Here is a 60948-nt window from a genome sequence, read left to right as displayed (position 1 = left end):
TCTGTGATCCTGTGATTGAACGGTCCAGCTTGATCTAAGTTCAGTTTGGGAGCAGGTGGCTGGAAGCCACCACCTGCGGGATGGCAGCTCTGACAGACTCACGTCTTGAGGATCCAACACAAACCACCTGCGTCCTCCAGGACACCAGGCTCTGGGACAAGTGACCCTGAGGGCAGCTGTGCTGCATGCCTGTTTGCATCCACTGTTTCTTCCTGAAGCCCAAAACCAGGTTAACCACCTGGAGGCAGCAGACATGACACTGCTCATCCCTGTCTCACACTTACCTCTCGTGAAGGCTGAATGCTCTGAACACAGGGGCTCAGTGAGGAACCAACACCTCCAAAGAGGCTCATGCTGGAGGGACCAGAGCGCTCAAAAGTTATATGAAAGCGTCAACCTTCAGGCTGAAGAAAGCTGGGGAAGTGAATTGCAAAACGTCCTCCCAGCCCCCAGGCAAAGCTCTCCGTATCTCAAGCCAGAGATCAGTATGAGGGACAGCAGCTAGATCACATGGATCCCTCTTAGAAGGGTTTTACTGCTGTCCTCAAGCACATCAACAGAAAGATTGCACAGCTTGGGAAAGGAATCTGTTCTTCCCCAGCCTGTAGGTTTAAAAGCATCTAAAGATCTACTTGCACCTAAACTCAAGTGGACCAAGTACATGTGAATTACAAGATTGCTGCCAGGATGGCAGAGGAGAAGCTGACAGTACCTTTCACCCAGAAAACAAGGCAGTGGATAGATCATATCCTGCAACCATTCTCTTCTCCCCTTGGGTTACTAAACAAACCCATCTGCTCACTAGGGACTGCGGCTAGACCCGAGACGTGCTGCTCTGCTACAGCAACAAAATACAACACAACAGAGGCAGGCACTGACAGCCAGAAATGCCTTGAAGAGCTGCAGCCAGACCTGCAAAAAGCAGGAATCAGAGGAAGAGGATGCCAACACTTGTGACACCGTATGCCAGTGAAGGAGTAAGCCCCTCCATTTGCAGGTGGGTCACATCAATCTAAGTATCTCCTCATCACTGAGCAGCATTAGCTGGCACAGCATGTATCTCCACAGATACTGCAGCAGGATCTGAAGCCATGTGTTGGGGCCACAGCTGCCCAGACAGCTCCTCTACTGCCTTGCAGAATGGCTCTGCCCTTTGGCAGCAGACACCACACAATCACTTCCAAAGCATCCTGCTGAGGTACCAACCTGGGAGAGCACACACCAAGTTTGTGGTCAACACAAGCACAAGTGTGACTGGGTTTCATTTTCTTTCCTTTTAATAGAAACATCCTAGGGTAACTGGGGAGGAGGATCAGTCTAAAGGGAATGTCTCTTGCCATGAAATGGGTGTCACGTGCTTCGGGAATGATGTGCAAAGATAAAACATCCAAGCGGGCTCAGCTCAGGATTTCCTGGATTCTTGGGTCTTCTTGATTTCCTGCAAGGAGATCAGGAAAACTACTGAGCATCTGCCACTCTTTGGGAACAGCTCTTAGTTTCACACCTCTGGAGGCCATAAGAGATCATCTCAGATCAGCTCCACAACATTGCAGGACCAAGCCCAGAGTTTACACAGGAGCCTTTAGGAAAAAGGCAAGGCTTGACTTTGAGGCTTTTCAAAAATGACCACAACAAAAGTAGACTCCTTCCATACTGCCAAGGGACATGTGTTCATTTTGACCCCAACCCAGTATTGTACGGGATCCTTTTCCCACTCTTAGGCCACTGATCCATCATTGCTCATACATGATCCATGCTCAGCTACGTCACTCAGCAGCTCAAACCATATCAAATGTGCGCATGTGGTCACATTTCTGTGGCTGCCTATAGACAAACCTTCACCTGCTCATCCTAGAGGTCATCCCTGCCCAGGGAGTGGGGCAAAAAAGCCCTGAACAACAACTCACCTCCAGGAGTGTCTCCTTCAGTTCAGAATAGGCTTTTTCTAAATCATCATTAATAATGACCAAGTCGAACAGGCCAGGCTCTTTACCTGGGGAAAGAGACAGCGATAGGAAGTTAAGAGCTTGAGAATGTGTTTCCACCCTGTGTCATCTCTCATGTATGACCTGAGTTCCTACAGCATTTTGTTACTATTTCAGCCCCTCTGCTAACCACCCACAAGGAACTGAAGAGAGAAACGGTGCAGTATGGTGCTTAGATCAAACTCAGGTGATGTCCAAGCCCCACCAGCCCTCCTTTCAGAATAAAAGTCGGATGTTCACGCAAAAACCAACTCCTAAATCAGCAATGCATCCCCTCTCCTTGCGCACATCACTCAAAGGCCCCTGCACTTACTAAGTTCCAAATCTATGCGGGCTGCAGTCAAACGCTTCATTAAACTTTCTTCTGTCTCAGTCTTCCGATCACGTAGTCTTTTTTCCTGAACACAATGACAAAAACATTTAAGAAACACGTGTTCCAAATGTTGCACACAGAAACCACCACCTGCCCCACAAGCAAATACCATTTGCCATTTCCTATTGCCAGTGACCACCGGCAGATGAGACAACACTCTGCAAGCGGTGAGAGGCTTCATTTACAGCCCAGAGCAAACCAGTTGCCAAGCTGAGTTTAGGCTCAAAATCTTATTCCCAGAGCTCAGGCTGCCAGTCTCTTGTTTTCCCCCTGCTTTTGGGTTGGTTTGTTTTTTTGCAGGTACTGCTGGCAGATGAAGTCACCCTGCTGGATTCTTCAATTGGTGCTGTTGGCTTTCTCCTCCACAAACTCAATGAGAGCAAGAGGACAGAGCCAGAGTTGTGGCCCTTAATGCCCGTACTCCTTGCACAGCTTCAGCAGGTTGCGTATATATGTATGCACATCCATCTCTGCACCATGGCAATGATTTAATTTCTATGAAAGGCACACTGCAATCACTATTATATAGGGCCCCATAAGGCCAGAGGGGTACAGGATTTCCAGTGCTGCAGAGAACTAGCTTCCCTCGGTTTAGTCTCCTCCTCTCCCCAGCATTAAGTACAACTAATGCATTTAAAGGCTGGCCATGCTGCTATGGAGTCTACAACCCCATGCAGGCAAACACACCAAGGTTTGGTGTGTTTGGATGCTGTACAGCAGGGACTCAGAAAAAAGACCACAGGAAGATTTACCCCCTGGGGGTCAGACACTGGGGAGCTGGACTGGGAGAGGTAAGGGTGTGCTCAGAAATGTCCTCCCCACCTATTCTACAGCCCTTAGAAACATATAGATGAATCAATGAGGGGGGTCCCCATCGCTTCAGAGCAAGACGCTGATTACCTCTAACTGCCTAACGGCAAAGGAAGGCGGTCGCTCACCAAGATGTCTATGGACGGAGGTTGCACAGAGATGTAGATGGGGTTCAGGTCTGTCTTCTTGATGTTCTTCACACCCTGGATGTCAATGTCAAGGACACAGATCTGGTTCTGGGCCTGGACAGCCTGCACTGCACCTTTACTGGGGACAGAGCAAAGAGGGAAGGGGTCAGAGCATCCAGCCACAACACTGGGGGCTTGGTTTGTCCCCATCTAATAGCAGGTCTTCGCCTCACAGGACTCCCATGTGCCCAAATTGTGGCAGGAGAGGAGAGCCTGCTCCGTTCCTGCTGAGTAGTTCTCTTTCTCCAAATGTCCTCTGGATCCCTGAGGCAGAGCAGGGACCTGCTGTCTTCTGCTAGAGAAGCTGGCAAAACCACAATGGACAGTGTGGAAATAGATAACATGACCATCCCATGAGCAGACTGGCTCAAGCGCAAGCTGTAAAGCTCATGCCTTCAACAAACACAGGAGCAACCTTCAGCACAGAGCAAAACCACTACCAACTTCCTTCCTCCTGCTCCAGAGATCCACAAGTTTCTGTACCCACATGCTCTCCTGGAGGATGCTTGAGATGGAAACTCCTGCCTGGATCACAAGATGCACAGTTTTGAAAATGTTTTAAGTGCCACTTCTCATATGTCATTACATATGGTATCTCTTCCCCAGCATGGGGGAATTGCATTGAGCTTGTTCCCGAACACCCAAAATTCACCCCCAAACTCAGCAATGCCACGGGTATCACAGTTACATGACGGCTCACTGCAAAAAACAGCTGGAGAGGACAGAGGCAGCTCAAGCAGAAAGTGCCTTGCAGGAATAGGGAACAGAGCTGAGACGGAGAAAGCTGTAAAGACTTCTGGGAGCCTGCAAGCCCAGAAAAGCCCCAGCAGACTGAGATGAGCCCTGGAGCAGCCTGGCACAATGATGCTGTGAGCTCCTCATGCCAAACATGGGGAACAGCAGGCAGACAAGGCACCCTCACAGCTCTGCAGCTGGTGGAGTCAGTGCAGCATGGTTTACTGCCTGCAAAGACACCACTACGAAGGGGTCATGCAGGAGGGTGAAGGTGGCTGGTGACTTTCCTCCTGATGTGGGAGTCCATAACACAGGTCATGTCCCCAACAGGAAGGAGAAAGCTGAAGCAAAGCTGTGAGACCAGCTATGTGCCCTATACAAATACGGTTGTTTGCTGCATTGCCCAAGCGGGGAGCAGCAAGAACCCATATCTGAACACCATCCACCACAAATTCATAAGCACTCCCCCAAAATGGCTTGGTTTGCCTTGTGAAAACTGCAGGCTTCATGTGGTATCACCAGGTATTGGCTAACTACTGCTACAACCAATCAACAAACACAAACATGTCATTTAATTTGCTTGAAGTATTGAATTCCTACAAGGAAATTGGCTGAGGAGAGATGTTTTCTCACCACCCACCCTGATGGAAAGACACCAAGATCAACTCCACCTACATATCGGGCATGGGAGAGCAGCTGTCTCCTCCATGCTGTGGCCAGCTGGATTAAGCAGGACCCACGTGAGGGAAGGAAGCCTGTCCTACACAGGATGAAGTCAGGGATTAAGGAGCTTGAACTCAGACTCTCCTTGGTGCTGGGTATTTGGAAGATGAGCTGTCAGCTTTCCCTTCTCTTACCAAACAAGCAACACTAGAACTATCAAGGCCAGGGCAGAGGGGATTGTGCCCCTCCATTAGCCTCAGAGGGAGCATGGCCAGACCCCTGGCAAGACTGCCCTTAGCTGTGGTGACAGCAAGTGACGCCTGTGCATGTCACACTGAAACAGCTCACCATTTCACACTGAAATGCAGACTCACCAAACATTCCTTCAGAGCTGTACACCTACACCACATTCAGCCTTGGGGCCTTATGTTAGAACCTTCCATGAAGAATGCCATCTCCAAAAAATCCTCAAGGAAAAGCACATTTGGCTGTTTAAGAAATCTACGTCTTTCTGAAAAGCATTGCAGGAAGTTTCTTTAACACAACTAATCAAATATCTCAAGAAACATTTAACTTTCCTCCTTAGAAGGTCCTTTATTACAGTGCCACAATTTTCTCACAATAATTATATAAGATATCTGACTTCTAATTAACATTGCAGCTTAATGTTTTATTGATCACCAGCTCCAACGCTGAGGGCAATGCTATTTTAAAATCCACCTAACTCTTTAACTGCAGTCAAGGGTGCTGTGCAATTTATCTGTTTGTAGCAGCCACTTTACCAAAGCAGCACAAGAATTTGTTTCACAACAGCCAACATAGTTACAGCTTCTGCTCCCAGATTCATCATATTCACATCATTAAAAAGTAATTCTCCATTCTGCTCTGCAAGCAGTTGGAAAATACTAAGGAGCATAAAAATCACCCCTGTGCAGGAGGAGTGTTAAGCATATGAGCTACTTCAGCAGCCCTCAAGTACTGGAGGCTATAGAGGATCTTGTAACACAACGATGATTTAATTACAATGACCTAACTCTTTGCATAAGTTAATTTTGCTATCTTAATAAGCTGATAAGGACGTCACTGTCAAAATTAAAGGCTTTGCTTATGGGCAAGAATCTGTGTGTCTGGGAGAAAGAGAGTGTATCTAAGTCAAAATACTTTTTCGTTCACCATCATGTCAGCTCACAGCACTGCCTGGGTTCAGCAGCCACAGTGTCTGAGCCACGTACCTTGTTCCATACATATTTCCAGAGAACTCTGCATGCTCGATGAATTCACCAGCATCAATTTCTTTCTGCATTTCCTCTCTTGTCACAAAATGGTAATCTGGATAGGGAAAACCAGCCAGGAATTAACAGCTTTGAAGGTTAAAGCTCATGGTCAAAACGACACCCATGGGTGCTTAGGGGAGAAGCAACTTAAAATCTGCTTTGGACAACACTGGCAGACTGCAGATATCTACTTCCTAACTAATGTATACAGCATCCCTTCTGTACACCAACTGCTCAGACACCTGTTCAAAATGTTCTGGAGCTTTCTGTGTGGCCAAAAATGCTGCTGTTTCACACCCTTTACTCTTTGTAGTGCAACAGGCCCCCACCCAATGTGCCCACAGGTGTGGAACACATTACAGCTGGACTGCCAAAGCTCTTAATTTGAAAGTATTTATGATTAAAGACTATAATGGGACAACAGAGAGAGAGGCAGATAAAAGGGAACATCAAAATCAAATTACCTAAAAAGGAATGTTTCTCTATCTTTTGTTTAAAATCCTCCCTTTCACTTCAGAGTGAAAACTGTGATCAGAAATTAAAAACAAACCTCATCTGATTCTTTACGAAATACGCAAACCAGGAAACAGAAAAGCAGCTGGACACAAGCCATTAAGACAAATAAGGACATAGCATTAAGCAGGTCTACATTTGAGGTGTATCACAAAAGCTACCTGGCACCATGGAAAATCAAGCCACTCACGGGCCAAGCAGGGACTCGGGTGCTTAAATTGAGCCATGCTTTGACAACTTTGGTCAGTGAGTCACAGAGATAGTGCCTAGAAAAGAACACTGATGGCACATGCTCTGCCTCTGTTAATGTATCACTGCCTAATTAAATTTTGATTTTGCTCTGCCAAGTACATCCCTCCTCATTATCTCCTCTACAGCACCTGGCACACACTGCAGAACAGTAATGGCTACAGTCTCACTGACACAGAGACAAAGAACAAAAGTGTGTGCATCATAGAATCCTAGAATGGTTTGGGTTGGAAGGGATCTTAAAACTCACCCAGTTCCAACCTCACTGCCATGGGCAGGGACACCTTCCACTTGACCAGGTGGCTCCAAGTCCCATCCAACCTGGCCTTGAACACTGACAGGGATGGGGCAGCCACAGCTTCTCTGGGCAACCTGTGCCAGGGCCTCACCACCCTCACAGGGAAGAACTTCTTCCTCAGATTGCACCTAAATCTCCCCTCTGTCAGTTTAAGTCCATTCCCCCTTGTCCTGTCTCTACTCGCCCTTGTCAAAAGCCTCTCTCCAGCTTTCTTGTCAGCCCCTTTAGGCACTGGAAGCTGCTCTAAGGTGTCCCTTGGAGCATCTTCTGGCCTCCTCTGGACTCACTCCACATCCTTCTTCTGTTGGAGACCTCAGAGCTGGATGCAGGATTGCAGTAAGGGGTCTCACCAGAGCAGAGTAGAGGGAGAGAATCCCCTCCCTCGACCTGCTGGTCATGCTGCTGGTGATGGAGCTCAGGACACGGTTGGTTTCTGGTCTGCAAGCACACACTGCCGGGTCATGGTGAGCTTCTCATCAAACAACCCCCCAAGTCCTTCTCCTCAGGGCTGCTCTCAGTCCAATCTTCCCCAGCCTATATTTGTGTTTGGGACTGCCCTGCACAAATGCAAGGCAAGACCTTGTACTCAATCTTGTTGAACTTCATCAGGGTCCACAGAGGTCCACCTCACGAAGTTCAACAAGGCCAAGTGCAATGTATATACGCATATTTATATACATGTATACATACCCATTCTAAAATACGTAATTACTGAATGTCTGCCTAAGGAAATGTGCCCTATAAACACAAATGTAGGACTAAGTTAGTTACTAGAGGGGATCCATGCACACAGTCCACAAAAGCTTAAACATTTTCTGCATGAATTATTTGCAGAGCCTGGTGAGAGAGGCCCAACTGCAGCACACTCACCTTTGCCATTTACTTCTCCAGGTCTTGGCTGCCTTGTGGTATCTGTAAGCAAAAAAACCCACTTTTGTAAATACTGTAGATCACCCAAGGATGTAACAGTATCAAAGAAATAAAAGCACTACGCAGCAGATGAACCCAATCACATAGTAAACTGATCCTCTACTTATAATTACCAAAGCTTCCAGAATCAGATAGTTTAACACAACAACAACATGCAGGATTGGCCTGTAATCAAAGAATCCTAGATAATCCTAGATAATATGAAAGATTGTTAGGACTGAGTGGTCAGTGTGGGACTTACCAGGCTGGGCGTAGTTTTCAGCTTTGCTACAGCCTTCCTGTGTAATACCAGACACGTACTTGGACCTCTGCCTCAGATGAGGGGAATTAGCGGTGCCCTACTTCACAGAGTTACCTTCATTTGAAAAGATCATGCATCACCCACATAGGTGCTTAAAATAGCCAGATTTAATGAATAAGGGCAAACTCCTGCACGAGGTGAATAAATCAAACAGCCTTTGAAGCCTGTTGGAAGTCATTCAAACTGGTGTTATTTTAAGCACATGCTCTGTAAAACCAAAAAGGAGCTGACAGTCATCATGGAGGGCAACACTGATTATTTTATTTAGGACCAGCAGGAGTTAACCTAATGCAATAAGGCTCTGATCACCCGGTCAAGGTTTTTATAAAGCACCAGTTGCCAAGGTCTAAGTGGCCTATGGAGATTTAGGAAAAAAAATAACCACCAAGAGGCAGCCTTGGGGAAAATGGTAACATTAGTTTGGACTGAGAAGAGAGATTCAGTTGAATCAAGAGCACAGGATAAAACACAAAAGGAAAGATAATTTTAAGCTGTGGGGTTTTTTTATATCTCCAGTAACATTAAATCTTTAAACACCCAGTATTTGCTCTTTCAAGGAGATCACCCAGATCTCAGAGCAAGGATTTCAACTGCAGTATCCAAAATGGTTAAGACACTAAAAACCAGTATGGTAACGTACTGAAAAACACCCTGGAGAGCTCCAGGGAAAATCAGGTGAATGAGCTGGGGACACAGCCCAGAGTTACAATAACCTTTAATGTGTCACTCAAGAAACAGAGAACAGGATTAGTATTGCAACAGGTAACCTGACAGAGGAAAACTCCATGCATTTACATTGTCTGTTGTGGACACAGAAGGACTGCTGGCGGGAAGGAGCAGACCAAGCCAACCGGACAAGAGTTACTTTCACATTACAGGGAACCACTCCTGGTAGAGAACAAATGACCCTTGGCCAGCGCTTAAGTGATCGATGTAGAAGTTAACAAACCACCAGAGTAATGGCAGGAGAAACGTACGCAGGTGATGAGGTGAACTGTTTCACTGACAGACCTGGTAATGAGGCAGGCTTCATGAAACTCTAATTTTAAGTGTGAGACTCTGGCGTGCCACCCTTGGGCTGTTGAAATCCTCATCAGCTTGCACAGGTGGATGGAAAGAACTGGCCTTTGAAGAAGAGGTGTTAATTCAGAGTCAAGAATCACTCAGAAAAATCTCATTACATCCTTGATCTGTGTTTAGAGGTGTTTGGGGTCACCAGACCTATTCCAGACAAATCTTAAGACTTGCCATTCAATACCAGTAGTAAAAGGCATCCTGACTTATTTTAACAGCACAAAGACCCCACAGACAAGGCCATAGGACACAGGCAAGCCATGGAAGCTCATTACTTGGGGCATGAATACTGCACCAAAAGCAGGCTTTGGGCTTGCGGCCCTAAATTCCACTGCCCTTTGCCAGAGACATATAAATACTCACGGGAGACGCTAAAGCCAAAGACGTTCTCATAATCTTTAAGCAATTTCTTTAACAAAGTGCTCTTCCCTGCACCTGATGGGCCACTCAGAACCACTGGCCTTGGTCCCTGCATGGCTAGAAAGACAGAAAAATATGTGTTTGGTTAGAAACATCCATGAAAAAAACAGAGATATGGATTGCCAGGGGTGATTGGCACCACAAAAGAGCATCTATCTTTTATACCCCCGGATATAAGTTTCTGCAGGCAAATCTACAATTATGAGAAAGCACAAGCTTGGAGCTGATAGAAAGTAACTGGAAGTGCAGGAAATATGAGGGAAACTCAAACAACTATTATATTAGCAAACTGGCAGCAAACAGTGGGAGCTGCTACCTCTGTGCCACTGCAAAAGATCTGAGTTAGGAGCCCTGCAGAGGGGGACAGCAGTTTGGAAAGCAGAATGCAATGCAGCAGCAATGCAGCAGGGTAGCTTCACCTTGCTTTGCTGCTGGCCCCCATTCTTACCTAGTGAGCAAATACCTTGGATAAATAAAAGGCATGTATCACTGCAGCATGAACACTCATCCTCAAGGGGCTGAGGTTAAACTCAGATATAACCCAAAGGAGGAGGAAACTGGGCTCCAGCTGTCATTAAGCTGGGATAAATCAAGCCAGCTCTGTCGTAGCTCTAGTCTCTGCCACCAGGGCTGGGTCCCTCTGGAACTCAAATCCTACGGAACATTTTCTCTAATGGGAGGAAAACGCTGTCTGTGCCTTGGTGGCATGTGGAAACATCACGGGACATCCAAATGTGTGGGGCAATGCCAGCTAATCCTTACTGATACATATATAGTCACAGCTGCTTCCCTCTCACACAGACAGGCCTCAAGGGGAGTCTGCGGGAGATGCTGCAAGAAAAAAGGGCAGAAATCCACCAGTGTTACACATCTGCAGCTCCAAGCAAGGATGGGATGCTCATGAGATCCCACACCTCTTATGTTGCCCATTTACATCCTAATAAGCACAAACTGTGAGCCCATGATGGGCAGCTAAAAGTTTCCTATCAGTCCTGGGATAAATATCCACATGCAAAGCCTTTACCACAAGCAGACAACAACCCAGAAGCCCAGCATATCCTTCGCCACTATACCCCAAAGCCTTCAATAGCAGTCTGAACATGAGTGTGACAGGAGACACGAACATGCTTTGGAGTTTATTTCCACATTCCTTGGAACACTAACTCCAACTCAAGAGAGAAGGGTTTGATTCCTAGTACAGGGGGGAAAAAAGGCAGCCTGGGGCCACAGAAACCTTTCTACAGTAGTTTCTTCAACCAGGAAGAAAACAACTAGGCATTTTCAAGTGCCTGCCTCTCTAGGATGAAGAAGGTTAATCATCAACATGTGAATAAAGAACAAAATCCTGAATGACAGTGCAGGGGGTACCACTGGGGACCCTCATCCATTGGCAATTCAGCAGCTGCTAAACCAGAAGTGATGATGAGAGCATGACAAATCAAACAAGCCGATTTTTCCTATTGAGAAAAAAGCCTGAACCACAATTCCTTTCTGCAGCAGCAAAGCCCTTGGAAATGCATATTTTTAACCTCATTGCCTGGGTGTGGCCTTTGGAACAATCAGCCAACAGACAGTATAATGCCCTTCACATTTTAAATCAGATCAGAACATTGCCACCCAGACCTTACAAATCACTTTTTAAACAGCCCTAAGCCAAACTGGGCCTCTCCCGAGGTCAGGCAAGGAGGCTGCAGCAGGGTAACCTCACCAGACTGCCTCCCTGACTCCAGTCTCCATCCCTAAACCACTTCTGTGCAGCTCTGTGATCACACAGGCATCCACCAGCCAGCACCACGGCTAGAATATTACACCAGTTTTCCCCTCTGTTCCCCAAGGATGCTTTGCACATACCAGTTGTTTATCCATGCCTGCATGAAAGGATGCAGTATTAATACACAAAGTCTAAGCAGATGCAGCAGCAGCTCATGTGGGTGTAGAACGTTTAATCACCATCTAAATAGAAACTAGCATACCCCGGGTACAGCCTGAGATCCACCAGATCCAACACTGCCAAGTTGTGCAAAGCACCTCCCTCTCCTCTGCCCTGCCAGTTCCTCTCACCCACTTAAATACAACGGGTGAGCCTTAACCACTGCTTGACAAACACTCCAGAAGGGGAGCTACACAAAGCCCTCCCATCACCCCAGCACACTTTGCAACACGTCTGCTCCAAAATGATGCTCCTTCATTGCATGCTGGCTTCCTTGGCCACCACTGAAAGCCCCTGCAGAGGACATTCAGATGCCAGCACTGACTCTCTCCAAGAGTTTCACAGCTTCTGCTGTGATCCAGCTGCGCCAGACACATAAATCCTGGTCCCTGCCTGCACTATCCATCCAGGACACTCCCATCCCAGCTAGAGGGAAAACAGTTTCCCTCTCTTCTCTCTCAAAATTTCATTCACCCTTCAGCAGGCACAGATAGGAAAAGGGAAATTCAAGGCTGCAAAAATCCCTTGCAATCATTTCATTCAACCCCAGACAAACTGCGAAAGGACACGCTGGGAGCACGCTCCTTACCTTTAGCATCCTTACCTTTAGCTTTTACTCCCTTTCAGCTCAGGTATGAAGTCCAGCCCCTTGTAGCAGCAATATGAGCGGCTGGCAGAAAGCTGGGCTATTTGCGAGCTGCCTAAAGCCCTAATTACCAAGCCACAAGTTTAAGATGGCCAATGAAAAGCTGGTCTTTAATCTTGTCTCCTGGTTTCTCCTCCGCTCCCTACTCTCCCAGCTGGTAAAGCTATAGGCAAACAACAGCCAAACTGTCCCTGGCTCTGCAGGTAACCTCTGGGATCACATGGCCCCTGCAGTCACCAAGGTGAGGGGACTCACTCAAGGTGAGGTGGAGGGGACCCCAGGAGGTTTCCAGCCCACCCTCCTTCTCATAGTGCAGCTTCAGCTGGTGTTCAAGCAGTGCCCACAGACACCAAAACCAGACAGGCTCTGAGGTGACACTGATGCACAACAGGCACAAACCCAGGCTATGAAGCTGCTGCGCTCACATTACACATCCAACAGCTGTGCAGTTGGACACTCTTCTGGAAAAGCATCTGCTCTTGTTTTCAGACAGGATTTCTGCAGACAACGCTCCTTTTGGACCAAAGTTCATGCCACTGCTGCCTCCAGCCACTGCTTGGGTCAACAGTTAGGCTACTTATCCACCACAGAGGCAACAGGGAAACTCCTCTTGCCCACAGATCCAAACCCAAGCCTCCAGACAGCACATCTCGGCACCTCTGTGGTGTGACCCCAGTCTCTGCCACCCAGCTGTCTGTGGATGCTCATGGTGCTTTTTCCCCTGAAAGAGCATTGGTGGGGTGTCTGGGGAAGATAGAGACACTCTCCTTGACCTTATTCCCTTTTTTTCTGCCCAAAATACTCAGAACTAAAGTCAGAAAAGACACGTACGTTACTATCACAGGTCTCACTTCTTTGAGAAGCAGGCTAAAAATAAGCCAAGAGACTTGTGGGTGCTTCCTCTCGCTTCCCTCCTAATGTATCCTCCTCTTTTGCTGGGGATCTGCAGAGGAAAACAAGACCTAATTTAAAGGAAAGGGAGATAAATGAAAAGGCATTTCCACTGCCAGATGAAGGGGCTGGGCACTTGTGTGCAGCTGACAGCAAACACCTGCCTGTTAAACCATGAATCTGTGCCAGAGCAGAGCAAAACCTGCTCCCACAAAGCACTTTCAGAAGGCATAGTGCAGGATATGGGGAGCAGCTGCTTGGGGTTGGAGAGGCAAAGGAGGAAAAGGGAGGGTGAGCAAATGTCGTCCTTGAGACATGAGCAGCACAGACATGGAAGCAGATGCCCTCACCTCTAGCATCACAACCGGTTAAACACGTGCTCCGACTCCAAAGAATCATTCCTAATGATGAATGGGTCTTCACAGCAATAGTACTGCCCTCACCGAGCTCCTCTGCTCTCCCCATCCCATTCCCCCAGCCCTGTTGAACACAGCTCTGATCCCTCTGGCAATCTGAAGCCCTCAAAAACCACAGGCAAAGTGCCAAAAACCCCAGAGAAGCCAGACCTGGTAGATCTGGGGCTCTTCCAATCTCCTGTTTGGTTCTCAGCTCAGCAAGGCAGCTACAAATCACATTTTCAAGCTATTTGCTGCAGCAATGTTACAGGTATGTATTTATGTTCAGCAGAAACTCATTTTTCTCCCCCCTTTTCTCAGATTCTGCATTTTTAGAGCAGATAATGTGCAAATATCTAGCACAGAGGATCTCTCGTCTCCACTGGCTTACTCCTAAGACTGTTTCGGGTACCACCACGTACCACCAAAACCACAGCAGACTGGAGCTGATGCACAACAGAGCAGCACAGCTATCTGATCAAGATCCTAAAATTTGGGGAGGAGCCACAGCTGGGATTGAGGTCAAACAGCTGCAAAAAGACAAGGTGGTCACTGAGGAGGAGCAATGTTCCTTGGTCCATTCCTGCCTGCTAAATTTGCCCTGGATTTTGACTGGAAGGCAGCAACGCAACCAGAAAAGCAAAGGACAGACATCGCAGGAGTTAAAATTAATGCTGATTAGCAGAGGCTTTACAGAGAAGGTAAAGCCCTCTTATAAAGTTGAAAAGAAGATTAAAGGACAGTTTCCCTGGAGCCCCAAGAAAGGTCTCTTGAATTAGGATTATAATCCCATCCACTATTTTTAGCAGGTTCATTATGAAGCTGCCACTCCCATCTTTCTAAATTCTGGGACACTTTCCGAAAGCCAAGCCCAGCCCAGCCAGCTGCAGTAACACAGTAAAGCTTATTAGCATTGACCCAGAGAAGACAAACGCTCAGCATCTTGATGTCTGTGAAGAGCCCCATGGGCACCATGATGCTGCCCCAGCAGCCACAACCCCAGACCTGTCATGGAATCAACTAGGTTGCACAAGAACTTTAAGATCATCAAGTCCAACCATTACCCCAGCACTGCCTAGACCACCACATGTCACTAAAGGCCCCTTCTACATGGTTTGTGATCACTTCCAAGGATGGTGATTCCACCACTTCCCTGGGCAACCTGTTCCAATGCCTGACCACCCTCTTAGTGAAGAAATTGTTCCTAATATCCAATCTAAACCTCCTCTGGTACAGCTTGAGGTTGTTACCTCTTGTCCTATCATTTGTTACTTGGGAGTAGAGACCAACTCCACCTCACTAAAACCTCCCTCGAGGTAGTTGCAGAGAGCAACAAAGTCCCTCCTGAGCCTTTTCTTCTCCAAACTAAACCCCCCAGTTCCCTCAGCCATTCCTCATCAGACTTGTGCTCCAGGCCCTTCACCAGCTCTGTTGCCCTTCTCTGGAGCTACTCCAGTATCTCTCTTATAGTGAGAGGCCCAGAAGTGAACACAGACACTATGCAGGACGGCTGGACTGCAAGGCCCTGCCCTGTCGGTGAGCTGCTTACATTAAAGAATTACTTGAAATATTGAAATAGGAGCAGAGCAACCCCACCACAGAACCCAAAACCAGTGGGAACACAAAGCCACCTTTATCACAGAAACAATTACCTAAAGAGCACTGTCTGGCTACCGTGTGGCCATGCTTGGCTCCGCAGGGTGCAATGATGCTGCAGGAGACAAGACCCAGTTGCTCAAGGTGATTTCACTGCAGAAACCACCCGGGGCCAGGCCAGATGGGCCAGCAGTCACTACAAGATGGTGTCCTGCTGCAAAATTGGACCAGTTTAACTTAACCACCAGGTCCAATCCAGTTGATGCAGGCGGGTGCACTTTCACAGAGGTGAAGCTAAGGCAGGTGTGATTTTACCACCCGCCTCCCCACACACACATCGTGTTTCACCACACAGAGCTGTATATTTGCGTATCTGCAGGCTGCATGCCCCAAGCACCCTTTTTCACGCACTGATGAAACCCATCCGCTACAGCACACACACCCCAGGGCTTATCTAACCGGGAGCATCCCGGAGCCATTCCCAAGCACCACACCGACGTGGCTGCAGGAAAAGGGACCACGGCAGCGGGGACAGACCCAAGCACGTCCCACCGCCCGCCCTGCGTGGACTCAGCACCCCATCAGGCCCTCAGGGGGGAGATGGGCGAGCTCGGCCTGACCCGGCCAGGAGCACCTGTGGCGGGACCCTCACCCCTCACAGGCACCTCAGCGCGGCGGGGGCCGGCTGTGCCTCGCCTCACCCCACCGGGGCTGGGCCCTGAGGAACCGACCCCACCGCTCACCCGCCGCCCGCGCGATGGGTCCGCGCAGCCGCTGCCCGATCATGGGGACGGGAGCGGAAAGCGGAGGAGGGGGCGGTCCCAGCAGCTCCCACGTCCCCACCGCCGCCACGGTGCGCACTGACGTTGGGCGGAGAGCGAACGGGAGCACCACGGCGCGCGGTCACGTGAGCGGAGGGCGGTGGGGCAGACCACGGGCGAGGGAAGGGAGGGGGGGATAAACGGTCAGTGTGGGGGCGCCAGGACTGAGCAGTGCAGGTTGGGGAGCACCTGGGGCTGCTTGGGGGGGCTGTCAGCTCTGATCTGGTCATGATGGGGGTTAAGACGGTTAAGACGAGCCACAGCGCGCAGGGAGAAGCGCGGTGCCCTGGGCTGAACCATTTGTTGGAAGGGCGGGGGGAGGCTGTGTTGGGTCGAACCAAGATGGGGGTAGGTGGGGAGCTGTTGTGGGGCTGAACTATGGCGGCGCAGGGGGAGCCAGTATGGGGCCGAAGCATGGCAGGAATGGAGGGGAGCTTTCATGGAGCTAAACCATGGCGAGAGGTGGGGAATCCTCATAGGGCCGAACCATGGTGGAGATAGGGGGAGTCAATATGGCGCCAAACCACAGCGGGGATACATGGAACCATTATAGAGCCAAACTATACTCGGGAGGGGGGGCGGGCCTTTATGGGTCTAAACCATGGTGGGGAGGGTGGGAGCCATAATGGGGCTGATGCATGACGGAGAGGGGACTTGGGAGGTTGCACTATGATGGGGATGGGGCCATCACCCTAACAGCCATGCCGTAGAAGCTCTGTGTCTCCTAGGGTGTCCCTGGGAGGCTGCCGCACCTCCTGCTGTCTGCCAGCTCCTTGCACGCTTGATCTGCCCTCACTCACTGCAGTAAGATGGCAGCTGCGAGCCAGGCACTGAGGTGAGTTGGTGGCAGTGGCTGCTGTGCCCTAGTGGAGAATCTAGGCCCTTCATCAGGAGTCTTGCCAGGGACGGTTTTGGGTGATGGAGGTTTGTGTCTTCCATCATGAAGTCCAGCCAGGCCAAGTACAATGTTCTGCACATGGGTCAGGGTGATCCCAAGCACAGATACAGGCTAAGGCAGACTGGATTGAGAGCAGCCCTGACAAGGAGTTGGGGGTGTTGGTTGACAAGAAGCTCACCATGACCCAGCAGTGTGTGCTTGCAGCCCAGAAACCAGCTTTGTCCTGGGCTGAATCACCAGCAGGTCAGTTCTGCTCTGGTGAGACCTCCTCTCCTGCAGTCCTGCACCCAGCTCTGGGTCCCCCAGCATAAAAGAGTATTGAGCTGTTGGAGTGAGTTCAGAGGAGGCTACAAAGAGGCTCCCAGGGCTGGAGCACCTCTGCTATGGAAGACAGACTGAGAGAGCTGGGCTTGTTCAGCCTGGAGAAGGCCCCGGGAAGACCTTAGAGCAGCTTCCAGTGCCTAAAGGGGCTGACAAGAAATCTGGAGAAGGGCTTTAGACAAGGGCAGGCAAGGGGGGAATGGCTTTGAACGGACAAAGAGGGGAAATTTAGACTGGATCTGAGGAAGAAGTTTGTCCCTGTGAGGGTGGTGAGGCCCTGGCACAGGTTGCCCAGAGAAGCTGTGGCTGCTCCATCCCTGGCAGTGTTCAAGGCCAGGTTGGATGGGGTTGGAGCAACCTGGTCTAGTGGAAGGTGTCCTGCCCATGGCTGGGGGTTGGAACTGGATGAGTTTTAAGGTCCCTTCCAACTCCAACCACTCCTGAGATTGAACACACCGCAGCGGCACCTCTTGCTCTCAGTTATGAATGACCTCACCTCCCTTTTACCTCCCCACCAGAGCCCTGCGCCTCGACACCATCCCCAGGCTGCCTCCAGTGATCGCCCTCTCCACCCGCAGCAACTCCAACCGCACCTCAGTCTCCCACCTCCACAGGCAGTTCTACGGCCGCCTCTACCCCGTCCTGCTGGTCAAGACAGACGGCTCCACCATCCGCCTGCGCTACAAGGAGCCTAAGCGGATCCTCATGGTGAGGCGGGTGACGGGCGTGGTGGCTGCGGCAGCGGCGGGGCCGGGGCCTCACGCCGTCCCCTCAGCTGCCCCTCGACAGCAGCACGCTGCCCGAGGCGGAGCGCAAGGCGCGGCTGCGGAAGCAGTTCCCCAGCAAGCCCAAGGCCGGGCCGGAGGACACCTTCGAAGGCATCGACCTGGGCACCTACGAGCGGTTCTGGAAGAAGTGAGGCGGCGGAACCAGCCTTTAATAAACAAATACAACCAGCAAACGGCTCCCTGTGGTGCCGCCATAGGCGGACTTTTCCTTCGGGCTCCTCCCCCCCCCTCTTCCTTGATGCGGTGGTACGGTCCGCCTCGCAAAGCCACTCTCCCCACCCCGACCGGTGGTAGCGGCCGGGGCGAGCGGGCCCTGCAGGCGGGAGCTAACACGAGGTGCGTGCGCGGGGGGGGGGAGGGGGGGAAGGAGGCGTGTGTGACCCCAGGGTTTGAACCCGCACCCCCCCACCCCTCCGTCCCCAATCCGGTCATGGGGGGACCCCCGAGGCCGGCGTTCACGCACCTCCGGGACGTGCGAACCCCCGCCCCGGATGTGCCATCGCTCTTCCGGGTCGTGCGACCACCCCTCTTTTCTCCAGTGTGTGTACCCTCCCTCTGCGTTACCTCAGGTCGTGCAGCTCCCCTTAAGCCGCCCAGCCGACCTCCCCAACCCAAGATCTCCTACCCCCTGGCGCCCACCCCCCCAGGCCCTGCAGCCCCTCTCAGGCTGTGCACCGCCCCCCCACATAGGCTCTAACCCCACCAGCTCCCGTGCATCTCCCTCACCCTGTGTATTAGCCCCCGCGCCGTGTGTTCTCCATTCCCCCCACCAGGCCCTGCCACCCCTCCTCAAGCCGTGCATCCCCCACCAGGCAATATATCTTCCCCCAGGCCCTACAGCTCCCCAAGCCGAGCACCCCCTGCCTCTGGGTTGTGCACCTGCCCTTCCAGGCTGTGCAGCCCCCTTCTCCAAGGATTTGCCTACCCCACAAACTCTAGAGGGGGCAAATTTGCTTCACCCAACTCTGACCCTCCATCATCACCTACATGGAGGAGCTGTGGGGGCTAAACCCGGGCCTGGCCCCTTTGCAGGTCACCAACACCCCACCACCACTGAGGGGTCCGGCACCATGTTTGGCTCATCCCGAGGAGGAGTGCGAGGGGGCCAGGACCAGTTCAGCTGGGAGGATGTCAAGACAGACAAACAGCGTGAAAACTACCTGGGTGAGGGCCGGCCTTGGCCAAACGTCCTTTCCATCCCCATCCTTCCTGTCCCCCCAGCATGGTTTTGGGGTGCAGATAGATGTTTTGGAGTGTTACGATGTCTTCTCCCCACAGGGAATTCCTTGATGGCGCCGGTGGGGCGGTGGCAAAAGGGGAAGGACCTGACATGGTACGCTAAGGGCAAGAAGGACACAGCCCCTGCGCTGTCCCGTGAAGAAGAGCTGGCTGCCGTCCGCCTGGCCGAGCAGGAGGCCATGCTGGCAGCCCTGTGAGTCTACATCCCCCACCACCACTGGAAAAACACAGGAGGTGCAAGGTATCCCCCATCCATACACACATCACCTGGGTTTTGTTTTATAGGGGCTACAAGAACCTCAAGAGGCAGCCCACCGGGCTCAGCAGGGAGGTAAGGGGGGCCCATGTGTCCCATGTCCTCTCCCCTCAGCTCCGTGTGGGGTTTTATGGGGACACACACAGACACTGAGGACATTCTTGACCCCCCACAGGACCTGGCTGAGGTGTGCAAGCGGGATGGCACCGAGCGGGATGAGAAGAACGTGGACCGGGTGGTGGGCTTGGGCAGCTCCAGGTACAGGGAACCAATGCAGGTCCTGCACCAAAATGCCACATTTCAGGGCAATTTGATTGTTTATTTTTGCCATTTTAATGCTTTTTTGTTGTTGTTTCTATAGGGTTTGTTTTCATTTGGTGACTTTTCTCTCCCCAGTGGCAATGCTGGCCGGATAATGCTCTCCAAGGAGGACAAGGAGGCGGCCAAGATGGGGCTTTCTATCTTCACGGTACAATGCTGTCATCCTCCTTACCAGGTTTAAAACAAAGATGGGAAAAGGGCAGAAATCCCTGCCCCACACTCAGGGCGTTTTATTTAAAACCAAAGCTAGTGGCTGTAGCACAGAGGCTTGTGTCCTGTCTGCACAGAGTTAATTCATGAGGTTTTAATTAGAAACAGCAATTGTGGGTATTCTAATTTTTTCTGAATTTAATTTTTATCCATTTTTTTTTCAAATTAATTTTTCATAGAATCCCAGAATGGTTTGGGTTGGAAGGGACACTAAAGCTCACCCAGTTCAACCTCCTGCCACAGACAGGGACACCTTCCACTAGACCAGGTTGCTCCAAGTCCCATCCAACCTGGCCTTGAACACTGCCAGGGATGGGGCAGCCACAGCTTCTCTGGGCAACCTGTGCCAGGGCCTCACCACCCTCACAGGGAAGAACTTCTTCCTCAGATCTCATCTCAATCTCCCCTCTGTCAGTTTAAAGCCATTCCCCCTTATCCTGTGCTACAAGGAGAAAGTCTCTTTTTTTTTGTAATTCGAAGCTATGGCATTATAGACTCGCTCTTTATCTTTTTCTCTCTTTCCATCCCTAGCACCAGAAAGTCTCCAGCAGCCCCGAGATGCCTGTTTCCAAGAAAAAGCAGGAGAAGGAGGAGAAGGTGGAGGAGAAACGGTGAGTATGGAGATTGCCATTTTGGTGGGTAACTACCAGAAATGGCCTATTTTTGCAGAGAAGATACTTCGCAAGATGCTTATGTGGCTCCTTTTGGCATTGGGCGTGTTCTGCATCTGCCTGAATCATCCCCCAAACCTCTGGTTTGCCCCCAAAACCTGTCTGTTGTGTTGTTTTGTGTTTCTTTATGGGCACTTCTTCTTGGTCAAGGATGGAAGTGGTGAGATGCAGCTGGAGGGAGGGATGGGGATGAGTATTTGGAGGAGCCAGAAAGATGTGTGTGGCAGGGATCCTCACTGATCTCTTCCCTGCAGACCAGAAGGGAGCAAGAAATCCAAAAAGGAGAAGAAAAAAAAGAAAAAAAGGAAACATAAGAAGGAGAAGAAGAAGGATAAGCATCACAAGAAGGATGCTGCCTCATCGTCCTCCGAGTCTTCTTCGGATGAGGATGACAGGTAGCTCAGGGTTGGCAGAGCATCATTGCTGGAAAACGGGCTGAAGGACTTAGGAGAGCTGCATGATCATGGCTGGCATCAGGATGCCCCATCAGCATCTCCTGGCTTTCCAAAATCCTTTTTTCATCCCCAGAATCAACTTCTTGATGTTCCCTGTGTCCCCACTGCCCCTTACTTTTCCTTACCCATAGGCACCATCGAAGGAAGACCCATCAGCACCCTGAGACATCACGGCACAGTGGCCGGCATCGACACGACACGGATTCCTCCAGCAGCAGCAGCGATTCCGGCAGGAGCCCGTCACGCCACCCTGCCCATCAGCAGAGCCGGAGCAGGGACGGCCATGGCCGGCATCCATCCCCACGGCGCAAGGGGAGGAAGAGGAGCAGGAGCCGATCCCCTCCGTCTCGTGGGGCCAGGCAACGCCATGACACCGAGTCAGACTGAGAGGAAGCTTGGGGGTTGTTTTCCAGGGAGAGCTCACAGAGACTATCTATTTTATAAGGTTATTAAATTAAAGAAGCCACAGCTCTGCTGCTGCTGGGGCTGAACCCAGCAAAGCACGGTGTGTGGTGCAATGGCAGCTGCCCCTTCCCTGCCCACAGCCCCTGCCTTCAACATGGGACAGCCCCACTAGTGGTGGGGGGCAGCAGGAGGCTGGGTGCCTTTATCCTCACTGCCTGGATCCATCAGTCCAGCCGTGATTTAGCTGCGGGGTGAGTGCTGGCACTGGGGTGGTTCTGGCCGCAGTGCTGGAAATGCTGCAAATACTTTGTGTTTATGTAAAGAGACTTACTACTATGCAGTTGTGTTTCTAACATCTTCTTTCAAAGCCCTCAAGTAGCTGCCAGTGAAGTGGCTGAAGGAAGGTGTCTTTCCTTAAACCTGTCCTTAAGTTTACAGCTGTGAAATAAAAACCAGGACTCGTGCACTGCTGGGAGGGTTTTGCATCGTGGGTCCGATGGGTTCATGAGAACCAGGCTGTCGGGCTCTCCACAGGACCACCTCTGCTCCCCACATGGTGATGGATGCTCTTCATGTTGTAAGGGTGCTCCTTGTGGGGCTGCACATGCTCTCCATGGAGCAGCAATGCCTTCCATGTGCTATGGGTGCTTTCATGGTCATGGGTGTTCTCCATGGGTTGAGGTAGGCTCCCCATGGGGCATCTCACACTCCATAGGGCACATGTACACATGCAAGCAGGGGAGCACTTGGAATGTCAGGGATGTCAGTGATGTCAGGAGGCCAATGTGGCACCTCTCTACAAATAGGGCAGGAAGGAAGTCCCTGGGAACTACAGGCTTGTCAGCCTGGCTTCGGTGCTGGAGAAGGTCATGGAGCAGATGATCCTACATGAGGTCATAAAGCACATGCAGGAAAATGAGGGGATCAGGCCCAGTCAGCAATGGGTTCATGAAGGGCAGGTCCTGCTTGACGAACCTCATCTCCTGTGATAGGTGACCCACCTGATTGAGGGTGGACATTGTGTATTTGGACTTCGGTAAAGCAGTTGACACTGTCTCCCACAACATTCCTGGATGAATTGGCTGCTCATGGGTTAGATAGGAGGATTCTTCACTGGGCTGGAAACCGGTGGGATGGCCGAGCCCAAAGAGTAGTGGTAAATGGGGTCACATCTAGTTGGTGACTGGTCACTAGTGATGCTCCTCAGGGCTCAGTGTTAGGGCCAGTGTTTAATATCTTCATTGGTGATCTGGATGAGAGGATCAAGAGCACCCTCAGTAAATTTGCAGATGACATCAAGCTGAATGTGAGTGTTGATCTGCTGGAGGGTGGGAAGGCTCTGCAGAGGGAGCTGGAGGCTGGGTTGATGTGCTGCAGCCAATAGTATGAGGTTCAACAAGGCAAAGGGCTGGATCTTGCACTGGCAGGAAATCTGGGGGTTTTGATTGATGTTCTCCTGGAACATCAGGAGAATGGGACCTGGGGGTTCTGATTGATGGCCACTGGACGAGCAGCTTGTGACCAGGCAGTCAAGAAGGCCAATGGCATCCTGGCCTGTATCAGCAGTAGTGTGTCCAGCAGGGGCAGAGAAGTGATTGCCCCCTGTACTCAACACTGGTGAGGCTGCATCTCAAGTCCTGTGCTCAGTTCTGGGCCCCTCACTACAAAAGAGACATTGAGGTGCTGGAGTGGGTCCAGAGAAGGGCAATGAAGCTGGTGAAGGGTCTGGAGCACAGGTGTGGTGAGGAATGGCTTAGGGACCTGGGGTTGTTCAGTCTGGGAGAAGAGCAGGCTCAGGGGGGACCTTGCTCTCTACAGCTGCCTGAAAGGAGGTTGTAGTGAGGTGGGAATGGGTCTCTTCTCCCAAGTGACAAATGATAGGACAAGAGGGAATGGCCTCAAGCTGTGTCAGGGAAGGTTTAGATTGGATATTAGGGAAAATCTCTTCATGGAGAGGGTGATCAGGCATTGGAACAGGCTGCCCAGGGAAGTGGTGAAGTCACCATCCCTGGAAGTGTTGACAAACCGTGTAGATGTGGCATTTAGTGACACGGTTTAGTGGTGAACTTTGCAGTCCTGGAGTAACAGTTGGACTTAATGATCTTAAAGGTCTTTTCCAACCTACTGATTCTATGGTTATATGATTCTTGATGCACTGAGAAAAGGGAAACCCTCATCAATAAATAGAAATACTGATCCAAGTGGAAGGGGTTGTCCCAGGCAGCTCTGGGCCGGAGCATCGCTGGCTGCAGGAGTGGCTGTGCCAAGCACAAGGGCCCCGTTTGTGAATTAATGATGCAACATGTCCTGCTGCACACAGGGCGTGTTTGTGTGCCTTGGCAAACAAGAGCCCCGGGCTGGCCACCGGCCTTGCTCTGCACTTTGCAGCGCTGGGGGGTTTTCTGTCACACCATGACAGCCGGGCGGGAGGAACAGGGTGTGGAGAGGCGCTGCTGGTGCGGGGTGGGACCAGGCGTGCCCGGTGTGGAACAAGGGCAGCATTCATCATAGGGGGGACACAGCAGGACCGGGCTGAGGAGGTGAAATAAAGCCCTTCTGTCCTGCTCCTTGGCTGCGAGCACGTGCATAGCCCTGCCAGCACGGGCAGCAGGAGATGCTACGGGGCAGTAAAAAGCTTCAGTGCTCCCCCAGCACACCCCAAGATGCTTTCTAGAGGGGTTAACAACCTCTTGGCAGCATCTCAGGGCTATTCCTTTTGGTTTGAGCAGCCACAGCCCCAGATCCAGCCCAGGGACCCACTGGCAGCTGCCCACATGCAACTCATGTGGTGCAAGCGGGGTATCCCTGAACCTCTGTGCTCCCTGGCTGGAGGTTCTGACCTGACCAGCACTCCCCAGACCAAGCTCACCGAGTTAGAAGTCACCCCCCCCCCCCCATGGATGTTTGGGGTCCAAGCTGTGAAAGGCGCCTGCTGGGAGCATCCCAGTGCAGGTCTGGGTTAACAGGAACCCAGTGCCAGGAGCTCCAGGCTGAAAGGGGAACTTCGGAAGAGCTGAAAAACTGCAGCAGGCAGAGAACAAACCCGGAGTCCACACAAGTCCCAGCACTCCAAGTAATGCTCCCTGCACAGGCTCCCACTTCCCCTTCTGCGTCTCCCACGTGGGTGGATGGATGCTTCCAGCAGGGCTGGACTTTGCCAGGTAGATTCACATCCACAGCTCTAAGCAGTCCCAAGCAGGACAGGCAAATGTTGGTTTCATAGAATCACGGAATGGTTTGGGTTGGCAAAGACCTCAAAGCTGACCCAGTTCCAACCCCCTGTCATGGGCAGAGACATCTTCCACTAGACCAGGCTGCTCAAAGCCCTGTCCAACCTGGCCCTGAACACTGCCAGGGAAGGGGCAGCCACAGCTTCTCTGGACAACCTGTGCCAGGGCCTCACCACCCTCATAGTGAAGAACTTTTGCACAGATTGCATCTAAATGTCCCCTCTGTCAGTTTAAATCCATTCCCCCCATCCTATCCCTACCTGCCCTTGTCACAAGCCACTCTTCAGGTTTCTTGTTGGCTCTTTTAGGCACTGGAAGTGGCTCCAAGGTCTCTCCAGCTCTACCAAGCCCAATGCTGGCAGGGCTGTGGCACAGCCATCCTGGGGCAGTTCAGCCTGACCAGGGGAGCTCCCTCTGCCCAGCTTCCTCTGCCTCCCCAGGGAGGTTGCACCTCTGGCTCCCTGTGCCCAGAGAACTCACACACATTTACTATGGGCTGTGAGCAGATGCCTTCCCCAACTCCACAGCCAGATGTTTTGCAGCTCAGTCTCTCCCACTCTCTCCCTTTTGAAACCTCTGCCAAAGTTTTACCCCCTGCCTGTTGCTGTTCCCGGCTGGACTGTGGTGGAATCACACCAGAACCAATGCTTTGTGCTCACCCTTCCCCTGGGCATGAGCTGACTCCTGCCTGGATGGGTGGCTAAAACCCCAGGGCTGGGCTTAGTCCAGGATAGAGCAGAGGGCACATCAGGCTCCCTCAGCTTGCTGATTGTGCGGAATCACCAGTGCATTCCACATCTTTTCCTCCTTCCAGCCCTGGCCAGCAGCAAGTTCTGAACATAAGGGTGCAGGATCTGCAGCGTGGCCAGGACAGCTGTGTCAAGTCACCCTGGCCAACATGCCTCAGGTGAAAGCCATTGCTTAAGCCGAGGCTGAGCTTTCACAGCAGGTCATCCACCTCTTTCAGGGTGGGAAATGAAGGAGGAAGGGGGTCTCTGTTTATTTCAGCAGTGCAAAGTGTTACCAGCAGAAGAGCTGTAGTTCAAGTTGAGTCGTTCTCTTCAAGTTCAAAGAAGCTGTGGCTGCCACATCCCTGGCAGTGTTCAAGGCCAGGTTGGATGGGGCTTGGAGCAACCTGGTCTGGTGGAAGGTGTCCCTGCCTGTGGCAGGGGGTTGGAATTGGATGAGCTTTAAGATTCCTTCCAACCCAAACCAGTCTGATTCAAGTCCAAAGCCCTCTCAGACCAGGAACAGACATCCTGCCCTATTAGGCATGTGGAGATCCTGATTCAGAGCTTGAAACTCAAGGCAAGAATAACCTGACCTGCAGGAGTTTTGTAATCCTGTTGTTTGCCCAGTATTATTTACCCTTTACTACTGAAGCGAGCCCAAGGAACAGACCTGGGGCTCAGGCAGCACTTGCTGAGGAACCTGAATCAACCCACTCCCCTACCTGCCACTCACCCAGCCAAAGACAAGGCAGAGACAACACCCTTTATACTCAGTGAGCCTCTGCCCAACAGGTCAGCCCCAGAGAAAAGCATGCTCAGGCTGAGGGCAGCTCTGTGTACACACGCTAAGCAGCTACGGTGCTGCTTGAAGGATTCAGAGAGGAAACAAAACCTGGGGAGCAAGGGGGAGTGTGATCTGTTGATGAGAGAGCAATCATCCAAAAACCGACAGTGAGAAAACCGATGCGAGCTCAGCAGTCTATGGACTGTACTGCTGTTGTTTCCAGCCACACTGCAGTCCTCTCTCATAACCACCCAAAGCCTCAGGGTTTGAGGTAGATTGCTCTCTAATCTGTATGATACACCTTCCACCTTACAGATTTAAGCCTGTGAAATGGTCCAGAGGGGAAAACACATACACTAAAGTGTTTAAAAAGGTAGACTTCGTATTTCTCACCCCAAAAAAACCCTGCTAATTCACATGTCTTATCCCTAAGTGGGATTATCAGGAAGAACAATCCTGTGGGAAGTGATGGAAGCTGCTGCAGCTCAATAGACGTCCCGAGGCAATTAAGGGACTCCAGCAGAAGCCAACCATCACCAGCAGACAAGACCAGAGAACTGCTACCTACCTCTTCACCTCCATGAGTCCAACTAGGAATGACAGATTATTTGGGAAACATAGGAGATATCCCAAAATTGTCATGCAAACTGACATAGCAAAACTCTGGTTGGGTCGGTCTTAATCCAGCAGCAAGTACTGTACAAAGATGATACAAAACAACGTGATACCAGTGCAAGTTTCATGAAACTTTTTATTCAACAAGTATTTAATTATGATTCTGCCAAGATGATCAAATGAACAGCAAGGCATAAAAAACATGAAATAGTTAAGAGATTTTATTCTAATAGCTTTAATTACAGTGCTTGTTTGTCGAAATGAAAACTGAAAACAAGTATACAAAACAGTTGATTACTAAGTGTGTATTGAAAGCAATAAAGGTTTCCACAACACTAAATAAACCAGTTCTGATAGTTCCTCGAGTTAAAGTTTAACAGCTCCAGCTTCTTCAGTGTTTTATCAAAATACAAAAGAAAAGGTCTTTTTTTCTGATGGCAAATCTGAACCTTGCAGTATGAGGGATGCCAAGGGTTTTCACACATATACAGATATGGGATTGTTCCAAAATGGGATTGAATACTTCTAGAGTGGAATGACTCTCCAAACTCTCATGCTTTTTTTTTTCCTAGACGCTATACATAGATGTTTGGTGTTTTTCATGGCAATTCTTGCGTTAAGTACAGTACTTTCTGCCTCTAGAGCTTAGGACTAGTACAGGCTGTGCTTTCTGTGGAAAGGTTTGCCTTCTGGAGTGGTTTACACACAAGAAAAGTACAAAACACTTGTGAAAAATACGACAAAATGTTGACTTCTGGAAATTATTTCAAGTTCAATGGAAGTGATAAACCTCACCTTAACCGAAAGTCAGATGTTTAGCATGAGTCTGCAAAAGCTCATCTAAACCAGGTCTGACAAATCTATGAACAAATATGAGCACACACTGTGAGCTACAGAAAGAGCCAGAGATGTACTGGTTATGAACTGTTCTTTAACCAGATGAAGCCAATTGGGTGTCGATCATTGCTTCACCATCTCGAAAGAATCAAAAGTCACCACTCAGAGCTACAACAGCAGAAGCTACGTCAAACATTGGTATGTTGAAGTGTTTTTACTTTTCCTTGACTATTTAAAAAAATACAGAATTCAGGTTAAAAACCAATCGCCAAAATCGATCTCACAGATCTCACAACCCAGCCGAGATAGTATACAGCTCTACTGCACGAGGACCACTGGCAACCCTTATGTTGACCCACTGAAATCCCTTCCGAGTACTAAACAGTGAGTTGATTCTTTACAATAAAAAAGCTGAGTAATATTGCATAGGAGTACCAGAAACTGCCTCATTGGAAACAAAAACTATTTACATTAAATAAGAAACCTAACTGTTTTCAGGCTTGTATTTGCCACATTTACAGCATGATGCAATATATACTGTGACAAAAGAAATGAAAACAGCTTCCGGCACTCAATACCACAAAGTAGCACAGTTTGCCACATTAGAGTAAAGCGAAGGGCGAATAGGAGGAAATAAGAGGGAAGGGTGGAAAAAGAGGGAAGAGGAAGATTTATGGTTTCATTTCTGGTTTCGGAGCTGATTGGACAACCAGTCCAGTCCTTCATAGAGACCATCTCCACTAGTAGCACAGGTTGCCTGGATATACCAGTTCCTGTGACGAAGAGAATGCAGTCCAAGTTTGTCTGTGATTTCTGCTGCATTCATTGCATTTGGCAGGTCCTGAGGGAAGGAAGAAGAGTCAATTTCTCCCCTACTCACCAAGAAGAAATGCCCACCTCCCTCAGCCGTTTTTGATCATTAGTTTTAAGAAGAAAGCTATAAGAGCTCTTAGAACTTCTCTTTAAGAAAAACTTGGATTGCTTCTATACTCCAGCTATTTCCCCTCTACTGGCAAAAGTGTAAAGGCTGAACAACACTATCAAAAGCACTTACTACAGAATATTTCTCTTCAGAAAACAGAAGACAGCTGACATTTGGATCAAGTCATCAGGCACTTTACTGCTGACCCTGAACCGCTTAAAATTCAAGGCCATTTCATTCACTTTCCACTCAGGAAAGTGTATTTTCGTGGTTTTGTTTTTTTTTTTTTTTTTGACTGCAGATATGACTTAAGGTCAAGTTCTAACATAAAGTAGTACTTGACTTAGTACAGCTCTGCACTGTTCTTGCTCTCCAGCCTACACAGGTTCCTCTGAATGATATCCCTTTTCCCTCCAGCGCATCAGTTGCACCACACAGCTCGGTGTTGTCAGCAAAATTGCTGATGGTGTGCTTGATCCCAGCAGGATGCTGCTCTTACCATAAGTTTACTAGCCCTGTTTAAGGCCAACTTTTGGGTTTAAGCTACCAAGGCCCTTACAAACAGTAAGAGGCAGACCTCTCAGCTCACTCTGTGGCCTAGAAGTGCTCAGCTCACAGGTCAACACAAATGGATTAAAAGTCAGCAGAGTGCTTCCACCACCACAGGTAGTGCCTCTCAACACTCCAATAGACTATTTCAGGGAGGTTCTGGCATTCTGCCCTTCCTCTCTGTTTGGAAGAAGTTTGGGCAGGTGCTGTACTTGAGCCAAGCCAACCTTAAAAATAAATTAGTAGAATGCTTCCCCAACACTGAAAATACAAATTTCTATTAGCCAAGAAAGATACTCCTCCAGATGGGAACAGAGTAATTCAATCTACAGGCTTCCTGTCTTCAACAGAACTGACTGGACAGTCACTGAGAGTTTATCTATTATTACACTGAAACCCCAAACATCTACGTTGAACATTAGCACTTAAAGTATATTGTACATTTCCAAGAGTTCTTACAGCAAGACATCATTCTGGGCATACCTGTTTGTTAGCAAACACTAATAAAACAGCATCTCTAAGCTCATCTTCTGCCAACATTCTCATAAGCTCTTCTCTGGCCTCATTCACTCGTTCTCTGTCATTACTATCAACCACAAAAATCAGACCTAGAAATAAGCAAACAATCAGAAAAAACATACCAGAAGTTATTTACAAATGATAAATACCTCTGGAGGTCAGAGCTAAGCTTTAAAGATAAATTAATGCAAAACACTATTACTAGAAAAACAGATTTCTTATTACTGTAATCTCATGTCTGAGAGAGTGTGTTCTTGCTGAAAGCTGGTGAAAGCAAGTGCTAGTTTGTATTTATGTTTTTGGAAATTGTATGCTTTAACTATATAACCACTCGGTATTTTCCAGTGAGTAGCAACCCTTGAATTCCTGTGACAGGACTCAAATTCATGCACATTATAAAGACACACCAGCAGCAGAAGTGACAAACTCTCAGTTCCCAGGGCTGTTAAAGCTTGTAGTAAAGACTTTGAAGTGAGGGCAGAAAGCTGTGACGCTTACAAAAGAAAAGCAGAATTTGGAACTTGCTCTGAGTCAGATGAACAAGGAAGACTGGTTTCTAGATTTCCTCCCATCCCTCTTTGAACCTGCGCTAGCTTCACAGAAGAACCAGACCAGCACACAAACACACCCTTAATAATAATAAATATTTCCACATACCCCCAAGAAACTTGCAGAATTATCCTAGCAAGGACATTAAAAAAAGCTTTTGGATTCTGGAAACCTGCAGTTTAAGCATCTGGACTCACCTTGTGTGTTCTGAAAATAATGGCGCCAGAGTGGTCTGATCTTATCCTGACCACCTACATCCCAGACCGTGAAGCTAATGTTCTTGTATTCTACTGTTTCCACATTGAAGCCTAAAAGAGAAATTGTGGCAAAAATCTCAGTTAAACACAGGTGGCCCTGGACCTATTGAATTTACCAAGTCATGCTCAGAATGTTAATGTTCAAAAAGTTATCTCAAAATTTAAATCTACTATAAATAAGCAGAATTCTACACTGAAGACCTCAAAGCAGACAAACATGGGTTCTCTGAAGCTCCTCCTCACACCCCCACTGCAATCAAACAAACAACAGCTCTAATTGGTATCCATGCAGCTACAAAATGCAGCACAAACTATGTTACATAAAAATCCCATGAGCTTTAAGGGCTACAAACAAAGTGTGTCTCTGATAAAGCAGTCACCCTCAAAAAATCATCTGGGTTGGAAGGGACCTTAAAGATCATCTAGTTGCAATCCCCTGCCACAGGCAGGGATACCTTCCAGTAGAGCAGGTCGCTCCAAGCCCATCCAACCTGGCCTTGAACACTGCCAGGGATGGGGCAGCCACTGCTTCTCTGGGCAACCCGTGCCAGTGCCTTGCCAGCCACACAGGGAAGAACTTCTTCCCCAGGATCCTATCTAAATCTGTCAGTTTAAACCATTCCCCCTTGTCCTAACCCTACATGCCCTTGTAAACCTCCCATACCAGAACATCTGGCTGTGCCATCTCCATACCATGGTTTTAGCAACTGTTTTTTCTGACAGGCAGGTTACTTAATTCAGCAGAGTGGCAACCAAGATAAGATACCGCTGAAAACAGTAAGACCCAAATCTCAAAGCAAGCACCTATATAAATGTTAAACAAAAAAACCCACAAACAACCCACAACTTACCTATAGTAGGAATAGTAGTTACTATTTCACCAAGTTTAAGTTTGTACAAAATAGTAGTCTTTCCTGCGGCATCCAGACCAACCATTAAAATACGCATTTCTTTTTTGCCAAAAAGGCCTTTGAAGAGGTTAGCAAAAATATTTCCCATGCTTGAGATAGGTTTTCACTGGCCAGTGAAGTCTGGAGGAAAAAGATCACAGTATCACTCACTAGTTACCAATGGCTGTGGGCTGACTAAAGAAACAACCAACAAAAATATCAGGTAATACACATCCTGTACAGACATCACCATACACATTTTTTCCCCACAATGAAGCAATACAAAGATGAACAGATATACCGAAACTAATAAAATGCTAATAAAACAACATGACTTTGAGTGCTTTAAATCTTTGAGCTATCCTTTCAGAAGTTTTAGTATTAAATGCTGTTCTCAAACTTTTGTTTCCAGAATATATGGTTTGCTTTCAACACAACTGACCGCTTCAGGTACTTTTGGTCCCACACATTCATAAGATAATTTATCTACAGTCTAAAGTGTCTCCAGAAAATATACTTTTTAAAAAACTCAACCTGAAGTTAAAAAGCTTTAAATGTGTGCTCATCTCTTTGCTACTCAGCACACCAATAGCTGGTCCTTCTTTTGTGAAGGAAACTCAGAATATAGCTTGGATTCTCTCCAACTCAAAACAGCTTCCTTCCTCTCAATCCCTAAGGAAACAGCCTGCGAACATGATGTAAATACAAAGCAGTATTACTTACACTACCATTGGAATGAAACTTCTAGGAAGCAAATCCATTTACTGAAACTATGGAAAAATAGCCCCATTAAAAGATAATGGCACAGAAATAAATGCTGTTTCCTTCACTGCCAGTACTTCTGCTTGGACACTTAGAAGCTATCTGGATAACCAGGAGCTTCCCGTTTAGAAACTGGAGGTACTACCCATCTATTTCAGCCCTCACAGACTCTCTCTGTGCCCTTGGGACAGGATTCACCCCACCACAAATTTCCCACCTTTCTAAACTTACTTCTACGCAGTTTACAGTTTGAGGTCACTAAGAAAACAATTATTCTGCTCATATAAAGCATAAAGAAGCAGTCTGAAAGCTTTACAGTAAGACACAGATGAGTACGTTACATCGTGATAGTGATTCACTCCTCTACTGATGGAAGCTCTCAGATGTCAGCTTAAAAAGAAAAGACTAAGCCCAGCTGAAAATACATGCTTAAGACAGAAGAAGCACATATAGCCGAAATTCGTAACAGTCAAAGGATGGGCTTCCTGTAAATCAAGTCACACAATTTGAAATGTAACATGAAGTTTGAATCATCTCTTGAAGATACCCTGTATTTCATAATGCAGCTCTGTGCCTGAAGCAAAATCCTTGCTTGAAACAGACTTTACAAAATACATATTTAAGACCATTAAAACAAGCTTTGAACCACAGAACAATAATCTGTCCAGTTCCATTTAGTGCCCTGCTAGGGACGTATTAAGTCTGCCTTCCTCACTCTACTCTGGGAAAGGTCTAGGCAGTTCTGCTCTTCTCAGGAAGCTCTGCTGGATGCAATTTTTAACCAAAACTTCAGCACTAACATTAACCAAGTCACATGTCTTAGCACAAGAAGCTCAAGCTCCATAGTGAAGGTCAGAGTCCACTCCCGAGTTCCTGAATGACATCACCACTTCAACTTACTGAAGTAACTCAAAGTTTCATTTATTTCATATGATTGAAGGTCAATGTGATCAAAACTTGAAAACTAAGCTCCTCTGTAAGCCAGACAGGGCAGCCTGTGGATTACAATCAAATGGAAGGTTTAAAAGTTCTATTATTCCACCATTTCCTTCATATTTCTGTAGCACAACCATGAATATTCAACTCCCACTTGAATATATGAAAGCTGTATAAACAGGAAAGCTAATTAGGAAGTAGAGAAAACAGTTTTGCTAGAGTTCCCATTTATCCAGATCACACACACAGCAGGAAATCTCACTCCCCAGCCCACAACAGCAGCTCTTGCAGAGCTGGAGGGGAAGAAGACTGCAGAGCTTTCCTTTGTCCGGCCACTCTCATGTCATTTCTATCTTGTACTTTGCCTGAAAAGCAACAGTCAGGGTTGAACCGTATCCTTTTACCAGAACTCTTGTAATGCTCCAAAATGACCATAAGAACTTCTGAGCAAGAAAACCTTAAGAAGCCCTGTGAAAGATTTTGTTTCTGCATATTTAAAAGCATAATAGGTTATTAAATGCTTTGATCAATAGTAGTAGCACAGCAAAATCTTAGTGTTTACATTCATGGCATCTTTCCACACCCTGGAGAAGTCATAGTCTGTTGAACAAGTTGCTTACACTTCGCACTAACAGTAGTGAATCCCATTAGATCCTTGTTTTCCTGCCAGCTATTTCCAGGTCAAGTCTGCCTTCCATCACTGAGGAAGTCTTTATAACCACTGTTTTTATACCCCTCTCCCCCCACCTTTTTTTTTTCTTCCACAAAAAGTAAAAATAAGATACATTAAAGCACTTGGTTTCCATTTTCTTCTTGTTTTCTTCCACATTCCTACTTTCCAAACCACTTCTGTAACTTATTTGATACTTCAGGGTAGGCGACGTTGCAGAAAGTCTGATTTATTTTTATAGACAGTAAAGTGTAGTTTACAGCCCATACTCTGTAAGACAAGTGTGTTTAGATGCTGAATAGAAAGTAGCAGAATCACTGCTGTCTAAAAGAAATATACTAGGTGAAACCCATCTGCAGAACTGCAACAAACTATTGTGGTTCCCACCACTGACTTGTTAGATACTCCTGGGGCAAAAGAGAGGGTCTTCATCTTCACCATCCTCCGACCAGCACCTAAAAATCACGTTAATCTATTGCCACAGAAAAGGAAATCATACTCCCATGGTTTGTACATTATGCTCCTCTCCCTACACTGTCCCTGTCAGTATTTCCTTACTTTCTATTATCTAAGCAAAAGTACCTCAAGTTCCTTCCTCAGTATCATTAAAACCCCCAACCAAATCATCATCACATCTGTGATCAGCCATCAGGTCTCTGCTTTTTTCCTGCCATGAAACATCACAGACACTACCATAGCAGAAACTGCTGCTGCAGTTTAGAGCTGCTTCCCAGGACTTTGCTGCCATCCATTAATACAACTCAGCTGAGAGATCATAAGATTATTTCTGCTTTACTTCAGATCTGAATCTGCTTATTTTAATTCTCATTTCAGTCCACTAGTTGGACTATGAGAACATACACAGTCTGAAAATACGGGTAAATTTAAGACCTTTTTAGGTTAACCAAGCAATCCTCTTACTTTTCAGGCATCTTTAATACTCACAGTATCAAGACTTGCCAATATATTGCCTATATGCTATACTGAAGCTTAACTTTCCCTCAACCCAAATGCTGTCGGTAATTGCTACACCAATCATTTTAGAAGTCCAAGTCCAATAAAATGCCTGGAAACATAAAAGACTATGGCTTGTGAGGTGCTTGTAGTACTTCAGCACATCTTCAGAAGAGGCATCTATATGGTTCAGTAGGAAGTGTATGAAAGGGGACAATTTGAATCAATAGCAGACTATTTTTGCAGTGCTTAGTGTGCATGTGCTCTCAAGTGCAACATCAGCTTGTAGAAAAGGAAGCTCATCACCCCCTCAATCACCCCAAAACTGAACTGTGTATGACTGTTGTTTCTCCCTGGCTATCAAAGCCCTGAAGTACACCTTAACTAGTTTACTCCACCTCAAGATCCTCACTGCAGTAAAAACCTGTTAGGCAGGTTCAAGTAAGATATCATGTGCCATTGGTAAATAGCAAGGCACACACTCACTGGGTAAGACTGCAGTTTTGTTTCAGGAAACAAGGTATTTTCAGCAGCCTGTTTTCTAGCAAGTGATACATTTTGATAAGCAATTAGGAGAACAGGCAGCCTTTTTCAGAAAGGCTCAGTGCAGTGAGTTAAAAATGAATGAGTGTCTGCAAGAGCAGGGAGCCTTGTGTCTGCTAAAGCACAATGGTCCACAAGTAAGAACTGGAATTTGCTTTTATTAATTGCAGGTGGTTGGAATAAAAGCTCTGAGGAATATCTCAAGGCTGAAGATTATTCAGCACTTAATCTTCTGCAGCATTTGATATTTAACTGTATATTAATGCATTTTTTATGTCATTTCATTCAGACTGCTTATCTTGAGAAGTCAAATACCCTTCTTGGATGAGCTGTTAGTTAACAAGCTACCCCAGAGAACTATGACCAGAAGGGTATGCAGTACATCAGAGACAACTATAAGTACAGCTACATCTTGAAGAGTCTGCATAACCGTAATTTTACACCCCTGGAAAAGTTCTTTTCAACCACATAGTGATTAAACTTCCCTAAGTCAGGAATTGTGGAAAATGCCACCATTTCAGCTTCACATCGTTTGTTTAAACATGCCAGAGCAGACAAAAATCAGAGGATGCCATATGCATTACTTAGTTAAATTATACCTGCAGTATATACATACCTTTATTTCACTTCTACGTACCAGCACTTAGCACATAGGGCTCCCACAGTGAAAAAACACTCAAAATTTACCAAATGGAATAACCACAAAGTTGCTGGGCACAATCACTTTGTCAATCTGTAGCCAAAAAAATACCAGCAGCCATGAAGGTAAGTCAAGAAAACAATTCTCTGTCTCCTCTCTGCACAGCACAGCAAGATAGAGACACAGAAGGCATCTATTGTCTCTGGAACTATTATGTCTCTCTAGGATGTTTGTATCTCGGTTGAAGTGCCTGTTTCAAGGAGAGACAAACATGGTGCTGCTACCAATGACACATTACACAGATAATGCATTACACAGATAAAATCAGTCAAAATACTAATGCTAAAGCACAAGCTAGCAGCCCTAGCAATTGCAAGTTTACCAAAAAGCTTTTTCCTAGTAGCTTTCTGCATCTTGTTTTATTTGCTTAGACATCTATGGCAAGTAAAACTGGTGCCCTTACAAAAACAACTGATCTACTACCAAGAGCATGTCTCCATTTAAAATGTACTTGACATTGGCCTAAGCATTAACTCCACCTCTAATACAATTAGAAAACCCCCAACCTCAGAATTCCTAGCCTGGTATTAACACCCCAGTTTTATCAGTCACAGGAGAACAAAAATTGATCAATTTGTTACATACATCCAAGATAATCCCCTTGTGAAGACAACACATGGTGTATTTGTTAGCTACTCTTAAATTGTGTGTAGTCTATGCCTAGTGATGACAGTATGGTCTGAAGTAATTCAAATCAACACAAATACCGATTTGAAATCTAGACAGTTATCACTAACTGGCTTGTATCATGTTTGCACTTTACAGCAGTTCAGAAAGTTTAATATTAAATGTCAAGAAAAGCAAAATATTCACACAAAGGATCACCAAACTCATGGTGTAAACAAGAAACGAGAAAGTTTAAAAAAAAAAAGAAAAAATCAAGCTCAACAGCTGTTACTGGTGTTACATGCAAGAACAACTGGCAAATAATTTAAAGTGCAAATCTAACTTGGCAGCTTGTTCTTCACAATATAAAGCGTGATTTAAAAGAGAATGGGAGAAGTGATCCAACAAGAATAGAACACTGCTAAAATTTAGGCTTCCTCTAGGGCTGCAGTATTTCACACCACCAGTCAGCAGGCACAGCCAGTTAAGGACAGCTGCATTGTTTTGAATTTCAAGTAATTTATTTACAGACTAAAGTGTTCTGTTACAGCAAAATCTGAAAGCCAGTCTTGGTCAAAAAACTTATTCATATATACCCAGAGTGGCCCAATACACAGCTATACCATTACAGCTATATTTAACTACTTCTAGAAGCTGCTTGCTGACCGTCCCCAGCTGATAACCTGAGTGAAAGATGACTATATATTAACTCAAGCCCTTTAACTCTGGGGCCTTAACAGTGGAATTTAGCCTAGATAATTTTGATTTGAGCTACTTTAGACTATACTAACATTGCTAGGCATAAACTACATGCAAAATTTAAAAGTAGCTAATAAGTAAGCCAGGTTCTTTCTTCACCAGGGGACTACCTTGGACTTAAACAACATTGTAATAAAGGCCATTTCAAGAACCTCTTCTCAGTGCAATTCATTAACAGTAAGTCCCCATTCCTTTATAGTTGTACCCATCAAAACTAGGAAAATGGTAACTGTGGAGATCAAAATCTACCACAAAATCTATGACAATTTTTCCCCCACGCATGAGATGGAAAAGGTGCCCTAAATTATGTCTTTTAGGAAAGGTTTGAGGAAAGGTAGTGGCATTGAAGCATGACATAAAAGATAAATATTGCACTTGTATTTGATGAGGCATGGCTAGCCACTGTAGGCTTGCAGTGATCAACTAAAAAGTGCCCCGATGCACACATTTTCAATGCAGACAGAGGACAAGTCAACTGCAAGCAAGAAGCCAGGTGAAAGAAAATCCAACACAGAGCTGCTCCTTATGAAGCACCTTTGTTCAACCCAAGTAGGCTGAACACCTTGCTGTCTATACACATTACCCAGATAGCGTATTTTCCACATGCTGTAATATTCTCTCGAGAGCACTGGGATCAGAGTCACAGGAAAACAGAAAATATTTCCACTTACAAGATCAAAACAAGGGCAAAAGAGAGAAAACTTCCTTTTGGGTCAGGCCTATTTCTTAACCACAAGAATTCCTAAAATACTGGTCAGAATAAAACAGAGTCAGTATCAAGCAAAGATGGCAGGTTGCTTGGCTTGATACTAAAAAATATCAGGTTTCATAGAATGGTTTGGGTTGGAAAGGACCTTAAAACTCATTCAGTTCCAAACTCCTACCACAGGCAGAGACACCTTCCACTAGACCAGGCTGTTCCAAGCCCCGTCCAACCTGGCTTTGAATACCACCAAGGATGGGGGTACAGCTTCTCTGGGCAACCTGTGCCAGCACCTCACCACCCTCACATTACAGTTATTCCCTTATTTTCACCTTCAAGCAGGAGGGCAAGCTACTTCTATTTCATACCCAGTGAGAAAAATATTCTATTTAAAAGATAGGTGGAAATGTACCGGAGCTGTTGCTGTTCATGCTTTTAGACAAAGCACATCCATCACATCCTTGAAGTCTGCCTGTACCTGCACAGGAAATAAAGAGGTGCCACTAAAGCAGCTGTGACACCCAAGTACAGACTGAGTCTTCATATTCACCTGTTCAACAGTGGGTACTCGCTGCTGTGAGGACCTGCTATTTCTTTCCAGATAAGCACTGCTTTTTTCCTTTTTTTTTTTTTTTTTGAGGCTGAGCTATTCACAAGTTAAAAATCTTCAGTTTTAAGCCAAATATCCTGTTATTCATTCCCAGCAACTGGGCAGTAAGTCAACATTTAGACTCACAGTAGAAACAGCAAGAATTCACATGAGAGCTTTGGTAATAAAATTGGCTTTTGGTGAATTTTTTGTCAATTTTGGCCAATTTTTGTCAAAGTAGAGCCCATGCAGCTGGTCACTGCTACAAAATCAGTGTATGAATAAGAGCTATATTAGACAGGGGAGTTTTATTAGAACTGAAACATCAGCAGAAGCAGTAGCACAGTCAATGTTTCAATGTTTGCATGTGTTAGAAACAAGAAATAAAATTGGATACTCACGAGTAGAAAGAAAAAAACCCATGCTGAATAACAGAAAAACAGCTGCTGTAGTAAGGAAGCTGATTATAAACTTCTTTACTCATCAGTTAAAGAAAGAGAATAAATGGCTGAGGACAGTGCTAGCTCTAATACAAGCTCTGTAGCATTCCAGGAGCAAAACTTACAAGAGATTTCTAAAAAAAAAGAATCAGAACTATTCCTTTTCAGAAGTTAACTTACAATCACCATATTTACCCACTATACGGCAATCTAAAGGCTGCTGAAATCCATCAAAATTCTTGCCTGAAAGTCCATCTTTACACATCTCAGCAGCTTTTATTTCTAAGGAGACCTTTTCTTTTTAAAGAAAGATGGTTTTTTAAATGTCACCCCTGCAAATTCAGCTGGAATCGTGGGTTGTGAGCTTTTCCTCCTTCCACCAGTTAATGCAACCAATAGGTTATCTGATAATAGTGCCTCAGCAAGATTCAGAAATGCTACTGCTTAAAGCAGGCTTTCAAACAGATGTAACTGGAGCACACATGAGAATTTGGTGAATTACAAGGACTAGAATCCAGCCCCCTACTCTTACACACATTTTATTTGCCTTGAAAATCTGTGACTAGTCCTGCCCCCTGCTTGGTCAGTGTGATTTAGCACACACAGGGAACTATGCGCACCGAGCAGAATTGCACCACCCCTGCCCAGTCCCTTTTCAGATTCCAACTATTTCACAACTAGGCAATCTTAAAAATTCAGCATATGTCTCAGACCATCGGGGACTGACTTACATTCAGGTGTTTGCCTCTTAACACAATCCAGCACCTACTAAATACATCAGAGACCACTGCAGAAGCAAAGGCTTTTCTGAGCAACACATCTGTTTGAAACATTTTTACTCTTGATGCTCTACCACGGGAGAAGCTTCAAAAACTTGGCAAAGCCTGAGTTTAAAAGGTTCAAGCGAGGTGAGTTTCCTCACCCTTTCACCCAATGTAATTACTACAACAGGGAAAGCAGTCCAACAGGGTTCTCAAGCACTACAGACATGTTTTTAACAGAGGAAGTCAGTGGCATCACACCAACCCTGTAAACTTTCCTTTTGGAGAATCCCTTTCTATATTCATAACACTATGAGTACGTACACTGACAATATGATTATAAAACCCATGAACAAGAGCCAAGAAGAGATCCTCTGGCTCAGCTACAGTTCTTTTTTTCCTACACAAGTGCTCCAAATAGGTAGCTAATATAACGATATTGCTAAGTGACCTTGGACAATTTACTCTGACTTGGTTTCTTTGCCTGAAAAATAAGGTTAATGAAATAACCTAGGAAAGGGTGTTGTAAGCCTTGTGGCTTGCAAAACAAGAGTTCAAAGTATTAGATAAATAGTTCATATTTTAGTTATTGACAAAACTACATTTCAAAACAAGACTGCTGAATACAATTCTAATCAACCTGTGGAATTTGATTTGGCAAGAGACTAGCAGCAAAGCAACAAGGTCAATGTCAAACACAACATTTAGGCAGTTTTATGACCCAGCCGAGTTTTAGCTGTGCTCTGCTGGTGCAAATACTCTGTGAAAGGGTTAGCATAGCTCACCTATCCCTCTATCAGACAGAGGTTATCAGCCTGAAGTATCACGTTAACGACTCACAGAGAAAGGATATAGTATTTTCAGACAGAATATAATATCCTCCCACCAGGTGCTGCTACGCTAAGGAAAACTGATCTCCTAGACCATCAAACCAAGCCACGGACAGCACAGTTTGCTCCAGGCTAAAGCTCGACTTCTTGCCATCACCCCCTCACCACAGCAGAAAACCCTACTCAGCAGCCAAGGGCTTAGTTGAAAACAACCTCTCTCATACAAGTTTCATTGAAGCTTCCTTTCCCCAGCCGCGCTACCAAATCTCTGAGGTCCGCTACGATGAGGGCTTCGGGGGAAAAAGAAAACGAAGAAATACCTCTCTCCCCAGACCCGTTCACGGGCGGGGCCGAGGCCGGAATGAGAGTTTGGGAAGAGAGAAGCCCATCCCGTCTAATTCTTCCGATAGGGGGAGCGGCGCCGGGCCCTATGCAGCTGCAGAGGGTCGGCGCGATTCCCCCCTCCAGTCCCAACCCACGCCTCTCCAGCAACGAAACGATAAGGCTAGCACCCCTCCCGCCCCGACCCAGCCACCCAACCCCAAAGGCGTGATGGAGGGGGACGGATGGGGCAGCGCCACTGCAAAAGGCCCGCCGCCCCCCAAGGCCTGCGCTGCGGCCTGGCTACCGTTTCCTCCTGCTGCCGGCAGCCGCGGTGGGGTGGGAGGAAGAATTAAAAAAAAGGATGGAAAGAAGCGACCGAGCCCGCTCCCCCAGCGCCAGCCGCCCGCTCCTCTCAGCGCCAAGGCCGCGGCACCTCACACCCGGCCAAGGGCCGCCGCCTCACCCGGCAGCCGCGGGGTTGTGAGCGGGGGAGCTCGGCAGCGGGCTGGGGCTGAAAGGAGAGAGAAGGAAAATGTGAGTGAACCCACCGACGTCGGCTGCTGCCCCGGACAGTGTGTGTCTGTCCTCGCACCGTCCCGCTCGGAGTCGGCTTCCCCCTGCACCTTCTCAGCCGCTCTCCGCCCAGGCACACAAGATGGCGGCACTGGCCGGCCACGTCAGTGCCAGCCCCGCGCGCGGCACCATGGGTAACCGAGGAGGGCAGCAGGGGGCGGAGCTGAAGGGGAGGGAATGGGAGGGGCCACGGCGGGAGCCACGGCCCTGCATAGGCGGGCGGGTCCTAGGGCTGGCCACGCCCCCATCGAAGCCACGCCCCTGCCGCTCGGCGTGCGCTGCCCAGCCTGGTCATGCCCGGATGTGGGCGGGGCATGCGCGATTTTGGCGTGCAGCGTGGGGTGGATGTCGGTCCGTTGAGCTGTCGTTTGTGGTGTACCGGCTGTCGTGCATAGTGCATTAATGTGTGTGTGTGTCTGTGTGTCTGTGTCTGTTCTGCGTTCTCCGCTCCCGGGGACGTGCCCTTTTGCCAAGGCGGGCGAAGGACCGCGCTGCTGGCTTGCTCGTGTTGGGTTGTTCGGGGATGCGTGCGGCAGCCATTCCATGCAGATGTGTCGCGCTGGGTGCTCAGGCAGGTGGTCGTGCCTTACATTGAGAGATGTCCGTGCACCCTGCTCGGGATTCATGGGCGGCTGATAGTGCCGGTGTGCTCTATGCCTTTAGCGGCATCGGCTGGGCATCGACGTCTTTACTGCATAGGCAGAAAAGAAAGGCAAGAAAAACACTTAAAGCTCCTTTACCCAAAATAAAACAGGACTACAGAGAAGGACGTACTTTCCCAGACAGCTCTGCTGCCACTTCAGGTTGTCTTTGAGACAAGGCAGGGTTTCACAGAATCACAGAATGGTTTGGGTTGGAAGGGACCTTAAAGTTCATCCAGCTCCAGCCTCCTGCCACAGGCAGGGACACCTTCCCCTAGACCAGGTTGCTCCAAGCCCCGTCCAACCTGGCCTGGAACACTACCAGGGATGGGGCAGCCACAGCTTCTCTGGCCAATCTGTGCCACCAGCTCCTCAGTGCTCCCACAGGAAAGAACTTATGCCTAGTATCTAATTTGCTGAAATGTTTACTGTTTCTGGTACTGGAAAGGTGAAATGGAGAGGACCCACAGGATGGAGTGGTGCAGCCGGGTGCTGCTCCATCACCTCCGTGCCTCAGTTTCCCCGTGCAAAGAAAAAGCCTTTTCAATTTTTTACCTTAGCAGTACATGGATGGGTGGGATTTCTTTCAGTTCCACATGGAAAAAAAAACGTAATATTGTTCAAAAACTCGAGAGATTGGTGTAGAAACAATTGTTAGTGCATGTGCACAATAAATTTTTAATTATTTCCTCTCTGGTTTGTGTGAAGATAAATCTAGGTCATGTGCTGCTCAGGTTAAATACTAAATGCTAAATACTAAGTGCTTCCTTTATTAAAGGCAGGAAGAGGGGTTTTGAAGGACAGCAGGAATCCATGAAAATGGCTTATTTCTAGATTTTCCCCAACACTTGTGGGAAACAAAAACCTTGAAGACCTCCATCCCCACATCAGATGGGGTTGAAAACTAGCGGCTGAAAACAGTATACAAAGGTGAGAGAGGGCAGATGGGTGTGAGACCAAAAGCTTCTTTTCCTAATCAATTGGATCACACACAGGAGGTGTGGCAGCAATAGGGCTAAGATATGCCAGGAGGGAGCCTGGGCTGGAAGGGAGATCTTCCCCATGTGTTTTCCAGAGAGCACCATCCCTGTGCGTGAGCAGGTGTGAGTTGATGTCATTATCATTATACTTAAGGAAGCACATAAATTGCATTAAGTTCTCCCCAGACAGTCAAAAACCAGCCAAAGCACTGTCAGCCTAAGAAAGCGATGGCAAAACATGCCAAGAAAACTAATTGTTTGGGATTTTCTTTTTCCACATTGCGGAAGCTGACCTGTCTCAAATGGGATTTCAGGAAGAGAAGTACTGTTTCAGTGAACAGATTGCTGCCCACCTCAATGTCCAGGCATGGGCAACTACCACTGGGATGGCAGATGTCCCCATCCCTTCAGTGCAGGCTGTTTGTGAAACCCTGTAGAGCACGGCATCCTTCAGAACCTGGTTTAAGGGATACCAAGTTGAGCCTAAAATGCACAGTGGATTTTAATCCTTCAGCAACACCTTTGAGAAAGGAGAATGTGCATTTGCTTGAGGCTTCTGGGGAACTTCTGCCTCTGCTCCTGCTGTTTGGGGACATTTTGGGTGAGCCTTGAGGCAGGAGCTGTGCTGGGAGGCCATGTGTGTCTGTGAATAGACTGATACAGGGAAGCTACTCTTAAGACAACAGCAGAACCCTGTTAATGCATTTATCCCCAATCCCCATATCCTCTCTTGGCCATAGCTGGGTCCAGCGGCAGCCCTGTCTGCTCTATGATGGGATGGTGAATCAGGTCAGATGCTGGTCTGTGATAAAAATAACCTGTCTTTTCTTTCTTTTTTTTCTTTCTTTTTTTTGTCTTTTTTTTTTTTTTTTTGGTTTATTTTTAACTCTGAGCAGTTCCTTTCTTTAGCTCACAGGGCTGGGGGGAGGAGAGAGCACACTTTACCCCACCACCCCATCACCTACCCTCCCCAGTAAAAATGTGGCTGATAGAGGTGCCAGCTGGGGTGCAAAGCGATTCAGGGGGGGTTATTTCGTTATTATAATCTATGATGTATTGTCTGTGATGTAGGTTTCCATTTTTATTGTTTCAGTGGAGACCCAAATTGATGCTGTGCATGAGGAGCCAGTAGAAATTTGGCCCTGTCGGTCTGATTCATTAATGATGGCTGCTGTGGTGTGAGATGAACACTTCACCCAGTGATTCGTGACATTTGTAGGAAGAAAGGGGCCTTGGTTTGTTTGCAGCTGAGAGAGCAGACATGTTGTTTGCTTTCTCTTCTCTGTGAAAGCCCATGTGGGAGAAGGATGAAATGGGAAGGGATCCCTTGGGGCAGCTTGGTTCATTTTCTGGGTGCTCCTGGGATTGCAGAAAGTCCTTTGGCTTTTCCTGAACGGCCACTTTGGAGCTGGAGAGTTTTCTCCCCTGCTGGGAGCCTCAGATGACAAATCTGCTGGCTGAGCTACACCCTGCTCTTGCTGCCTTTTGAAAGAAAGTGTTTGTGTAAAGCAATTTTCTGAGGTTATAAAAATATCACCAGGAGTCACCAAGCACTTGCCCAAATGATGCTTTTCCTTCTGCATCTGCCCTAGGAAAAAATACCACAGGCTGGATCTGCTCTGACTCCAGCGTTGTCCAAGAGAATCTTTTCTCCCACTGTGGACAAATTGTCTGTATTGAAAAGTTACTGCTTGATGATAACCTGCTGGTGTCTGGTATCGAGGGGTGGTGGGAACCTCAGAGCTGGTGGCAATGATATCCAGTCACCAGATCCCTCTTGGTTGTGATGGCAAAGACATTTTGGGTATTTTGGTGTGATGCTGGGATGGTCACCCATGTGGAAGGGGCTGAAAGGCACCAGAGTCAATCACTGCTCTGTCTTCTGCTGCCTTAAAGCTCCTGCTCTATGGGGCTGTGCTGTCAGGTTGGGGATTTCTCACATCTGAGTCGCTTTGAGGTGGGCGTTGCAATTACTCACAAGAGCTAAGAAATCCTACCCCCTCCCAGTAATTTTCTACTTTATCTACAAAAAAAAAAAATAGCAATTATTCCTTGGAATTGTGGTCCTGGGATCACCTGTAGATGAGCCTGGACTATTTAAAAACTGACAGATCTAATCTTCCTGCTCATGTTTTACCATCCTGGCTGCAAAAGAAATGTGGAAATGGGGGGAAAAGCAAGCTAAACTCTAAATGGCTTGCTTGATAGGCACCAAAATAAGAATGTTTGCTTCGAGAGCTTTTAGTTTAACATGATTTCTCCACTCAGAGCTGCCTTAGGTGGCAGAAGGACCCACGCAGCCAGAGAATTTTTGAGAACATCTCAGATGTGGTCCTGAAGCCTGGGAGAGCAAAGGGAGCAGATGATCTCTCTGCTCATGACACTGACTCCCCAGGGATGTTGGGCAAATTGCTGCAGCTCTCTCTGCCTCACTTTTTTCCTCCTTAGTTTGGAAGAAGCTTCACTTCGTGACTCAGTGTCTAGTGTAACCTTTGGTGAGAAGAGCTTTGTATAACATCCGCTTTGCTAATTGCTGACACCTCTGCATCCATCTGCAGCAGGATGATACTCTGAGCAGCCTCGGTAATGTTTTCTAGTACCCATGGAAGATAGATTAGAAAGGACAAGTTGGTTCCTCTGCTGTCATCTATCCATCCCTCCTCCCTTCAGCTGCTACAGGGCAGATGTCCCAGCTGAACTTGTCCTTTGGCTCTTCCTCAAGTCAGTGAAGATAAAGAGAAGTGGTTCACCCATCCACCTCCAGTAGGTCTCCATCACCTGTTGAGGGAGGGCTGCAGAGATATCCATGTTCAGCCAGTGGGATCCCTCCTGTGATGATGGGCAAAGATTTGCTGTGCCCCCACATAACTTCAATGTCAAGCACTTATTTTACTCAGCATTCATGTTGGAAAATGCATGCTGGAAGAATGCTTTGCCTGCAAAATGCCCTGTGACCTGCTCATCCTGACCCTGCAACTCAAACATCGCTGATCAGGGAGTGCTCACTGGCTGCATCTTTTCTGCTAAGCACTTCTAAAGTAGAAGTGTTACCACTAGTACCAGTTACATCTGACAGTGTGTTGAGTGTCTGCAGCAGCAGTAGAAACGCATTCCTGAGCACGCACCTGGGCTATCTTCACAAAGTACTGCTGTCTTCTTCGAACCATAGAATGGTTTGGGTTGGAAGAGACCTTAAAGTTCATCAAGGTCCAATCTCCCTGCTACGGGCAGGGACACCTTCCACTAGACCAGGCTGCTCCAAGCCCTGTCCAACCTGGCCTTGAGCACTTCCAGGGATGGGGCAGCCACAGCTTCTCTGGGCAACCTGTGCCAGGGCCTCACCACCCTCAATGGGAAGAACTTCTTTCTCAGATCCCACCTAAATCTCCCTTCTGTTGGCTTAAAGCCATTCCCCATTGTCCTGTCACTACAGGCCCTTCTCTAAAGTCCCTCTCTGGGTTTCTTGTCAGTCCTTTTAGGCACTGGAAGGCTGCTCTAAGGTCTTCCCACAGCCTTCTCTTCTCCAGGGGTATGAAGTGATGGTCCAGCTCCCTCTGGGCTCAGCCTGCTCAGCCTAACTCTGTGTACAAGCCTGGGTCAATGCAACTGAGTTCAGTGGGCAGCACTAGCCTTCCAGTGAAGTATTCTGGGGTGTGCTGAATTGGGTCTGGTATCTGATACCAATCTGGTCTCTGGGATGGAGAGTTCAGCAATGCCAAAGCATATTCCCTTGCCTGGTCCTATCTCCAGTTCATCAGACACTCCCAGAGCTATCCTGAGTTTTCTTCTGGGGGGCAGATGCTCTCCAAACATAAAAGCAAAAGGTGGGAACATTAAAACATCCCATTTAGAAAGCTTTGTGCAGTTTTACAGAGCTCCATTAGAGAAAGCAGTCTGTCCATCACCAGGGTACCATGCTGCTGTGTAGGATTTGATGTGGCACGTATCCTTCTGCTTTTAATGACCATGCACAGAAAACCTGAATGCTCGGCTATAATATTTCACCTCTAGCAGCACAGCACTCTGAAATCCCTTGGCTTGCTAGCAGAGCTGCCACCTCAGAAACACTAATATCTTGTCCTGTCACCCTTGGTTTTTTCCAGCAAGGATTCCCAGTTACTGAGTTGTAAAAGAGGAGAGCGCTCCAGCTTTCTATATGAAGTCACTTGGCTATGGCAATCTAGAAGAAAATGTAACACCAGAGGTATCAAGGTTATTATCACAGTGTTTTCCTGGATGGGAATGAAGTTTTGGCTGTTCTCCATCATCAAAACCTCATTAAGTTCCGCATCCACTAATTGATATGCCCAAACCTGACAACTTGCGTCAAAGGAGAAGACGGAGGTCACCCTGGGACCTGCCAATCAATGTCACAGACATCCCAGGCCCACAGTGAACTTTGACCGCCTGCAAGAATGACGGCGATTGTTTCATTTGCTAGAGAAAGATGGAAACCAGCCTAATTAAAACATCAGTGTCAGGCCACATACCCCCACTGGACACCTGCGTGATGGAGAGAAAAACCCAGACAGTGGCTATTGCGGTCCAGTTTCTGTGAAACTGCCCGAGATGTTGTGGCTGCTCTGGGTTGTTCACCTTGAAGAACATTCTTCTTCCAGCATCATTTTTATGGGAATCAAAGGATGACCACTGCAGGAAAATTAGAAGTGGTGTAATGGCAGGAGTGAGAAATGCCAATGTGCAAGGGGAGGCCTGGGCTGTTTTCAGCAAGGTTTGCAAAGCAAAAGGAGTCAGGAGGCCACTGGAGGAAATTCCACAGAGAAGGCTTTGGGGTTAGGAGAAAAGTATGGTATGGAAAGGAGGTAAAAAGGTGATAAATGCCTAAGTCACTGCAGGACAGGATCATTTAAACTCACTTTGGTCTCTATGAGGTAGCAGTCCCCCACCAAATTAATTCCCTGCTTCTTTTTATCATAAAATCACAGAATGGTTTGGGTTGGAAGGGACCTTTACAGGATATCTAATCCAACCCCCCTGCCATGATCAGGGATATCTTTGACTAGATCGGTTAGATTTAGATGAGATGTGAGGAAGAAGTTCTTCCCTGTGAGGGTGGTGAGGCCCTGGCACAGGTTGCCCAGAGAAGCTGTGGCTGCCCCATCCCTGGCAGTGTCCAAGGCCAGGTTGGATGGGGCTTGGAGCAACCTGGTCTCGTGGAAGGTGTACCTGCCCTTGGCAGGGGGTTGGTACTGAATGAGCTTTGAGTCCCTTTCATCCCAAACCATCCTGTGATTCTGTACTAATGTTACTCTTGTATGTTTGCAGTGTGTGCAGCACACTTATCTCTAGGGAAACAGCTGTGATTTATCCTCGAGAAATAGATTGCAATTAACATTTAAGCCTATACCCATGATGCATTTACAAAGGCAATGTAATGAATCAGTCTTTTAATAATAAGCTCTGCAACCTTTGAAAACTCACTCGGGTGGGAGCTGGGCACGCAGCAGATAACATCTCACTGTGTGAGAGGCAAGCGTGGAAAAAAGGGATATTTGGGGCCCTCAGTGATGAAGCTGCTGGGTGTGGGGCAGGTCTCCTAACCCACTTGTTGCCAGCATCTGAAGACACACATCTCTGGGGGTGTAAAATCTGTAATTATAAGCCAGCTAATGAAGCTATGCTTGTCTGGTGAATTATGTACAGCTTGGGAGCCAGTAGAGCTCATCATAGGCTTGGACCTTGGGCATGGCATAAGCATGGTAGGGACATAGCTTTGGGAAGGGTCACTTTGCTGGTCAGAGAGATGAAGGCTGAATGGAGGTAGGTCTTCCTGTAGACATCTTTTTCCCCGGTCCAGGTGGGAAGGTTGTCTGGTGGCTTCAGCAGACGGGAAGACGTGAGTATGGGACATGTCACCTGGAATTTCTTCAGCTATAAAATGCTACTATGCTAGGCTCAAGTCCTCTGAAAGATCTTTCTCCTTGGGTGTAGACTGTGCCTTTCTGTGAGGAAACATCCCAGCTGGCCATCACAGGATGCAGCTGTTCATCCGTAAGGTTCTGAGTCATGCTGGAAGCTCGTCCAACCTGCTGGCTCCTGTGGAGGAGCTCAGACTGACCATGTCTGACTTCAGCTGCTCCATTCAATACCTCTCAGGGGGAGTCTGGGCCCAAATCCCTTTTTTTTCCAAGGAACAAACTACAGCAGAGAGTTTCCTTGGCTTGAAATCCCTCCATCAGCTGCTCCAAGATGTCCTGAAATGAATAGCTTTCCACAACACTTGTCCTCACGGCATCTGCTAAACCAGAAACCAACATCCTGATTTCTCCCGTGGTATCCAAGGAAGCTCCTGAATTCAGCTTTGAGCTCCCATATGGTCAAATCCTGCTTGCAGGAGACAGGAGGCGGTGCTGAGGTGATGCTGGCTGCTCCCCTGGTTTCAGCAAAGTCCCTAATGACTTTTAGGTCCTTGATCCAGCTGGGGCTGCTCTTTGCATTAGGTCAGGGCAAAGGCAGGACTTTTCTGTGAGAGGTTCTTGCAGTTTCATTTCTGTTATTCCCTTATTTTTACTTATCCTTTACAAGCAGAAATGAAAGCAAAAGCAAGAAAATTAAAGTTTGAAACCAAACAGTAATGACTGTCAGCTTCTCACAGTGCCAGACCAGAGGGCATATCCTAGACGTGGCTGCCTTGAGATCAAGTAGGATACCATGGAAAACTGGGGGAAAAGAGGGGAAAAAATGAAAACAAGTAGGCAGTTCAAAAAATGCCAAAGCTGAATGTTTTGACTGCTCTTCTCCAGGGAGAAACATCATCAAGTGTATCTTGTTTCTGCTCATTTTGGTTTCCATGAGTTAAGATGCACACTGGGAAGGACTTGTCTCGTTGGAAAGTCTCTGTATTTCCTCCCGGAGCGGGAACAGATGAGCTTCCCCTGGTGTTTTAATACATTGAAAGGAACAAACCTTTGATAATGTAGCTATGCCAGCTATTTCAAGATGCAGCTGATGCTGAAACACAAAGCTGTGTGAATTCACACTCCAACCAGGACACACACACCCCCTCCCAGGTAAACTGAGGCACAGTGGCCTGCCTAAAGTGCAACAGCGAAAGGTTGGCTCGGAAAAGGTTTTTCAGCTGCATTTGTGGTCAGCTCCCAAGGAGGACTCTTGCAGCAGATGGCAGCAGCGGGTTTACAAAGACACCGTGGCTGGGACCTGCTGGATGCTGAGCAGCAGCTGCACCCAGCCCCAGCACCCGGGGTGCTGGTGAGGTGGACTTGCACAAAATGCCTCATCGATGAACTAATAGCCATTGCATTCAGTAACAAAACATCAAGCCCCAGTTGTCTGGATGCGTTAACCGATGTGGATTCTCCAGTGTCTAATAGAAGCGTTGAACAGCCTTCCCCTTCCCTGTGGAATTGGTGTGCATATCTCTTCTTTCCCCAGACATTAAGTTTTAGAAGGTCTATAGTGCTCAAACGACCCCAGAGACTTCCATGTGTTTAGTGCTGAAGCTGAATTGCAATGCCTCAGAGCTGGAGTGGATAGGCAGACTGACGCTGACTGCTTTATCCTTATTTTTCTGTAACGGTGATTCCCTTAAGATCTGAGTCTTTTAATAGTCTGTGCTTCCTAATGAACCTGGTTTCCCCCCTTTTCTTGTTTACTTTCCTAGCTTACTTTCTCAAATCAGGGAGGGCTCTCACATAGTTGGTATGTGTCCCCCCACAGGATTATCAGTATATGGGCTCATTTCAGCCCAGTTTAGCAGCAGATGGGAAAATGCCCTTCCCAAATATTGGATGAAATTCCTATGGGAGCAGCCATCCAGCCCCTGCTTACACCCTCAGGTCAGATGTATGCCTGGTGCAAATGTGGGACTGGAGGGTGACAGGGACAAGTGATGTGCCCAAGGCCACACAGACAAGACTGCAGTGGCAGAGATGCCCTTTGGACCCTGGAATGAGAGAGGTGAAACTTTTCTCTCTATTTGGGGTGCTGGTGTGTTCATGTTCAGCATCCCATGGGTGGGGATCGGGCTCAATGCAGCCAGCCAGCCAGGGCAGGGGATGCAGCTCAGCCCTCCTTTGGGATGGTCATGCTTCTGCAACAGCTAATTTATGTTTCTGGACAGTTATTATCAGCAGGGTACAGGGAGCTAATGTCTAAGTGTGACCTGCTACAGGGGACAAGGAGATAGGAGAAGGGGAGGCTCTCCAGCACCACTCCATGCGGGCAGAAAACAGATGATGGATAAAAAATAAAGGTTTGATATTTTTCTCTTAATATACATTTCTCTGTATCTATATACATAGATTTGCATTCATTAGCTGACAAACGCCTCTGCATGAACACAGCCATCAGGGATGAGGTGGCGGCGAGGGGGTGGTTGCCTATGTGCAGCCCCTAAAAAATTAATCCCTTTGCCTGCTGCCTTCACATCATACTGGCCATGGGGCCAGCAAATCCCCAGCAATGCCAGCCTTCCCTTCTGCATGTGCCTTGTCCTTGTGGGACATGTGCCCCCCTTGTGGGGCATGTGCATTGCCAGGCTGGGGCTCTGAGCCACATCCCTGTTCTGAGATGGGGGGAACCACTGCAGGACCATCCATCCCTCCCAGCCCTGGTCTGCTCTGCCCCTCTCAGCGGGCGTGAGGGTGGCTTTGTCCTCCTGGTGCCTGGGTGGTCCCCCCCCAGCATCAACAAGTGAAAAGGTTTCTCTGAATCACTGCATTGCTTTATAGCAATAACTGCAGGGAGTTATTCTCCCCAGAATTAAGTCCATGACTGGTAGAAGGGTGTTAAGGTAGCGCCTCACAGCTCCAATTATCTTGGCCCCTTGGAACAAAAAAGCAGATTGTGTTGCTGGACAAAAGGCGTTTTCTATGTAACTTCTTGTCTCGAAGCATTCATAGTGTGTAATGCTGATATAAATACCCAAGGGGTAGGCTGTTGTATGTTGTGGGCAAAACTCCCATTCGAAGTAACCATTTGCTGGGGAATTGTCTTCAGGGAGCCAAAAGCAAATTCAGCCCTGGCTGGATCCAACATCTTTAGGGTTTGACCTGGATAAAATCCTTGGTGGCACTGGGGCAGATAGGAGAGGAGGTTTGTGAGGCTGGGCCAAGGAGATGGGATGCACAGAAGGCCTCATGCAATGGTTGGGGACCCTCCCAGCCCCTGGTCCTGCAGCTTTTCCTCCCTTTTTCCCTATTTCTAGAGCAAGAAGCAATGATGCATTGTGTGCCACTAGACACCTGGACCCCAAAATTCACTACTTCACTCCTGACCCTAGGACACCAGTAGCTAAGGACAATTTGCCATGTGAGAGCAATGCCAGCATCCCCCTGGTTACCCCATTGTCTCCTGTGCATGGCAGTGCTATCCCCAGAGCAGGTCACAATGCCAGGGGTGATCAGGGAACAGCTCAGTGACAGTCAGAAGCTACACAGACCCCAGGAAGCCATCACACTGCTGTGTGCCTCAGTTTCCCACTGTGAGCTCAGAACTCTGTTTTGGGGCTTGGAGTTGCTGCCTGTACAGCGTCCTCCGCCACCACACCACTGCTAGCTGGGACAAACCGGGAAGGTTGATTATCTGGGGAGCAGTGGAGCTCTGCTGGGGGAAATCATAGCCCATGCTGAATGGTAGCCAGGATCTGGTCAGGACAAAGCAATGTGACCAAGACATATCCTTCTAGATGTGATTTTGCTCCTCAAACTGTGCAAAATGTGCTGCTCTTAGGTCCTCACAGGTTTGGCTTTATCTGTGCATCAGAGGTTGGAACTAGATGACCTTCTAAGGCCTTTTGCAGTCCAGACCATTCTGTGATTCTATGATGATTCTGTGACCACCCTGAGATGCGGAAGCAGATGCTCTGCTGAAACCACTGTGTTTTATTGTGTTGTTCTGAGGATGGAGGGGTCTAGGTGTCTGTAGTCTTAGATTTGATTCTGCTTAGGGGAGAGATTATGTAGGTCCACGTTCCCTTCATTTCGTTTTCCCTGGGAATAAAGTAAAGGGCAGAGTGAGTCTTCAGGGCACATGGGATCTAGCCTGCTGCCAAATAGTAGCCCTGACTGCTACTAACAAATCACATGGCTTAATTCCTACTGAAACTACTGGTGTTAAGTGATTTTACTCTTGAGCACAGCCATCCCCACCTTTGAGTCTCCTTCCACCCATGGCCTCAACAGCCCTCCAGCAGCAGCAGCCTTCACCATCTGCTGAGATAGCAAGGCATTGCTGCCCAGAGAAGCTGTGGCTGTCCCATCCCTGTAAGTGTTCAAGGCCAGGTTGGATGGGGCTCTTCTTGTTTCAATGATAGCTGAAAGGTTTCATCAAAGAAAAGAGCCATCACCTTGGGCTCTATCCTGGCAGCTGGGATACTTCTGCAGGTTTTGGAGGAGGTCCTGCTCTGGCAACAACTCAGATCTATGGGTTTAGGTGCTTCCTAAATAATTAAAATTTAATTCCCACACGATCATTTTAAAAATTTCTGTGGAATGTGTAATTTCCTGTTGCAAGCATTTTATCAAAACAACTTGGAAGCAATTTGTATTATTTTTAAGCTCAGATACCTTGTAGAGAGGCCGAATTGCCTTCTCACAAGGAAAACCTCTTAACTCTGAATCCCACTGATGGCATTTCTGCTTGTCATGGGCACAGTGAACTCCTCCACTTTGTGACAGCACCTTCCCCTTAACATGCTTTGCCCGAGGGTTTTCCTGATTGCCCCCGAACCACAATAACTTCGTCTGGAGATCAGGGTGTCATGTATGAGATGCCATGTGGGTGGGAGTAAACTGACTGCCTATACTTGAGCAGATATGGTCACTACACTGCCAGATATAGTCAGATACTTCATCTCCTTCCACAGCCCCTTTGCAGATCACCTGGCAAAACGTTTGGGATGTATAAGAGATAAGAGACAGCTCCTCTTGGCAATAAAAAGAAGAAACCCGAGGAGAACAGAATCACCAGGGCTTTTTGTTCCTTCAAAAGGGCTTCACTGACCTGTTTTCTATGCTGTTGGCCTGTCCTTGCCCAGCGGTGACACTGCTGGTGAGGAGGCAGTTCTTGCTTCAGGGGCAGTTCTAACACTAGATGGAGCAGTGACCCTAGACATGAAGGAGCAAAACCATCATGCTGTTACTTAATTCACTCCTTTACTTAATTCACTCCTTTCGTGTCTTGCAATCTCGGCCCCGAAGGGAATTTGGGGCAGAACAACTCTTTTTCAGCATTCAGGCAGGTTGCCAGCCCTTGGTGGATGCTCAGTGTCCTGCGATGGGGATTGTCCCTTGATGACTGAGGTGGCTGAGGGATTAGGGTCTGGTCCCTGGGGAACATCATCCGTCCTGGGAGGTGAAACAGGGATCAAGGGGATCAGACTCTGGGTCATTTCCTTGTTGCTTTAACATGTGCGTTTTTTCCTCGGCTGCACAAAGGCAGAAGGTCAAAGGCTGGGGATTAAAAGGTGATGGATGGACATCTGTGGCTGAAACGCAGTGTTAGCCCCTGCATGTCTGGTGGCAGCGGCCGTCCTGCTTTATGCACTAGCTGGCTGCAAGGAGATGAGGATGTTTCTTCAGGGCTAAGAGGGATCCTTGGATTTCTCATCGGAGCCCACATGGGTGCCACAGGGCATGGCCATGCTGGCTTGGCCCTGTCTGCTGAACATGCAGAGCAAAGGGGAAAGCAGTTTTGCATGGTCCTCCTTCTCTTACATGCTTCCCATCTCCCTTCCAGGTGGGAAATCTGTGGGTGGACCTAATGGGACAGACTTAGCCAATAAAATGCTTTTCCCCCAGTGATTTGAGGGGACACACATGCTGTGGCCCCTCAACCCTGGTTGGTTCTGTAGAGAATACCCTCTTCAGTAGGTGAGCAGGAGCCTCCAGGACAGAGCTCCTTGCAACCTGGTGCCTCAGTTTACCTCTGAGTGTAAGCTATAAGCAGACATCCAGCTCTCCAGTGGTGTTGTGGGATTCATGACATGCTGAGAAAGTGTTTGGAAGGCCCTTCAGTATTATTACAAAGCTATGTCAACAGTAATGAATGGTAGATGTCTTGTGTGTCTTTCCTTCTCATCTCATGGCTGCAGTGCCACCTGTGGGCTGTATATCACTTGGTTGGTATCTCCATGGCATGATGCACTAATGTGAATTAGAGGAGAGCCTTTACATGACCTTTTTTGGGTGCTGGTGTACCAAGGTTGTGTCCAGACATCGTTGGTACCAAAAGAATCTCCTCTCCATGCTGTAGCAGGGCAAATAACCCTGATGGTAACAATTGTCCTTGTCACCTCCATGAGGACACAGATTTTAATGGCCCTGTGGAGCTTTACAAAGTCTACCCACACCTTCCTCACCCCATGGGCCCATCACCCTCACCACCTTGAAAAGAGCAGGACCAAGAGCTGACTGATCCTTGATGGCCAAATGAAGGTATCATCTACACCAGCATGGAAAGCCCAGGGTCAAGACCTGAGTTGGCTGCAAATATCATGCAGGGTGAACAGCAACAACTCTCTTCATCCTGTTGGCTCAGTTTTGGATCCACCCTCCTGGAATTTGGGCCCTTGGCAGCTGTATTTGTGTTCAGTTCTTATTTGTCCTTGACAGTTGATGGAGTTCTGCAGCTCAGATGGAAGAAGGTTTGGTCTCTGGAAATGCCTCGACTCAAAAAGTGTCCAGCTCCCAAATGAGGCAGCTCAGCCAAACTTCTGCTCATTGATGGGTGGATCTGAGCATCAGTATGGCTCCAAAAGGTGGGATAGTTGTAGAAACATATCAAGGAGCAGTCAGTGAAATACAGCACCCTGTGCCATGTCCCACACCATCCCTTGGACAGACCCAAAGACCACATACCTCTGACCCTCAGACAAAAAGGGCACCCACCCACAAGACCCTGCAGGAGATGGAGCTTGAGTTCCTTCTCAGGCTGGACCTCTCCATGAAGGCAAATATGGGTCTGGCTTCCCTGTCCTGGCCCCACCACCAAAAACCTTCCTCTGGGGTCAAGGCACATGTTTGGGCCACCAGACCTTGCATGCTTCTCCAGCATGCTGGGTTGCAAAGCCCAGGGCAGGGAAAGCCATGCCAAAGCCCTGGGTGGTGGGAGCTTGGGCGCTCACCTGAATTGAGGGCTTCTAAAGTCACTCCCAGTGCTGGGAAGGTGCCTTAGCTTGGTAATGACCAAATTCTCAAATACCTGAGGCTTGAGTCATGGCTGGAGGAGGAAACATGCATAAACAAGCAGCAAGCCAGGAAACTACATCACTGAGATGGACAAAGGTAAAAGTCAGTAGCTTGGTATGTCTGCACGATAGCAGCAAAACCCAAGGCAACAGGTTTTAGCTGATAATCACAGCACCCCAGGCTGTGCTCTTGGGAGCAAAGTGAGGGCACATTTAGGCAGCACTGCTGAAGAACACCCAGGCTGCTGGAGACTGGCAGAGTGGTGGGTGAAATCACAGCACTCCTCTGGGATTTCTAATGGGGGGGGGGTGAATAAAAGCAAAGTTCACACCCATGGAGGTCAGCAGGGTGGAGAAACTGAGGCAGGGAAAGTGCAGGAGGTGGTAGCTCATGTTTCTGAGCCCTCACTCTGACCCCAGTTTCTCTTCAGCTGTCAGGACTGGATCCCAGTGAGGTTTTTCACATCCTACCCCTCTGAATTCCCACTCCAGCTTGAAATTCCCTCTGAATTCCCACTCCAGAAATTTCTCCTAAGGAAGGTCAGGCACCACCCCAGGAGCTTCCAGTCCCATGGATGGAGGTCCTCCTGTCTCTTTTGTTCCTCAGTTTCCCCTTATGCAAAACAAGACCTATCAAACTTCAACTAGGATGCTCTGAACATAGGTACAACATTCTGAGTTTTTCACTGATATCTAGCAAAGAGAGGGAAAATCAGTTTGGTGTTCGGAGGTGGATGGAGGAGGTCTGGTGCATCCAGGGAGGATGGAGTGCTGGTGAAGATTCATCATGTCTTGTGCCTTGTGGCTCTAGATCAAACCAGGGGCAACCCCCAGGTACAGGGTGAAGCTGAACCACAGGCTGCTTTTCCATTCCTCATCGATGCTGGGGCCTTATCTCATGGAAGCAAGGCCTGAGCAGGCAGAATCACTTCGATTGGGGTGCCCAGCTGGACATTAAACAGCCGAGGAGTGATGGGCGCATGCCGAGTTTGCCTTCCTGGCTGGAACACCGCTTATCGCTCTGCCGGCATTTCCCATTTTTTCTCCTGCAGCACTTCAAGCACAAGAGAGACATTGTCACTGTTCCTCGAGCTACCAAGCAGGGGGAACAAGGGGGGAAAACACCCTTCTTGGCCTCTCTCTGCCTGTGCCTCCATCTCTATAAATCAAGTGGATTTGTGCTGCTCCCCGGTCAAGTATGGGCATTAGCGCTGCGATGCAAAGTCATTTCAGTAATGTGCACCCAGGAATGCACCTTATCTGATTCCCCTCCTGGATTTTCTTTTTCCCAGTCCTGAAAACCAGGGCTGTGTCTCCCCTCCAGGCTCCCAGACCGAGATGTCCCCGGAGAGCATCTGTAGGGTGACAGTGGGATTTATTGGAGCCTTCCTGGCAAGTGTGGACCCAAGACCACTCTGCAGCACTGGGTGCAGCTGCTCTGTTTTGGACACTAAGCTATTTCCCAGCCTGGACAGGGGCCGTCCCACATTACTCAGGGAGGGGAATGAGATGATGACAGACCCCGCCAAGCAGGTACTATCTGGGGCTTGAAAATTCAACCCCTCTGCTTTGCATTGCCAGGAGCGGCAAAGACGGAAAAATTGCCCTGGAATCTCAGATATAACCTATGCATGTGTACAAATCACCCACAAATAGATTCCCCTCTGGATTATTGCATATGGGGAGCTTTACATGCTGGATTTCTTTTGAAAAAGGAGCTTTTCCTTTACCAGAGCAGGAGGGGGCCGGTGGCCGGGGGAAACACGCCTGGAATGTGACAAGCCTGTTCTCCTGCTTGTTTGTGTAAACGAGTTGGGTCTATTCCCTTCCTCTCAAAGTGCACGTTTTTAAGCTTCCTTGCAAAGCAAATTTACTTTCAGAGCACATGGATGCCAGCAAGGGGAGGGGGGCATGGTGGTTGGTGATGATAATAATTAATAATAGTGATCATTGAGAATAATAAAGGTTCTTTTTTCCCCTTAGAGTTGATGGGTGGTGGACAAAGCTTCTATCCATCACTGCCCATCACCTTCATGTCCATATCTCTTCTCACCTATCTCTTGCGAGACCATCTAGCCATCCCCTACTGGGAATTTCTTGATGAGATGGTTTTCCACCAGGAAAAGCTCAGGTGCCCACAGCTGGCCCTTTTTACATGTCCAGGTTGCAGTGAAGAGCTCCTCTTCTCCTGAGTCCAAGCTGCAGCAAAGAGCTCCAGATCAGACGACAGAACAAGTGATAACTCACTATAAAACCTAGAGATACGGACCCTGAAGGCTGGTGGGTGGCAACATCCTTGATGAGTGAGGGGTTTGCTCATCTCCAGGAGGACACTCTGTCTGGCCCTGCTGCTACCTCAGGAAGAGCATCTTTCATTCCCACTGCTGATGCAAACCTTTGTGAGGGCCCTGTGAAGCAGTTTGGAGGACAAAGCCCACTGGTTTTGGCCTGAGAAAGTCACTGTTGCCTCCTCCACTGCCACCTTCAGTTATATCATCGAGCAGTTATTGACAGCAATACCTGAATAATAATTATTATTAATAATAATGTTAATGACAGTGATGATGGTCTGTGGTCAGTTATGGTATCCCTGGGAATTTCACTTCTCTAGGAGATGCCAGCAAGTGCCTGGAGAATAAGCCCCTCTTTAAGAGATGTGCTAAGACCCCCAGATGTCCCCTCTCACTCACCACCCCTATCCTAGTTTTGTCTGGGATGTTGGTTTTCAGGGTTTTATCCATTAAAGCTGTCCCTGGAGCAGGAGACTGGGTTTTGCTGAGTGATGCTGGGCATGTTAAGGAGCTGTGAACCTCCCATACTCCATGGCCACAGCTGATACATGACCAGATGCTTCAGATAAAATCTGTGGACATCCTCAGTGTCTTGCCTTGCTCCCAGGACAGGCAGCCAGCTGTACTTCTCCTCTTTCTCTGTCATGCCTGGCTGTCAAACTGGGTTGTTGCTGCTGGGCAGGCTGGCAAACAGCCTTGGCATCACCTTATCACATCCTCCCAAACAGCATTTTAACTGAAGCTGTGCAGGTGAAGACAGATGTGGAAAGGCACCTTCTGTCTCCAGATGGTGCAAGCTTGTGGATTTTATTCTACATTTACGGGTAAGGAAATTGAGGCACTAAGGCAGCTAAAGGTAGCTTGCTTGTGGCAATTTAGTGTAGCAGCCCCATCTCTTGCGTCCAGACCCCATGGACAATCTGCGTACATTTTCCATGGCTGGATTCACCATGACTTCACTCTGGGCATGGATTGAGCAGAGGGGTCACCTTCACCTTCTCTCCCTTTGGGTCCTGCAGATTTCCCTGGCTCCAGACCCTGTCTGCAGGATCATCAGCTCCACTGCATGTGCAGTCCCTGGCTTTTCACACTGAATTTGTCTTTTGATGCTATTTGGAAAATTCCTCCCTGTAACCACCTTGTTGATGGGACATCTCAGCACCACAATCCTGCTGTGTGCTGACAGGCCATGTCCTGGGATGGAGCCAGTGCAGCTTCCTGGGCACATCTGGGTGCCCTGGACTGTGTGGTCTGGTGGCCAGCAGGGCTGGGAGTCCAATGGGCATGTTGGGACCTCCTTGGCAAAGCCAGCTGGGACCATCCTGACCTTTCCTCCCTGGAAAAAAGTGACCTGTGACACTTAAAACATCCTGAGGAAAGCTGGGCACAGAGAGACTGAGGGCTGGGAATATGGGAATATTGGTGATTTTCCTGAATCACTTTGCAGGAGCAATGCACGGGTGCTTTCAATATGTGCATGGCACACTGAGGAGCTGTGTCTTTTCCAGATGGTCTGGGGAGCTCTGCTGGTGCCAAAGCACATTACATACCTGGCTGATAGAAAGGAAGGACATGACAAGTGGGAAAGGAGGGAGGGTTTGCTTTACCTCCTGCACATTAATTGCACAAGTGAATTTCCCATCTCTTGATCCGGAAAAGCTCTCCAAACCCATTTCCTGCAAGCTAGTGATTAAGTCCCTTTTTTACTTGACTTGTGCCTCATTGTGGTCCCCGTGGGAGTGCTGGATGGGCTTAGCTTGGCCCTGGCCAGCAAGACGGTAACATAAACTACCTTTAGTGTAATTCCCTGGCTTCAATCCTTTGGGACTTGAGAAAGGGCAATCCTATTGGTTCCTCTAGTTTTGTATCCCCAGCTGTCTGTGTCTCTTTTAAACTGATGGAGGTGGAGAGGGTTATTTCTAAATGAGTGGTTTTTCGTTCAGCTGTACCTAGGGTACATACAGCCTTCTTACAGCCTGAAGTCTCACAAGGTGTTGAAGCTATGCCTGCTACACAGTGAGATGCAGTTGAGAGGGTCCCCGGAGTAAGGGGTGGCACTGACACATGTCCCACCCCATCCTCCTTTTCCATCCAGCAGCGTACTCCACTTTATTCCCTGGTACTGGCCTAGTCTACCTTGTGGTTGACATATCAGTGTTTCCAAGCCAAAGTGCTTCCA

At 48.0% G+C, this 60948-nt stretch overlaps 4 protein-coding genes across 10 annotated transcripts; 2 read left to right on the top strand and 2 right to left on the bottom strand.

Annotated features, from left to right (window-relative positions):
- Positions 1-1257: 1257 nt before the first annotated feature.
- GUK1 (guanylate kinase 1) lies at positions 1258-16148 on the bottom strand. 3 transcript variants are annotated; one of them, XM_034062323.1, is made up of 8 exons: positions 16015-16148; positions 9757-9870; positions 7959-8000; positions 5987-6083; positions 3297-3435; positions 2299-2383; positions 1908-1993; positions 1258-1438 (listed from the first exon to the last, which is right to left on the bottom strand). In XM_034062323.1, exons 1-8 carry the CDS (start codon positions 16055-16057, stop codon positions 1403-1405), a joined length of 642 nt encoding a protein of 213 aa, XP_033918214.1. In that variant the 5' UTR covers positions 16058-16148; the 3' UTR covers positions 1258-1402. The 3 variants fall into 3 exon arrangements, with proteins under 3 accessions (XP_033918214.1, XP_033918220.1, XP_005150058.1); XM_034062329.1 differs by lacking the exon at positions 16015-16148 and adding an exon at positions 15328-15345; XM_005150001.3 differs by lacking the exon at positions 16015-16148 and adding an exon at positions 12348-12405.
- MRPL55 (mitochondrial ribosomal protein L55) lies at positions 16076-18272 on the top strand. Of its 5 annotated transcripts, none has more exons than XM_034062332.1 (4): positions 16076-16178; positions 16821-16927; positions 17830-18019; positions 18087-18272. In XM_034062332.1, exons 2-4 carry the CDS (start codon positions 16902-16904, stop codon positions 18228-18230), a joined length of 360 nt encoding a protein of 119 aa, XP_033918223.1. In that variant the 5' UTR covers positions 16076-16178; positions 16821-16901; the 3' UTR covers positions 18231-18272. The 5 variants fall into 5 exon arrangements, with proteins under 5 accessions (XP_033918223.1, XP_033918236.1, XP_033918226.1 ...); XM_034062345.1 differs by lacking the exon at positions 16076-16178 and adding an exon at positions 16190-16208; XM_034062335.1 differs by lacking the exon at positions 16076-16178 and adding an exon at positions 16215-16269.
- A 44-nt stretch (positions 18273-18316) lies between these two features.
- Positions 18317-22122, top strand: C1H1orf35 (chromosome 1 C1orf35 homolog). The gene is made up of 9 exons (XM_034062319.1): positions 18317-18435; positions 19132-19263; positions 19378-19531; positions 19624-19669; positions 19770-19852; positions 19991-20063; positions 20657-20736; positions 21051-21191; positions 21383-22122. Exons 2-9 carry the CDS (start codon positions 19170-19172, stop codon positions 21636-21638), a joined length of 927 nt encoding a protein of 308 aa, XP_033918210.1. The 5' UTR covers positions 18317-18435; positions 19132-19169; the 3' UTR covers positions 21639-22122.
- Positions 22123-27134: 5012 nt separating this feature from the next.
- On the bottom strand, positions 27135-41821 carry ARF1 (ARF GTPase 1). The gene is made up of 5 exons (XM_005150000.2): positions 41665-41821; positions 31501-31680; positions 30590-30700; positions 29808-29932; positions 27135-28694 (listed from the first exon to the last, which is right to left on the bottom strand). The coding sequence occupies exons 2-5, from the start codon at positions 31646-31648 to the stop codon at positions 28533-28535; spliced, it is 546 nt and encodes a 181-aa protein (XP_005150057.1). The 5' UTR covers positions 31649-31680; positions 41665-41821; the 3' UTR covers positions 27135-28532.
- Between the last annotated feature and the right edge of the window lie 19127 nt (positions 41822-60948).

Source organism: Melopsittacus undulatus, chromosome 1, assembly GCF_012275295.1.
Source record: "Melopsittacus undulatus isolate bMelUnd1 chromosome 1, bMelUnd1.mat.Z, whole genome shotgun sequence".
Classification (NCBI taxonomy): domain Eukaryota; kingdom Metazoa; phylum Chordata; class Aves; order Psittaciformes; family Psittaculidae; genus Melopsittacus; species Melopsittacus undulatus.
The sequence above is the reverse complement of the archived record's forward strand: the minus strand, read 5'-3'. Positions and strand labels throughout refer to the sequence as shown.

Coding starts and splice junctions, on each gene's coding strand:
- GUK1 (XM_034062323.1), bottom strand. CDS start 16,057: ATGATCGGGCAGCGGCTGCGCGGACCCATCGCGCGGGCGGCGG. Junction 8,001..9,756: donor CTTTGGCTTTAGCGTCTCCC/GTGAGTATTTAT, acceptor TTTTGCTTACAG/ATACCACAAGGCAGCCAAGA. Junction 1,439..1,907: donor TGAAGGAGACACTCCTGGAG/GTGAGTTGTTGT, acceptor ATCTCCTTGCAG/GAAATCAAGAAGACCCAAGA.
- MRPL55 (XM_034062332.1), top strand. CDS start 16,902: ATGGCAGCTGCGAGCCAGGCACTGAG. Junction 16,928..17,829: donor GCTGCGAGCCAGGCACTGAG/GTGAGTTGGTGG, acceptor CCTCCCCACCAG/AGCCCTGCGCCTCGACACCA. Junction 18,020..18,086: donor AGCCTAAGCGGATCCTCATG/GTGAGGCGGGTG, acceptor CCGTCCCCTCAG/CTGCCCCTCGACAGCAGCAC.
- C1H1orf35 (XM_034062319.1), top strand. CDS start 19,170: ATGTTTGGCTCATCCCGAGGAGGAGTGCGAGGGGGCCAGGACCAGTTC. Junction 19,532..19,623: donor GAGGCCATGCTGGCAGCCCT/GTGAGTCTACAT, acceptor TTTGTTTTATAG/GGGCTACAAGAACCTCAAGA. Junction 20,064..20,656: donor TGGGGCTTTCTATCTTCACG/GTACAATGCTGT, acceptor TTCCATCCCTAG/CACCAGAAAGTCTCCAGCAG.
- ARF1 (XM_005150000.2), bottom strand. CDS start 31,648: ATGGGAAATATTTTTGCTAACCTCTTCAAAGGCCTTTTTGGCAAAAAA. Junction 30,701..31,500: donor AACTACTATTCCTACTATAG/GTAAGTTGTGGG, acceptor TTTCTCTTTTAG/GCTTCAATGTGGAAACAGTA. Junction 28,695..29,807: donor TAGTGTTTGCTAACAAACAG/GTATGCCCAGAA, acceptor TCCTTCCCTCAG/GACCTGCCAAATGCAATGAA.